Source organism: Palaemon carinicauda, chromosome 3, assembly GCF_036898095.1.
Source record: "Palaemon carinicauda isolate YSFRI2023 chromosome 3, ASM3689809v2, whole genome shotgun sequence".
In the NCBI taxonomy this organism is placed as follows: domain Eukaryota; kingdom Metazoa; phylum Arthropoda; class Malacostraca; order Decapoda; family Palaemonidae; genus Palaemon; species Palaemon carinicauda.
Window position 1 is genome coordinate 70,664,097 of NC_090727.1, and position 72,089 is coordinate 70,736,185.

At 40.2% G+C, this 72,089-nt stretch overlaps 1 long non-coding RNA gene across 1 annotated transcript; it reads right to left on the bottom strand.

Moving 5' to 3' along the window:
• Window positions 1-3,217: 3,217 nt before the first annotated feature.
• Window positions 3,218-48,677, bottom strand: LOC137638332 (uncharacterized). Its single transcript, XR_011044063.1, has 3 exons — window positions 48,563-48,677; window positions 8,389-8,589; window positions 3,218-3,642 (listed from the first exon to the last, which is right to left on the bottom strand). It is a non-coding gene; the product is annotated as an uncharacterized lncRNA (long non-coding RNA).
• Window positions 48,678-72,089: the final 23,412 nt, after the last annotated feature.

The following is a 72,089-nucleotide window of genomic DNA, read 5'->3' on the forward strand; positions in this document are numbered from 1 at the left end:
CTTTAAACTTGTCAGTTTTACCTTTTATGGGTTTTTTTTTCTTGACCACTTGGAAAAAAAGCACACTGCTGATAAATGTTGGATAACTAATGCTAAATGTAAAGTACACTTATATAAGGCTAGAAATACAAGGAATTACCGATAAATTGAAGACAACCTTTATATTAATCTTGCATTTTATAGTTTAAAATTTAAATGCCAAATTTAAATTGTTCTTGATTTGTTTCAAAATGCCTAGGTTACCTTTGAAGCCATATTTCACATGAGTACACACATGCCTCTGTCTACCTTTTGGAATTTAGCTTAATTTATAAAGCTTAGTGTGAGAGATTACTGGAAGGGTATTAGAGGGGTATTAAAGGGTGCTGGTTATTTCGTCTTAGGCTGCAGTTTAGCATTACATTTTCAATTATGTTTAGGTTTTTGATTAAAAGATTAAATATAAATGATATGAAATACTTTGTCTTCATTTTAATGAAAGCTGATTTTCTATTTTAATTTCCAAATCTTGTATAATTAACTCCAACTTCTAAATAATTTTTAGATAACTAGGCTCTACATTTTACTCCCAGAATTTTATACAAAATGTAATTTAATGAATTTTACTAGAAAGGAATGAATTAGTTTTAAATAAAATATTACATATTTCCTGTGTTTTGACTGCAATTTTCTTGGGTAATTAACAATATTAAATGAACTAACGTAACTTGTTAATGGAGATGCAGATGAGTAATAGCTGCTTTAATTCTTTAATCTGGTAAATGGATTCTTACATAGGTGTCAAAACACTTTTACACCTGACCTTAGACATTTAAATTGTTGCCACACAGCTTTCAAATTGCTGTTTTACAAACTCCCCATCTGTATCATAGCACACAACAATGACCAAAATATTTTCAAGCAAGTAGGAAGTTAATTACTGTGCTCATTTGGTAAGTGTTTTCACTCGCTCAGAGAAAAGTTGCCATTTGCTTACTCATGGGTTATGAAAATATTTTAGAAAATTTAAAAATCTTAGATAAATGAAAATTTCACTTCCAGAATTCCTTTTTATTTTAGAAGGCTAAAAATCTATGCAATGAAAATCTAAAATTGGTGGTGTAATGAAAGAATTTCTTTTGAAATTAGCTTTAAATTATTTGATAAAGTTTTATTTGACCATGTAGAGTATAATACTTACACAATGGTAGTGTATTCATTATGTCATAAGATGGACGAGGGCCAATAGCTGATGGGTGCTAAATAGCATCCCAGGCCCCTTTGATGTGGTTTAAAATTATAAACTCCTAACTTTAGATAATTTCTGTTGGCCAATACAAGCACTTTGCTTTTATGGTCTATTTTAGAAAAATATTGTAAAGCCCAATTTGAAAAACCTGGGGAAGGATAGTCGTAGTAGGAGGCAGCGGCCGGGTGTAGGACGGCACCTCGTTGTTCTTGGGGATATTGATGAGGGAGAGGTCTAAATATCTATGCCTTAGAAATGTTGCAAGAGGAACATTTCACGGAGCGACACAGGTCGTGCTCAGAAATAGATTTTTCCTTCGTCAAAATCCCTTTTTCTTAACTAATTAGAACAAATGCTCTTTCCGAGTAAATGGAAAGCTAATCTTAAATGTAAAGTACAGTTATATAAAGCTAGAAATAATGAGGAGTTACTGGTAATTTGAGGACCTACTTTAAAATAATGATGTCATTTTATGATGTTCAAAATTTAAATGCCAATTCTAAAATGTTACATTTGTTGCGAAATGGATAACGTTTTCTTTTAAGACATTTTTATAATATGAGCATAACAAATTTCTGTCTACCTTTTGGAAATTTAGCTTTATTTTGGTTAGGGTGCGATATTACTTCGAGGGGTATTATTTTTAAAAGGAAAATATACATGTATTGACTCAAGTTGTTGTATAGCATTACATTTATTTTCTTAATTCAGAATTTAAATATCAAGGCAAATTTGCCTTCATCTTACCGACCCGATTTTTTTTTTCTTAATTTCCGAATCTCGTAAATTTAACAACGCTTTCAAGTTAAACATGTAAACTAGGCTATCCACATTTCACTTAGTTTAGTACTAAAACCATTAATTAATTTGACTAAAAATGAACGAATTGGTTTTAATAACATATTGCAGCTTTTTAGTTTTTGGGCAATTAACTATCTCAAAACGTTAAGGATGCAGACGAGTAAATAGCTATACTATTTTTTTTTTTTTTATGAATTATTGAATGAGTTCTTGAATGTCTCCAAAGTCTCCAAACAATTTTACACCTGATCTTCAAATCTACTTATTTACTACAAAGCTCATGTATCCTGTTAATTTGGTCAGACCCTAGTTTTCACGTTGCACAGGATTTAGATAGAATGTCACAGGTTGTAATTCACCTTTTTATAAAATGAGAAAAAGAATATCACAGGTTGTGTAATTCACTTTTTTTATGAAATGAGAAAAATAAGGTGTTAGTGTTTGAGCATGAACATTTCTGGTGAATGTGCATTTTTTTTTTATTTCAGGTTACAATACTAGTCCAGGCCTTTCAAGCTACAGTACAAGTGGATAATAACCATGTTAAAGGAATCAAGAAAATTTGTAAACAGCTTGCAATGGGGTTCCACAATTACCTTGATGATGAAAACTTTGCAATGGAATATTTTCAACAGCAAAAGATATGGATGTGATGTAATTACCCGTGTTCATTTGGTAAGTGAATGCTGTTGTCACTCAGAGGCAAGTTGCTGATCACACTTGAATAATTATAAAATAGCTTAGTAATTAATTTTGTAAAAGCTTAGTAATTAATTTTGTAATGAATAACTAGAATTGGTGATGTAAAGAAAAAGATCCTATTGGAAACACCTTATTAATGCTAAATTCTTGTGCATAATTCTGTGGTAATCTAGGTCTGGTGGTGACATTTCCTTTCTCATGGTAGGTTTCTGCCAGAACATCCTGTTTCCTCTGTCATATGTCTCATTAATAATGAAAAACTTCATAGTTTCTCTTCCCAAAACACCTGGGCTTTTCCTTATTTTATTTCCTTATTTTATTCTTTTAAACATTGTCTCTAATTTTTAATGATGGTAGGTTCTGTCACCTTGATCCGTTTGGTGGAGGAGTTTTTCCTACAGTTTCAGCTCTCTTCATTAAATAGTGGTTTTCTTCTGTTTTTAATAGTCACCTTTTTCTTCTTGTGTTAGGATTTCCTCGTATAACCATCTTCCCTAGTTAATCCCATTAGAAACAGGCTCTTCTATCCGAGTTGTATTCTAGTGGACATGATCCATTACACTTTTCATCCTTAACCTCCAGAAGAACCTTCTTAAGTCAGATGAAGTGATCAGGTGCTAAGTTTCTTCTCATGGTAACCTGTCGCCGTGGAATTGCAATTCTCTCTTCTTTGGTGACTCTTCCCTTTTGTTATTATTTACAGGCGAATGAGCTTTTATTTGTTTGATGGTGGAGTTGCGTAGAAGACTTACTAGCCACTTCCTTCATTCTTTACCGCCTCTCTATCTAGTCAAAAGTACTGTTTAATACATTGTTTATTTCTTCATGTGTGTGGTTTCATCCAGCATTGTTGTATAAATTCTTCATGTGTGTGTTGTGATGATTGTTCAAGTTCCCTCATTACACATTTTCTGAAAAAATAAAGATACAAATTAGTGTTCCATTTTCTATAAAATAAACTAAGACTGGTAGTGTTATGTAAAATTTTACTGATTTAATAAAATAACCATTACTAATAGTTTATTTTCATTAATAATTACCTCGAATAAACTATGGTTCTCATAATATTTCTGATGACACTTGATAAATTTGTTCTATACAGGAAATTAATATATATTGCATTTATTGAACAAGTTACGAAACCAATATTATCCCAATGTTTAACTTCTACATTACTTTGTGACAAGATGACAAAAATATAAAAGTCAAATTAATTACAAATTTGCAGCAATAGCAGCACCCAGTAAATTCACTCTAATAAGAAAACCAAAACTTCTAAGCAAAACAGTGTTCTTTATTACTAAAACACACGTTTTATTGGTGCAGGTCAAGGAGGGAATCTTGTAACAAAATTGATAAGCTACCTCATGTAACCTAAAAAAATAAGATAAATCCTTTTTGGAGAAAGTGGAGGCTGGACAGCCTCCATGTGGTTTTGGATGAATAACCCTCTAAATCAGTTGTCTTCATATATTGTGATCTCTGGGGTCCCAGGATCCATGCTCCTAGGTAACCTCATCCACATCCGAACTGTCGATTCTTTCATCTTGAAATTCTCAAATAAATCAATAAGTGATTGAACCCTAATTTTCGGTGGAATAGCTTATTGTAACATGCTATTATCATCCAAAAACATAGAATCCTTTGAGCAGGAAGCAGTAAACAAAAATCTCGATATTGTTGACAAGGTTCAAAATTATCCAGTAATCCAGGTACAAAATAACTCCATTGCCCAGGAACCTCAGCCATATCAAAATGGTAGCCATCATTCTGGTGAACACTAGAAGGCCATCCTGAGATCAAAACGCAGACCCTTGAACTAATAAATCTTTGACCCGGTCATGAGCAGAGGAATATTAAATTAAGAGTTTAAGTTAATCAAAAATATCTAATCTCATATTATTCCCAGGACAGTTGAGGGAGATTAAATTCTAAACTTTGTAAGAACTTACATATACTGATCATAATAAAGAAATCTAGAGATCTAGAACTCGGCTAGACCTTTTGACACCTTTGGAACTGGGAGTAACCAGTTATAAAATCCTTGGGAGAGATCTAACTCATACTCTATCACTTTCTTTGCTGGGATTTTATAATCTTGAATTTCAAAAGATGAGCTTTGACCGGATTATCAAAATAACTCAGAAAAGGAGTGGTTCCTTTAACACAGTAGGATTGGAGGCAGAGGAATTTGATAGACCCTCTTACCACAATAGGTCACAGGGTTAGGATAAAAGTTCCCCAAACCTGATGTTAAGTGAGAAAACCTACCCACTACCGGGAACCTCATGGAAGGACCATTGTTTGGATTTTCCATAAGACTGATCCTATTGCCACATCAACTAGGCCCTTTGGAGCTTTCACTCTAACAAAGGCCTGTCCATTTCAAAAAGACTCCTTGGAGGCACAGAAACAGCAACTACTGCATAGCAGGGAGAACATTAAGGCCTTAACAAAATCAACACCAATAGCATCACTGCATTCTGGAGACCACCTAAGTTATTATCTCATTGTCAATCTATTACATATGGAATCCATTAAAGAAGTAAATTTCTACTCATCGGACACCCAGCCGACCATTGAGGAGCCTAGTTATTCCTCTATATTCTCCAAAATAAGTCACCAACACTGCAAAAGCCTCCAGAGACCCATCTGTAGTTGCTCTCTCAAAAGAGGTTAATCATCTAATGCAGAAACCTCCGGAGACCCATCGGAAGTTGCTCTCTCAAAAGAGGTTAATCATCTAATGCAAAAGCCTCCAAGAACCCATCTAAAGTTACCCTCTCAAAAGAGGTTAATCTAATGCAGAAGCCTCTAGAGACCCATCTAAGGTTGCTCTCTCAAAAGAGGTTGATCCTCTTATGCAAAAGCCTCCAGAGACCAATCTAAAGTTGCCCTCTTAAAAGAGGTTAATCATCTAATGCAAAAGCCTCCAGAGACCCATCAGAAGTTGCTCTCTCAAAAGAGGTTAATCATCTAATGCAAAAGCCTCCAGAGACCCATCTAAAGTTGCCCTCTCAAAAGAGGTTAATCATCTAATGCAGAAGCCTCCAGAGACCCATCGGAAGTTGCTCTCTCAAAAGAGGTTAATCGTCTAATGCAGAAGCCTCCAGAGACCCATCTAAAGTTGCTCTCTCAAAAGAGGTTAATCATCTAATGCAGAAGCCTCAAGAGACCCATCGGAAGTTGCTCTTTCAAAAGAGGTTAATCATCTAATGCAAAAGCCTCCAGAGACCCATATAAAGTTGCCCTTTCTAAAGAGGTTAATCATCTAATGCAGAAGCAACCCATCGGAAGTTGCTCTCTCAAAAGAGGTTAATCATCTAATGCAGAAGCCTCCAGAGACCCATCGGAAGTTGCTCTCTCAAAAGAGGTTAATCATCTAATGCAAAAGCCTCCAGAGACCCATTAGAAGTTGCCCTCTCAAAAGATGTTAATCATCTAATGCAGAAGCCTCCAGAGACCCATCGGAAGTTGCTCTCTCAAAAGAGGTTAATCATCTAATGCAAAAACCTCCAGAGTCCCATCGGAAGTTGCTCTCTCAAAAGAGGTTAATCATCTAATGAAAAAGCCTCCAGAGACCCATCTAAAGTATCTTAAGATCAGTAAAAATATTATCATGGATCTGTCATATATAAACTATGAAGAGAGACTTATGTTAGCCTGTTTACATTAAAAATTCGCTGCAAGTTTGAACTGCTGAAGTTCCACCGATTCAATTGCCTGATTAGGAATATCATTTCACAATCTGGCCACAGCTATAATAAATCCTGAATACTGTGTATTGAGCGTTATGATGGAGAGGGCAAGACTTAGAATAAATTGCATACCTAGTACATGTGCTACGTAAAAGATAGTACAGTCTGGAAATATCTATATGCAAAGGATGGTCAGAATATGAAAAATCTTGCGTAACATTCATAAAGAACTAACTGAATGAGTGTGCAGTGCCAAAGTTTAATATCCAGATCAGGAATAAGAAATGTAATAGACAAAAGTTTTTGTCCAACAAATTAAGATGAGAGTCAGCAGCTAAAGACTTGACAGGAGAACATTACTTGAAACAGGGTAGAATGAAAGAAAGAAAAAACTTTTCTTCAGAATGCATGACACTGATCACTGAAAATATTAAGAGACTTTTTTCAAAAAGCCCATGTTTAGTGCGATTGAACACTAAATGTGCTTCTCAAAGTAGATTTACTACCTAGAAATATTCTCCCTTTCTCTACGGCCAGAATATCAACATCTAAGGCACCGACTCATTGTGCATACAAGACACCTCACAAGTTACATTGCGTAAAAAAAGATACCTTGCAAGTTACACTGTGTATAAAAGACACCTCGCAAGTTCAGGCTCATTTTAAAAATTTACCTGCATAGCTGAAAGTTGTCTGTTATGACCATCGTAATGTACGGCGTCCCAGAAAGGAACCATAGCTCCAGTCCTTGCCAGTGTACCTACATCACAACAAAACCCTCAACCAGCATTCAAGCTTTTGTCGTAAAACGATGCACAATGCACCTTTTAGGGAAGGCAATGACTGTTAGTAGAATGGCATCCCTTCCTTTCACACTTGGTGGCAGCTCCGATGAAACACAGGAATGTCCTACAAAAGCCAACTTCTTCAGGGTTATGTTGATGTAACCAAGCCACTATTTCTCGAGGGAATAAGCACCAAACTGGAATGCTGTCTAATAGGAGGAAGAATGTAGAATGCACATACAACTGTCGCCCAGTTAAAGTTATTAGGAAATACTGTGGCTGCAAAACCTCTCCTCTTCCTTAATAGCCGTTGAAAACAAAGTGGGAGCTCAGCACAGTAGCCTGTTGAGTGAGCGATGTTTCATTGCCACCCGGCAGTAACTATCACTACCTCGTTAGAAAGCTTTAACAATTGTACCCAGTTTCACTGAAAACATACTCTTATTACACGATAATGGTTTGTATTCATGTAAGAATAAATGTAAACCATGAGCTTTTCTATGATGGGGAAAATTTCTCTTCATGTCAAAGTTATGTACGAGGGGACCAAATGTTCTTCATATGTGGTTTAAGTTAAACAGACTTGTGAATTAAATAAACAATAAAGCATCAGCTAATACTATACATTTATTAGGCTTTTACCCAAACTCTTGCTAAGCAGCATCAACTTTAAATAATTTACACAGACAAACTATTTCCCACCCCTACTTATCTTGTTATTAATCCATACCCTCATACAAATTCACTTCCTACAGTGACTCACTGTAACTAAAAACCCTAATTAATCACAATAACAACATTACTGTACTACTGTATGTACTTAAACACATAATCTTTGCTTCCATCATACTACATAATGTATTAAGCTAAAACACAATCATGCTGGTCACCAAGAAATTACCAAGAAAGTAGCTAATTTAGAAACGGAATATTTGTTAATAATTTCAGCAAATCATATAGCTTAACAAAAACCACAGGTTAAACAGAAATTAATAGCAAAAAGTACTGTAGCTCCAAATTCCCCATGAAATAGAAATATATTCCTCATTAATTTATTACTGTAAAGAAGCAAACAAAACAGGCAATTTTGAATAAACATCTTGATAAACATTAAGTATCAAATACATGCTTTTTGAAATATTTGTATAAAAAACCAACTTCAACAAACACCTACCATTACTAATCGCCATATTTACCCGCTCTCTCCTGAGAAAGGGAATGCGGTAGTGATTGTATAATTATCAAGAACATTGGTTATGTCTTTCCAAAAAGATTCAGGAAAAGCATTTCTTTATGAAGAGAAAAAGTATCTTGGGCAAGTTTACTTCAGTTCGATAAAGGTTATTCTTCAGTACCATATTCTTGAGAAAATAACCTGGAATGAAAAGAAATAATATACAGCTTATTTGTATAAAAGCATAGTACTATACTGTACAGTATGAATACAAATGTGCATCACACAAATTCCACGAATATTTAAAGAAGCCCTTTTTATTAAATAATGTAACAACTTTTTTAAACATGCTTTCCATTTTAAGGGGCTAATTATGGAACCAATCTTAGCCATTACCCTCTTGACAAAAATATTTGATATCCATAAAATTATCAAACACAGTATTAATGACTTTTTGTTAACTTGATAACTGTTCATTATTCTTTCTGGTGACTTATAAATATTCACGCGTGTAGCATCCAATAAGTAATACTCTATCAAACAAAATTGGGTCTTAACTCCTGAAACACTGCTTTTACTTATTTCACAACAACAAGGAACCCACCAGGACACTATAAAGAATAAATCTGACATAGCTTGTTGATGATAAACGAGCTGCAGAAACTACTGTGCATGACCTAATATATTCTTGTTTAAATCCTTAAAAAATAAAAAATAAAAATATTATGGGATACTTGTGAAGCTCTAGAACAAAATAAGCCTAGATTAACATGTTAACCACAGAAAAACTAAGACCCAATATCACTTAAAGGAAAAGATGTTTCTATTGTTGGACATCTAACATACAGTAATTTATCAAAGACTCTATTAGAAGATTACCATGGTCTACTTCTAGCACAGGATCCTACAGCCTCTGGAAACAATGGGGAAATGTATAGAGTCTAGTATGGCAATCATACTACAGTACTAGCACAGGATGGGTGGGAATGCGAGATGTAAATTAATTAAAGAAGAAGGAGGACAAGGAAACTGGGAATCTGGACCTCCCTACGATCATAAATGGTTAGCAGTTAGAACATTACAGTATCAATGTCATCATCATCAGCCATTACTAGTCCACTGCAGAACAAAGGCCTCAGACATGTCCTTCCACTTACATCTGTTTAAGGTCTTTCCGTGCCAGTCCACACCCGGTAACTTTCTTAGTTCGTCAATCCATCGTCTTCTCTCTCTTTCTCAGCTTCTTTTACAATCCCTAAATGTTTAAAGGCTACTCATGAATGGCAGAGGCAAGGGACAGTGAAATTGCCCAACCAAGCAGGAGAATGCCCTACAGACTGACCACATATACATATGATCAGTGCCCCAGCCCCCTCTCCACCCAAGCTAGGATCAAGGAGGGCCAGGTAATGGCTGCTGATGACTCAGCAGATAGACCTATAGGATCCACCAAATTCCCATACTTACCTCATAAGGATGGCGAGGTTGCAGCGACCAAAGAAACTAAAGAGTCTGAGCGGGACTCGAAGCCCAGTCTGGCATTCACCAGTCAAGGACGTTACCACATCGGCCACCATAACCCTAGGTACTCATTCTGTTATTCATACCCGTATATAGCAACAAGGGCTTCTATTACAATGAGTGCCCTTCTGGTGAAGAGAAAAGTCTTGGGACAAACTGTCAAATGAAAAATAGGCTCATTTGGAGCTCACTAGTATAATCACTAATAAATCTTAAAAAATTTGAAGTGTTCAATTATAAAAGTTTAAAAAATATACCCTCTCAAAAATTGTCTTCCTTATATTGTAAAATACTGTATGTAGACCAGCGGAGATCTCACAATTACTAAAGCTAACTGTTTTAGAATACATTTTGTCCAAGGAGAAATATCTTTAAAGCAGTCTATGGCAGTTTATCTAAAATCCCACCATAGAGAGAGAAATTATTCAAATCCATAAAATACCTTGAAATCTTACATGGTCTTTCACACCAAAGTCTGAATACAGCACAGAAAATTCTCCGAGAATATTCCCAATTTTAATAATGTTAGATGGACAGTCTTTGAAATATCATGAAAAAAGAGAGCACCAACAGCATTTCGTCAAGCAATTTAACACAGCAATTATTTGCTTCACTAAATGTATTGGCATGCTACTGTATTAAGCACACATTTGAGTATGAGTTGTTTTCAGATGTATTTAAATGGATTAACTGAATACATCTTAATAGTTTTTAAGTTTTATTCTATAAAACAACAGAGTTAAACATCTCCATCACTGGAGGAAGCTGTGTTGGTCCAGATGACCAATTCTGGTGAAGTTTAGATATGAACTGAATAAATTATCGATATCACAGATATCGTATGCTTGGTTTACTTTAGCCACATGACGAAATCGGAAGACACCTGCATCCGGTGACGTCACAAACTTTCACACGAGGAGACAATGTGTTGACGTTAAGAAAGAATGTCAATTTGCCGAGGTTTGCATAGGTTTGCATTATAGGTCCTGTTTACAATTTGAATGACTACAGCAAATCCCAGGGTTAGCTCTTCCAACCAACATGACATATTACGTCATTTGTTTTAAACATGTAATATTAACTATTCTAATCATTACATAAGCTCGGCCAGCTATCTCAATTTTTTTTTACAAAAATTTAACAACAAGCCGAAACATGGTTATTAGGTGTGACTGGACATACGTATTATTCTTTGTTTAACTTTAGCCATAATCAACTGAGGACAAATGTCCAAATAGGCACATTAAAAAATAATAACAATAATGCATACAAAAAAGATATTACCAAAGCAAAAAGAAAAATGCATGATAAAACCAAGATCATATATATGGTACATTGCTAGCAAATGATTACATGGTACCAAAAAACAAAATAAATTCTGACTTACATATGATTCGGTAACTTGATAAAGAATAATTGTTACCTTTGTCAGAAACAAGATACTCAATTTTTAGTGCACAAACACGAATTCCTGGTACGTACACGTACCACGGTTTCGTACATATATATATATATATATATATATATATATATATATATATATATATATATATATATATATATATATATATATATATATATATATATATATATATATATATATATATATATATATATATATATATATATATATATATATATATATATAGGGCTGATATATTTTATTAGATGCCCATAGATTCTGTTATATATTTTATTATTATTATTTTTTTTCTCTCTTTTCTTTTTTTAACATTCCGGCTTATATATTTTTATTAGATGCCGAGAGAAAAAATTATTTATATCCTTTTTTATTTTATTTATTTTTTAAATGTTGTTTTAAATGTATTTTTAACAATGCAAATGTAGAGAATTTCTTTAATTACATATTACTAGCGTACTAATCAGCTTTTCATACAAACATCTTCCCGACAAATTACTCCCTTAGCGAATGAGGTGGCCACTCAAACAGCTTTGAACTGGATTAAATAAGGGGTATTGTCGGGGCTATGCAACTCATTCCTTTTTAGCCGCTTGCTGTGCCGTAACCTACGCCAAACAAGGATGTTCACGGCGATAAATATCACCACCGTGAAACACAAACCAGCCAGTAGTATGGGGTGAAGAATTTCTTTATAAGTCGGTGACAGGTGGTCCTTTTCGGTAAGTTTCATCAACCACTTTGTCACATGTCCGTTGTATGGGAGAGGAAGTGCTGGCATTGTAGAGGTCCACGTGAAGTTCGCGAAGTAGGCTCATTCTCTGATGATTGTCCGTAGACCAGTCACCATGGAATTCGGGTAAGTCCCTACACAATCATCTGCTGCGACGAAGATGTGTGTAAAGGACGTGGATCCGTCAGGGCATGATACATTGAAGCCGTCCTTGTCGTATCGTATCCACGAGCCATTATTCAGTCTGCAATTGAATTCTTTATTGTCAAAGGGATAAAGCCTATCCAGACAATTTTCACTTGTATGGGAGAGAGCACCGTCTAGCACTATACCTAACTCGCATGAATCTATTAAGTTTTTACGGAATTCAAATGAGTCAGCTGTACATATTTTTCTATCCATTGCGTCTGAACAGTGAGTTAATTGATTTAAGTCTTTAATGACCGTATATGTTTCCTTGTCTGGGGAAATCAATACGTGTCCTGTCAAACTGGATATTACTGGATTTGAGTGATTCGTCATGAAAGTCGGAAATGGTGATATCCTGTAAGATTGCCAGGCATCAGAAGAATCAAAGGGAATTGTAATCCTAATCTTGTTATTATCTACGTTTACTGTAATTAGGCTGTAATAAAATTCTAACCTATGTTCGTCTAACAAAGGAACATAGCCTAGTTTATCCCTTCCGTTCTTTAGAACTAATTTTAAGTAACGTATGGGCAACAAATGGGGCGACAATACACCTTTAGTTGCTAACGTGATAGCTTCTACATAATTCTTGGATTTCTCAATGAAATATGCAATTCTGTTATGTATGTGATCTATCTTTGAATCATAATACGTTAATGTTGCCAACAAATCCTGTACTTCCATAATTTGAACGATATTATCTGAATGTTCATTTAACAAACCCATAATTTTATTGATTGAAGCTAACTGATCCCTTAGTTCTGACATAATCAATTCATCTTTATGAGTCAAGAACTCAATTTTCTTATTTTGATTACTAATTTTAAGACGATTGGAAATTCCTAAACCTAAACTTGCAACAGACCCAAAGATGCTTAATGCAGCATAAATGAACGGATTCCGTCTTTCTTTATGTTCGTGTCCTACAGTCCACATCAAAAGGTCATAAGCCAAAGATCCTGTCTCGCCAGTCTTATTTTTCAAGTCATCAGATAGCATCTCTGCAACTTTTAATGTTGATCCAAGCAAACTCTTAGTAGTCAAATGAAAATGTCTTCTATGCAACTCATCCAATGATGCAGAAAACCTTGAAATGGCGGTTCTTAAGCTAGTGACATCATTCTCTTGAAGAAAAATTGCTTGCATATTCACTTCTACCATTACGTTACTTGACGTAATAAAAATGTCTTCTTGTCTTTCAACTATATTGCCATATTTAAAACATACATTTTTAGTCTTAGAACTCATCCCATACGAGAAAAATGTCTGAGCGAACAATATCCCTCCCAACAACAAAAGATTCATCTTGGAAACCTGTAACGAGAAAAAACATATGTAATTACTCCTGTACTAAAAAGAAAACTTTTAATCACACAAAACAGAACAGAATTTTCCCTCACTTCTTTTCCTCTCTTTTCTTTTTAATTTCTTATGTGAGCCAATGGTACTATTCTCTCATCCGTGGGTTGGGCTACGTTTTGAATTCTAAACCTATTGGCCGTTAATGTTTCCAAAATGTTAAATGGGCCTTCAAACTTAGGTGTTAGTTTATAGTTGAGCCCTTTTCTGACATTGATTTGAATATAGATGTTATCACCCACGGTATATGTTTTAGTTGGTTTCGCTATTTTATCATGATTCCTTTTCATTATGATTTGTGATTCTTCTAAATTCTTTCGAAGAATATCATATTGACTTATACTTGCATTTATACACTCTTTTAAAGGATTTGATAGATTAGTTGTAGGCGTTAATACATGGAAAGGTGTTCTAACTGGGGTACCATACAATGCTTCATGCGGTGACATTTTAATTGATATATGATATGAATGATTCAGAGTACTCAGTGCCGCCGGTATTGCAATATGCCAGTTGGGGTCTGATCCCCATAGTGTTACCCTCAATATATTTAATATCTTCCTATTTGCTCTTTCCACTAGCCCATTCGACTCTGGGTGATATATCATGGTATTAATCTTCTTTATGTTGAGGAATTCACACAATGAGGTAAGAAAGTGATTATTAAATTCACCACCCGAGTCTGAGATTATCATGTGTGGAATTCCATGTTTACAAATGTAACACTCGTAAAACTTCCTAGCGCATTCAATCGCAGTTTTAGTTTTAAGCGCTATTAGTTCTGTATATCGAGTTAAAGCATCTATAATTACTAAAAGGTGCTTATTTCCTCTGTCTGACTCGTAAAATCCTGTTAACAAATCTAAATGTATTCTTTCAAAGGGTTGATTGGGCACAGGATAAGCTCCTAGGCTGACAGGTGTTTTCGTATGCCCTTTGTTTTCCTGACATGTGCGACAATTAGCTATGTGTCTTTTTATATCTGTAAGCATTGTATGCCAATAAAACAATGATTTGGCTTTCTGTGACATTAATGAGAACCCAGGGTGTCCATGTATGGATTTGAATGCAACCAATTCAGGACAGTGGAAAAAAGTGAGATTGGTACTACTACCTGGTCGTTAGTTACATGTGGTGTATCGCGGGTTTTCCTTGTCACAGTCCTACACAGAATATTATCTTTGATTATATAATTCTGCTGCTTATACTTTTTATATTCCTTTTCTTTATGATTGCCTTTCAAAGCATTTATAATTGTTTCTATTTTCTGATCTTTTCTTTGCTCAGTCTGTAACAATTCAGCACTCCAGCCTAAATCTTCTTGTTCAGATATTGTTTTTACAATAGGCATGGATGTTGATATATTTATTAATTCAGCTAAAGGCTCCGTACAAGATGACACGGGGTTGCGTGATAATGCATCCGCAATGATATTTGCTTTCCCAGGTAAATACCCGATTCTTGCGCCAAAATCTTGAATGATCAAATGCCACCGAGTTCGTTTAGGGCTGTGATTGAAGCCTTTAAAGAACTCTGTTAGTGGTTTATGGTCAGTAAGAACCTTAACGGGATAACAGTAAATTATGAACTTAAAATTCACTAGCGAATTAACAATAGCTAGTCCTTCCTTGTCTATTACTGCATACTTACTTTCGGAAGTTCTCAATTTTCGAGAATAGAAAGCTATCGGGAAAAACTGTTTATCATATTGCTGAAGCAATACCCCTCCTACTCCTAAGTCTGAGGCGTCTGTTGCAATGAAGAATTCCTTACCGAAGTCAGGAAATTTTAAGATAGGAGAACTACACAGTTCATCTTTCAAAGTATTAAACACCTGTTGATGTTGCTCAGACCATATGAAATCTACGCCCTTCTTCGTAAGATTGATTGATTGATTGAAAGTTTTCTTAAGATCAGTTAAAGGAGCGGCTATTATTGAATCGTTGCGTATAAAACGCCTGTAATATCCACTACAACCCAGAAATTGCTGTATTCCCTTGACATTAGTAGGTATGGGAAAATTACGTATAGCCGACACCTTATCATGGACTACTTTAAGACCTTGGCTTGACACCATGAAACCCAAATATATTAATTCTGTTTTGAAAAATTCACACTTACTAATCTTTACCCTTAAGTTATGTTGTCTTAATCTCTGTAGTACTAGTTCTAACTTACGTAGATGTTCTTCTAAGGTGTTGGAAAAGATTACAAGATCATCCATATAGGCATGCAATATATCCCCTAACAAGTCTCCAAACACTATGTTAATCATTCTTGTAAATGTTATAGGAGCACAATGTAAACCAAAAGGCAAACGCAAAAATTCATAATGTCCCCTGGCTGTGCTGAAGGCTGTGTATGGGATACTATCTTCTTCTAATGATATCTGGTGAAAGCCTTTAAGTAAGTCCAAACTGGTAAAATATTTATTCTGACCTAACAAAGACAAAATATTGTCAGTACATGGCACTGGGAATCGATCAGGGATCGTTTCCTCGTTTAGACGACGAAAGTCGACGCAGATACGCCATGTTCGATCTTTTTTCGGTACAACTATTAAAGGAAAATTATAAGGGCTATTTGATTTTCTAATGACTCCTTCCTCTAACATTTTACCTACTTCATCATTTATTTCATTCTGGAATTTCATAGGGAGTCTGTACGAGGGTACATATATAATTTTTTTTCTTGTCCTTTAACCTTATTTGATGCTCGATCACATCTGTTTTTCCTAAGGATCCATCCGTAGTGGAAAAGACATCTTGATATTTAGTTAAAAGTTCAAAAAATTTTCTGCTGAATTTCTTCGTCTTGAATGTCCTTACTGATTTTATTTTTAATAGATCGCAAAAGGGATTCATCCGCAACTGATTGAGAGTGATTGATTTCAGCAACGGTAAGAATACGATGTTTATAAACTTCTACATCCAAGATGTGTTGATTTTTGTGAATTACTAAAGTGTTATTTAAATGATTACAGACTTCGATATTACATTGCTGATGTGAACCTACTGTATAAATAGCTTGTGTGACAGACAATCCGTTAGTTTTCAAAGTATCGGAAAGGATTAATATTTCAGATCCCGGTAGTGTTTTCTTTATTTGCACTATTAAATTCGAAGGTATGTTTGGTTCGATAGATTGCGTGCAAGATGATATTACGGGTGAACGAGAATTCTGCTGGGTTGCGTATATTATTTCTTTATTAGTGAGACAAGTTATTGGTTCTTCAACGTACGTTACGGTTACATTTGTCGTCTCCTTTTTATCCAAAACTGACTTTAAGGTATTAGAAGACTTATAGAATTTCCCTTTGATATACACGCCGTGCTTGGCAGGAGCTAAGATAATGTTTTGATTTCCCATAGATGGGTATCCTATAATTACAGCTGGATACATATTAATGTTTTTTACAACAACAAATGTATCGGCAAACGTGCGATTACCGACTCTGAACTGAAAATGAGTTATGCCTATGATGTTTAATTCATTATTTCCTATACCTGAAAGTCTAATTCCTGATTTTTCAATCGGAAAGTTCGGAAACAACAAATGATGCGTCTTCAAATCCATAATATTACGTGGACTACCAGAGTCAAAAAATAACGTAAAGGATTTGTGTTCTAAATTTACAGCATATAAGGTTGGCCGTAACTCATTTTGGCTTATTATTGTATGAATTCGTTGCAAATCTACGGGAGCATGCACTGTGTTACTTAATTCGGCCATGTGTTTCATAGGAAAATCTATTGTCTCACAATTATCTGATATAACATTAAATTGATTATTCAATACTATTGATGTTGACATGAATGACCTTGACCCAACATCACTCTCTTCCCCTCTAGAGTTAACTATGTGGTATTTGCTTTGCTCTGCACATTCTGAAAATTAGACTGACTTTGCGAGGTCTGGTTTGACGGCCCAGGCTCAGCGATATTTGAAGAAGTGTTTGTTTGTTTCGGACTCTGAACTGCATTGACATTTTGTTGTTTCTTATTGTTAAAATGAGGATTTTTCTTTTTATTTCCATATGGAACTGACTGTGGAATTGACTGTGTATTTCTAGGATATTGTTGTGTCTTACGCGTGTAACATTGACTATAAGAATGTGATGCTGTGTTGTGAACTGAGCAAAATTTCGTTCTACGGTCTGCGCTTATGTGACCTTGACGTTTGCAGTTGTAACACGTCACTCCCGCTACTGGACTGTTAATTACGTTCACTGTTTGTGGTTTTGTCTCATTCTTAGTAAAAACTTGAGTTAACACGGGATCGAGATCTGGACACTTGGACATGTGTTTCTTTATCTGTTTATATACATCCAATTCCGTACTTGCAGGCATTAACTTCTTATCAAAGCACCGCACTAAAGCTTCAGGCAACATAAGTGTCATGCAAGTTAAATACATTAATCATAAAAAATCTTTCACGGAGATGTTATCGTTAGTAACCCAAGTGGAATTACCTAAAATGTCCTGATATTCGTTAAGCCTATCAGCTATGAGAGCTGCTCTCTCAATAACATTAAGCCGATTCATAGTGGCTTGATTAAGTGTATTTCGTAACGTTAACACTACATCCAAGGCTTCCTCACCCCCATAGATCGCGCGTAACCTAACTTTGAAATCATCCCAAGTAACTGCTTCTTGAAATGAAACACCTCTTAAATACGCACTCGCATCCCCCTTAGAAAAATCTATAAAACTTTTAGCTTCTTGTAATTGTACAAAAGGATCTACGATTTGTTTGGCATTTAAATGGGCATCAACGGATGAAATCCATGACTCCACATTTTGTGGCAAGAACCCGTTGACCCGACCTTGAAAAGGAAGGATTGCTGACCTGGCATTTACAAGCGTCACAATTGGAGGAGGATTAGCCTGGCCTACACCACTAGGTCCAGGGGTAGGGCTGACAGGAGGAGCCATGACTGCTGTATTTTTTTTTTCTATCCCTTTGACCCCTTTCAATTCTATCAAAATATCTATATGAGTACAGACGCCCACTGCGTAAACGCATATGTATAATCAAATTCCCCCAACACTGTTACTAATCCCAAAACATTTCCCCCTAGAGTTTCTGAAAGAAAAAGGAATTAGCACAAAGAAAGAGAAATTCTAAATGAGAATTCGGAGTTTCTTATAACAAAGTTCAGGAATTCACTCACCCCAGTAATAATTGACTAACAACTTGTGATAACTACACTTCACTGCCCAAACTGAAATGAATACAAAATATTTGTACTTAGCTTATATATGAAGTCGACACGTCCTCTCTCTCTCTCTCTCTCTTGATGTTTTGTTAGCGATGTTGTTGTTGAATGTAGTTCTTCCTGGATATGTCTTGCAATTGTTGAATGCCAGTCCTTGGGTTTCCTAGGGTGTTGATTGAAGATTCAGGTTGTATACTAACATATGTTGATGTTAGTTTTTCCGTTGGACTTAGTCAAAATTGTAGATTCTTGTAGATAATGTTGAGTTCTTGAAGATCTTTCTCAGGTTTTACAGCTTTTATTTTGAAGTCTTGAAGATATTTCTCTGGTTTTACAGCTATTATTTTGAAGTCTTGAAGATTTTTCTCTAATTCTTAGAGTTTAACCGCTGTCTTAGAGTTTAATCGCTGCCACCATTTATTGGCGTGCTACTGTATTAAGCACACATTTGAGTATGAGTTGTTTTCAGATGTATTTAAATGGATTAACTGAATACATCTTAATAGTTTTTAAGTTTTATTCTATAAAACAACAGAGTTAAACATCTCCATCACTGGAGGAAGCTGTGTTGGTCCAGATGACCAATTCTGGTGAAGTTTAGATATGAACTGAATAAATTATCGATATCACAGATATCGTATGCTTGGTTTACTTTAGCCACATGACGAAATCGGAAGACACCTGCATCCGGTGACGTCACAAACTTTCACATGAGGAGACAATGTGTTGACGTTAAGAAAGAATGTCAATTTGCCGAGGTTTGCATAGGTTTGCATTATACGTCCTGTTTACAATTTGAATGACTACAGCAAATCCCAGGGTCAGCTCTTCCAACCAACATGACATATTACGTCATTTGTTTTAAACATGTAATATTAACTATTCTAATCATTACATAAGCTCGGCCAGCTATCTCAATTTTTTTTTACAAAAATTTAACAACAAGCCGAAACATGGTTATTAGGTGTGACTGGACGTACGTATTATTCTTTGTTTAACTTTAGCCATAATCAACTGAGGACGAATGTCCAAATAGGCACATTAAAAAATAATAACAATAATGCATACAAAAAAGATATTACCAAAGCAAAAAGAAAAATGCGTGATAAAACCAAGATCATATATATGGTACATTGCTAGCAAATGATTACATGGTACCAAAAAACAAAATAAATTCTGACTTACATATGATTCGGTAACTTGATAAAGAATAATTGTTACAAGGAAACTGGGAATCTGGACCTCCCTACGATCATAAATGGTTAGCAGTCAGAACATTACAGTATCAATGTCATCATCATCAGCCATTACTAGTCCACTGCAGAACAAAGGCCTCAGACATGTCCTTCCACTTACATCTGTTTAAGGTCTTTCCGTGCCAGTCCACACCCGGTAACTTTCTTAGTTCGTCAATCCATCGTCTTCTCTCTCTTTCTCAGCTTCTTTTACAAACCCTAAATGTTTAAAGGCTACTCATGAATGGCAGAGGCAAGGGACAGTGAAATTGCCCAACCAAGCAGGAGAATGCCCTACAGACTGACCACATATACATATGATCAGTGCCTCAGCCCCCTCTCCACCCAAGCTAGGATCAAGGAGGGCCAGGTAATGGCTGCTGATGACTCAGCAGATAGACCTATAGGATCCACCAAATTCCCATACTTACCTCATAAGGATGGCGAGGTTGCAGCGACCAAAGAAACTAAAGAGTCTGAGCGGGACTCGAAGCCCAGTCTAGCATTCACCAGTCAAGGACGTTACCACATCGGCCACCATAACCCTAGGTACTCACTCTGTTATTCATACCCGTAGATAGCAACAAGGGCTTCTATTACAATGAGTGCCCTTCTGGTGAAGAGAAAAGTCTTGGGACAAACTGTCAAATGAAAAATTGGCTCATTTGGAGCTCACTAGTATAATCACTAATAAATCTTAAAAAATTTGAAGTGTTCAATTATAAAAGTTTAAAAAATATACCCTCTCAAAAATTGTCTTCCTTATATTGTAAAATACTGTATGTAGACCAGCGGAGATCTCACAATTACTAAAGCTAACTGTTTTAGAATACATTTTGTCCAAGGAGAAATATCTTTAAAGCAGTCTATGGCAGTTTATCTAAAATCCCACCATAGAGAGAGAAATTATTCAAATCCATAAAATACCTTGAAATCTTACATGGTCTTTCACACCAAAGTCTGAATACAGCACAGAAAATTCTCCGAGAATATTCCCAATTTTGATAATGTTAGATGGACAGTCTTTGAAATATCATGAAAAAAGAAGAGCACCAACAGCATTTCGTCAAGCAATTTTACACAGCATTTATTTGCTTCACTAAATGTACTGTACTATACTATAAATATAGTGTATTTCTGTACTAGATATAAACATAAATGAAATGTTCATAGAAGGTAAGATTTTGCTTGACCGAAGTGTACTTTCAAAGAACACAATCTTCAGTGTCAAAATGTATGCAAGTCTAGGCCTGAAAGCACAAGATGGCCCTCAATTACCAACAGCAGCAAACATGTTAAATAAAATGATTTACAATAGGCCTTCATGTATTTAACATGTACAAAAGAAACTGAATATATCAAGCAATTGTAAGTATTTGATTCATGAATTTTGGCTATTTAGCCCAGCGCTGGGCCTGTAGACCATTCAGCACTTTAGTGAAACTGAGAAAAACCCTGCAATTACACTACTATGTCAAATTTAGAAGGGTTGGGTAGCAAGATGGAAGAAAGTTAGAATGGATGTAAAACATAATGAATAAAAAAAGAGCAGCTAGGGGCTGAAAGAATGCTGCAAAGATGTTAAAAGCCTACAGTGAACTGTGAGGTTCAGGGAAGTGACAGTATGGTTTTAGTAACTACCATGGAGAGTGTCAAAGTAATTGTGGGCAACCTCCCATAGGTAGTAAGAGAAAGATGGTTTACCTGCAACAAATGCCATGTTCAAAACATGGGCAAAAAGGTCTCTTCCACAAGGCATTGTATCATTTCCAAGCGAGATAAATACAATAATTTTGTAGCCTCGTGATAGTAAAAAGGAGGAGTTTTGGATATCACTTCTTTCTGTTTTTCGGTGCTAACTAAAAGATGTTGACACTTGGGAATAAGAGTCCTGTTCAGAGATCACTATCTCGATAGTTATCTAAAAAGTCCAGAGGAAGGAGGTAGAAAACTCTTGTACCTCAAGATAGGAACAGCAATAGCATATTAATTTTTCAACAAAAACTCAGGTTTGAAAGAAAACATGTGTACCCCATCTTTAAGAATGCAATACTTGATATAAGAAACGATACAGATCATAGCCTACTTTTCCTGAAAGCCTTGGTTAGATAGTAAGGTTTGCGGGTGAGTTCTTTCCAAAATAACAAATTTGGAAATAATTTGTATTTTTCCTAACACACAAACCTTGAGCTATTTATAGGGTATTACTTTCGGCAATGCTGAGAACCAGCCAAGACAATTTTAGTGAGGGATAATTATCCCATCCGCTAGTTAGTGGGAGGGGGAGGGGGTTGGGGTAGACTAGCTACCCCGCTCACTCACACCTGTCGGTTGAGTAACCACTTCTACTTTCTGGCAGGACTTCTAGGGGGACAGGGTGGCGGGCCAATTTGTATAAATAGCTCCGGGTTTGTATGTTAGGAAAAATACAAATTTTTTCCAAATTTGTTATTTGTTCCGACACAGATACAAACCTTCGCTATTTATAGGGTGACTTACTCTTAGGAGGGAGGAAGTTCTACCAACTGGCCTTAGTCATGACCCGTGGTTCCTTCTAATTGGTTTTGATCTAATTAGAAGGAACCCTACCCTCACTAAAATCAAAGTAGTTACAAGGTAACTCACTGATAGCGGCCTGCAGGAGCTTGTGTCAGAAAGACTCGAGGCTTGTCTTCACGTAGGAACTCGAGGATTCTAAGACATATCCAATACCCTCCCTCAAGAGGTATTGGTGACAAAGTATTCATTCATACCCAGGATGCACTGGGGAAATGATTCTTACCTGCAGAGGGGTGAGGTTAGCTATGCTTCGGTCTTGCGGAGCTATTTCCCCAGGGGGGGAGAAGGAGAAAGAAAGAAGTGAGCCAGACATTCTTTTCATTCACCCTAGACTAACCCGGGTAATCTCAGACCTCAACCCTCAGCTACTTGTCCATCAAGGAGCCTGAGGCATTAGATCACTTGTTGTGCGGCCACCACAGGACCAATGGAGAAGGTTTCCATGCTCCTCTGGGTTACGTCTTTCAGGTAGTGGGCTGTGACACTTCCACACGCTCGCTTGCAATATCTGTGCCACAGAAAAATTCTTCTTGAATGCCAGAGACATTGCAATGCCTCTGACGTCATGAGCTCTTGGTCAGTTGGACAGAGGAGGATCTGGATATAGAGCGTATTCAATTACTTTCCTTATCCAGGAGGAAATAGAATTCCTCGTGACCCTCCTCTTGACTGTCCCCGTGCTGACAAAAAGTGCTAGTACACGGGGGCGAGCTTTTGCTGTTCTTTTTAAGTAACACCTCAAACTCCTTACTCTACATAGTAACAGCTGGTCTGGATCTTCGGTTACAGAACGAAGACACACTATCCGAAATGGGCCGAACCTGGAGTCCAGCACACCCGCATTTTGAGTCTTAGCTACAAACTCAAGGAAGTAGTTGAGGATTACTTCCCCCAATCTCCTAGAATGGGAGACATCAGCAGATAGACCATGAAGTTTGCCGACTCTCTTGGCCGAGGCCAGAGCAAGCAGGAACATCGTCTTCCACGTGAGGTGGCGATATGAGGCCTGGCGTAGTGGTTCATAGGGGAAGCCCTTCAGAGACCTGAGGACCTGAACCACGTTCCAAGGGGGAGGTCTTAGCTCTGCCTGGAGACAAGTAAGCTCGTAACTGCGTATGAGCAAAAGAAAGTTCCAACAAGAAGGAAATATAGACTCATTTCAGTCTAAAGGCGAGACTCAAGGCTGAGTGGTAGCCTTTCATTGCCGAGACCGAGACAAGCATTTCTTCCCGAAAGTATACAAGAAACTCCACTATAGTTGGAACAGAGGCATCAAGGGGAGAGATTGCCCCTTCCACGACACCAAACACAGAAAACTGACCACTCCGCCTGGTAGACTGCCTCTGTGGATCTCCTGAGGTGTCCAGCCATTCTTTTCACAACCGGTTGCAAAAAGCCTCTCTGTGTGAGGAGGTGCTGGATAGTCTCCAGGCGTGAAGTCGAAGCGAGGCTACGGCTCTGTGGAAGATGTTGGCATGTGGTTGTTTGAGGAGGTCGTGCTGTGGAGGAAGCTCCCTTGGGATGTCCGTGAGGAGATGCAGAAGGTCCGGGAACCATTCTGCGTGATGCCATACCGGAGCTATGAGGATCATTTGCAAGTTGTTGCTTGCTCGTACCTGGTTGAGGACTTTTCTCACGAGACAGAACGGGGGAAACGCATAAGCGTCCAGGTTTATCCACCATTGTTGAAAAGCATCTTGCCAAAGAGTTTGGGAATCTGGGACTGGGGACCAGTACAACGAGAGCCTGAAATTCAGGGCTGTTGCGAACAGTTCCACAGTCGGGGAACACAACAAAGGGAGGACTTTGTTGGCTATCAGAGGATTCAAAGACCACTCAGTGCCAACTATCTGAGTCGCTCTGCTCAGCTTGTCTGCTAGCACATTCTGCTTGCCCATCTGAGTATCTTTACTGCAAGATGGTACAGCTGCTACGAAAAGGTACCGCCCTGTTTGCTTAGATAAGCTACTAACGTGGTGTTGTCGCTCATCAGCACCACAGAGTGCCCCGCCAGGACCTAGTGGAACTCTTGGAGAGCCAGAAAGGCTGCCCTCATCTCTAAGAGATTTATGTGCTGGTACCTTTTTGATTCGGACCATTGGCCGGAGATGTAATGGTGCAGCACATGAGCCCCTCACCCTTCTTTGGATGCATCCGAAAAAAGCATCAATTCCAGGGGAGAGATGAGAAGATCGACCACTTTGCAGAGGTTCGGCACCGCCAGCCACCACCTAAGGTCCGACTGTTCCTCTAGCCCTATGCGGACTAGGTGATCCTGGGAATCGGAGTGTTGGTTCTACTTGGATTTTAGTCGCCACTGGAGGGATCTCACCCTGAGGCAACTGTTGGGGACCAGTCTGGTCAGGGAAGAGAGGTGACCGAGAAGGCGCAGCCAAAACTGCGCCGGGAGCTCTTCCCGACTGAGGAAGACCTGTGCTATCTCCCTTAGTCTCTGAATCCTTTCGTTTGATGGAAACGCTTTGTGCCTTAGGGTGTCTATCGCATGCCTAGGTATACCAGTTCTTGAGAAGGGATCTGGAAGTAGTGCACATGAAGTCCTGTGGTCTTATCGCTTGTCTGACTGTGTTGGCCATCTTCATCCGGAAAGGTGTCTGTTCGACAAACCTGTTCAGGGCCGAGAGGTCGATGATTGGTCTCCAGCCTCCAGACGCCTTTTTCACAATAAAGAGTCGACTGTAGAAGCCTGGGGACCCGTCGAGGACCGCCCGGGGACCCGTCGAGGACCTCCTGGAGAGCGTCCTTCTCCAACATGGACTGGACTTCTGCCGTGAGGGCAAACTCCTGAGCGGATCCCTTCGCACAGGAGTTCAATGGAATCGGCACTCGAGTCAGTGGAGGGAGAAAGGGCGTGAATGGAATACGATACCCTGAACGAATCACCTCGACCGTCCAGGGTTCGGCCCCGTGGTGAAGCCACCTCTGCCAGTGGTTTTGCAGCCATTCCCCACAGGTTGGCAAATGGGAGGATTGCCTGTCTTACTGGGACCGGCCTCGGCCAGATCCCTTTTTACCCTTTCTCCACGAAAGAACTTTTTGCTGTGAAAGGCCTGCTTTGCATCCTTTTCACCCTGCTGTTTTGGGTCTACCCCATTTTGGCTGCGGGTTTTGCTGTGCTTTCCGTTGTGGCTGAGAGGGGTAAGGTCTAGCTGTTAAGACCTTTTGAATGAGGAAGTCCTGACTGGACTTCCTCCACCTCTCTGACACCCGCTCGACATCCTCGGGATGGAACAAAGAATTGCCCTCGAAAGGAGCATTTCTCAGACTCGCTATTTCGGCCTGAGGGAGATGTCTATAGAGCTTGCCTATGACGGTATCTCTCCTCTTCAGGATAGTGTTGGCCCAAAGGTTCACTACCTGATGGGAGAGGAACTCGATGGCCCGAGTGCCAGACAATAGAAAAGTCTCCAAAGACTTCCTGGAGGACTCCCGAGACAGGGCTTTAGACTGCATCAGTTGTCCTAAGGATTCTAACCAGAAATCCAGCCACGAAGTAGCCTGCATAGCGTACTTCGCCACCTTTTCCTGGTTTAGGATTTCAGAGGCCGAAAAGGAGACTGGAAGTCCCATAAGTTTCTCGAAGGAGGTGGCCTTCGAGAGTGCCTCTATAGAGTTGTCGAGAGGCAGTGTTGGAAGAGATTCCCCAAGGATCTCTTAGTACCTCCTCTGAAACACATACAGAGAAGGTAGGTGCTTGGAGGAAGAGTTGGAGCGGAGAGAAGAGGTGGAACCAGTTGCCTGGGACTATGCCTTCTGTTTGGCACTCTTCAACACCTTTGATCAGGGCAAAGCTGCACTGGTCCTATGAGGTTTCTGGGTGCCATAGAACTGGTCAAGGACCATTTCTTTTCCATCTGGAGGGGCTGCCTATGGATCTGGAAGTTCATTGATGGAACGGATGCAGGCTAGGACCTGCCAGAAGGCGTGTTCCGACTCCTTCCTCTCATCCTCTGTAAGCTTAGGACTAGCGGCTGCTGGCAGAGCGTCATCCTCGAGATCGCTCTGCCCTTCCACGTCTAAGCTCTCATCCATAGGAGCCCGGCGTGGGTTGAAGTCGTCAACTGAATAGACTGGGGATAGGGAGACTACTGGGGAGGTGTTTGCTTCCGGCTGCCTGGGAGGCAGTGAGGAAGGAAGCCTGGCCGAGGATTTGGGGATGGTGAACAAATCCTTCAGTTCCCTCCTACAAGGCTGGAAGTCCTCTGTCCCCAAGGGCCTAGAGGACTCTGTCGGCTTACGGGTGAAATGTAAGTCCAATGCTGTACGGGATGAATCCCGTCCGGTCGCAGGTCGTGCCTCCTTAGACACTATCTTGACCGGTAAAGAACGGAAGGAGTCTCTATAGTAAGTAACCCTATCCTCCTTGGGGGGGGGAGGAGGCAAAGGACGAATCCTTTTGCTTTCCCCATTTGGTCTGGCCTGTGGCGTCTTGAACTGCAGGGGGCTACCCTGAGGTTCATGCCTAATCTCCTCCAGAGGTCTTTTGTGAGGGGATGATCGACTCCCCTTGCCTGAAGGACCCACCTGTGAGGGAACTTCCGACCTCCTACTAGGATCGGAGGGAGGAGAGGACCCTGGGAAAAGAGGCGGCGACAAGGGAATCATAGGTGTATCACCTAAGGACTGGGAGCGGGGAACAACTCCCTTCATGGCTTGGTGCATTACACTGAATAAGGTGCTAAGCCACGGTGGGTAACGGGCTCCTGAGGAACTAGGGGGAAGGTCCTTAGAAAAGGACTGCTCCCCGGGTTTAGGTACCTGGGCAGGTTTCCTAACCCTCTTGTCTGATGGAGGCTTCCCTACAGGCAAGATAGGCACAGGCCTACCCTTAGGGATAGGGTCTGGGCTCGGTCGCCGTTGTCTCTGTTGAAGCCTAAGGGGCTCGAGAGACTGATTGTGAGCGCCAAGATGGTTGTGCGCTCTTGCGCCGAACTGTTGGTAGGCAGAAGGGAGCTCGTGCATGCCTTTCCTGATTGCGCGCACCTTTTTCACACTCCTCGAGCGCATGAGGTTGTTCGCGCACCTGGCGCGCACAAGGTTGATCGCGTGCATAGCGCGCAGTGTGGTGTTCACACGCAATAAGTTGTTCGCGCGCATGGCGCGCAACAGGATGTTCGCGCACATGGCGAGCAACAGGATGTTCGTAAATATGGCACGCCATGATCGCCATTTTGTTTGCGTGCGCCAATTTGGTTGTGCGTGCCAACTTGGTCGTGCGAGCGAGAGTTCTCATGTTGTTGAGAGAACTCACTGCTATGCTCACCCGAAGGTTCACGATAACTTTTGTTGTGTAAGCGCGAACGATCAACACAACGAGAGTTTAAAAACTCTGTCATAAAAAGAATGACTCTGGTCACGAGAACCCGAAAGTTCAGCGTGAACTGTGTTGCGCGAACCCGAAGGATCAGCGCAAAGAGAAACCGGAGTTTCTCTGTCACGATACACCGAAGTGTTAGCGTGACTAGAGTTACGAGAGCCCAAGGGTTTAGCGTAACTCAGGTTACGAGACCCCAAAGGGTCAGCATTACGAGGAATAGAGGTTCCTCTGTCACAAGATCCCGAATGATCAATGTGACTGACAGTATGAGAACCCGGAGGTTCAACGTTACCGTCGTTACGACAGCCCGAGGGTTCAGCGTAAGAGAAACCCAAAGATTTCAAGTCGCGAGAGCCGGAAGGTTCAGCACAACGGAGACCCGAAGGACTCCTGCTGTCATGAGAACCCGCAGGATCAACATGACGAGAGCCCGAAGGCTCACGATCACGCCAGCCCAAAGGGTGATCCTCACGAGACCCCGAAGGGTCAACGTGAGGAGAACCAGCAGGTTCAAAAAGACGTCTCCTCACAGCCCGAGGAGGAGAACGCTCGGTGTGGAGAGGGGTTACCCACCCCTCAACTCTACGAACCTCCGGAGAGGATCGTACAACAGACTCCGCCCGAGGGGGAGACTGATTGAGGTCAACAGATAAATCCTCTGCAGGGGAGGAAAGTTCGCCCAAAGGAGAACTACGCTTATAACAAGGTTCTCTTTCCGCCCCTGGAGGAGAACCTAAAGCATAAGAAGATTGCCGATGCACAGAGGCAACCTTCTCTCGCGAACGAGAGATATGTTCCCCCGAAGGGAAAGCTCGCCTTGGAGAGAGCCCCGCCACCGCCCCTGTTGGGTTAGCTAACTCCTCGGCGTTCCTTGGGGGAAGAGAAGGAGCCGACTCACTAGGGGAGCCGCCATCCTCATCTATCCCACAGGGTTGACCTGAAGTCACAAGACCTGCGCTACTGCTCGACCGTACCCCGGACGGGCCTGGTCGAGGATTAGCTTCGGGCAGAGATTTGGGCGCAGAGGAAGCAGAAGCCCACAATTTCTTCGATTTCGAGGAAGACCCCAAAAGCGAAGATTCGCATTTACACTACTTCTTCTTACGCGCAAACCTCTCCCACTGGGAGGCAGGCCACTCTCTACACTCGGAACAGGTGTTGTCCTGCGAACAGAGTTCCCTGGCAAGCCGGGCATAAAGGGCGTGGGTCTGTCTCCACGGACGACATGAAGGTGCCGCAGCAGTGGCGTTCAATCCCTGAACATGTCCGCATAGCGAGACAATAACCATACATGCAGCGACACACACAAAAGAAAAAGAAAAAGTAATAAAGTCAAGGCAGTTTGTTTAACGGGAGAGAGAAATGGCACGTCTACACTCTACCGAGCCAAAAGTAAAAGTTGTTACTCAACCGACAGGTGTGAATGAGTGGAGTAGCAACTCTACTCCAAACCCCTCCCGCTAACTAGCGGATGGGGTAATTATCCCTCACTAAAAATGTCCTGGCTGGTTTTCAACGTTGCCGAAAGTAATACCCTATAAGTAGCGAAGGTTTGTATCTGTGTCGGAACAAACTTCATTTAAGTGATCAAAGGGTGCAGTAAGACTGGAGGATAAGGTGAACCATACTCTAGAAACCTGACCACTGAGTGGGTATGACTTCACTGAGAAAGAGATCAAGGCCCTTCCACTGGAACACATGGATCAGGAGAGCAGATCACCCTTCACTAAAGACAACAAAGAGCTTTTCTTGATAGGAGCTTACATAAGGAAGTCATTTAGAAGGTAAGACTTCCATTGAGGATGATAGATCCATGCCCTTTCACTGGAGCATCTGGATCAGAGCAGAACAATCACTTCCCTTCAGAGGTGATGAAGAGATATCTTAATAAGAGCTTATGTCTGGAGAAAGCCTACACAAGAAAGTCTCAAACTAACCCTAAAAAGTTCAGCCAAAAGCACCCTCCCATAAAAGCTAGCACAGAAGACTGCTCGCTCGCTCGCTCTAATACTCTACACGTCTACAGTGTCTAACTTTCCTCAATATCACAAGACCAATCTTGTGAGACAAGACCCTCTCTCGCTGGAAATGCTGTAAAGCATATAAATATTCAAAGAAAGACTTCAAGGACCAGTGATTCTGATTTCTGTATATGAGCAATATAGCCTAGTGCTGTGACTTGAAGGGCGGCCACTTAGCATCCAAGTGCAACAGGGAGAAAACCCACCACTAGTAACTTTATGCCAAAGTTAGAAGAGGTTGGCCAGCAAGATGGAAGAAAGGGAGAAGCAAGGGAGGTAAAATTGAAAGAATGCTGCAAGAACCATTAGGGAATAATCATAGTGCACTGTGTGAGGGGCATTGATGGTACTGGAGCCTTACCAAGGACTGGTGAAACCTCAGCAGGTTAGGGTGATGAGGAAAACTAGGCAGGCTAGGGGGATTTACTCTGTAAGACTAGTACTGTACAGCCAGGAGGTCTAGAAAAATCTTTTACCTATGGACAATGAGAAGACCCCAGAACCGAACCACCTTACATAATAGTGTTGAGTACCCTGCTGATTGATTTATTAATCAGGGAGAAGGGGAAGACAAAGATGGCAATATTGTCACAGGGAGCTTCTTATTGTACTGGATGGCATACAGGTTCTTCAATAGCTTTCTCATTATGAAAGAATGAAGGGACCCCTTAATATCTATGATCAGCCTCTTGAAACTTGAATCTGGTCTACCACAGCATTTAGCTTGCTGCTTGAAAAATCATGGTTTTCTTACCAAGGCAAATAAGCTCCATGCTTCTCTAGACTGTGGGCATCTGACCCTTCAGAGATTGACAAGATCAACCAGTTATCAAGACAACAATAAAGACATATCCCATGTCACTTACCATAAGCCACAAGCAGAATATACACTTATGGTAATTTTCAAAGCTATTGACAGTGTGAAGCACAGAACTTTGAACTGGCAAACAGCTCCTATGCAGATGAATCAAGGTAATGTTTACTCATATGAATGGGTATCTGGAAAACCTCATCCTCCTAGTCTAACAAAACCCTGAAATTACGTAGTGTAGAAACTCGACAATAACCAAGTTTTCATCTGCTGATTGATTTATTAATCAGGGAGAAGGGGAAGACAAAGATGGCAATATTGTCACAGGGAGCTTCTTATTGTACTGGATGGCATACAGGTTCTTCAATAGCTTCCTCATTATGAAAGAATGAAGGGACCCCTTAATATCTATGATCAGCCTCTTGAAACTTGAATCTGGTCTACCACAGCATTTAGCTTGCTGCTTGAAAAATCATGGTTTTCTTACCAAGGCAAATAAGCTCCATGCTTCTCTAGACTGTGGGCATCTGACCCTTCAGATATTGACAAGATCAACCAGTTATCAAGACAACAATAAAGACATATCCCATGTCACTTACCATAAGCCACAAGCAGAATATACACTTATGGTAATTTTCAAAGCTATTGACAGTGTGAAGCACAGAACTTTAAACTGGCAAACAGCTCCTATGCAAATGAATCAAGGTAATGTTTACTCATATAAATGGGTATCTGGAAAACCTCATCCTCCTAGTCTAACAAAACCCTGAAATTACGTAGGGTAGAAACTCGACAATAACCAAGTTTTCATCGTGAAGATAGTAATGAAAACTTAATCGAGGGGAGTAGTTGCTATCTGTTTTCCAGTTACCAGATGCCTCCACTAAGAAGAAAACTGTTAAAGCCTTGCAGCTAGTCTTTAATGACTTAAAAGCTCATATTTCTCCAGCATGGCTCTTCCAGTGGCAGGGCTATAGATATATTACTGAAAAGAATTCTGGAAGCAGATTATATCTAGACGTATATTAAATTCATTGCTGGACAGGTAATACTGTATATACATAAGTCCATCCATGAACCAGTAACACAAACCACCGAGGCAGGCCAAAGAATGATTCTTTGCGTGTGGAACTGATAGGCGATGTTGGTCAACATTCGCAATGGAGACCTCCTCCTCCTTATGGCCAAGATTCCTTATGGCCAAGATTCCTTAAAAACAACGAAAACGTTGGTATTTCTTTGTTTACGATTGATAAAACTGGTATAAGGTCCAACTCTTCACTCCTAGGAAGCGGATTCGCTTATGCGAAGTTTCGGCCAACCCGAAATTTAAGAAGGAACTGGCTGGAGAGAAGGAAGAGTAAACTAGTTATGCCTGGTTACGAGAAGGTTGGAGGGAATGCAAGACCTGACTTCCCGTAAGGATTATAACTATCGAAACTAATGATCTATTAGAACGAAGCTCTAATTGTATGATGGTACTTATTCCTTGTTGGTAGAAAATACTGCTTGCCCACATGCACTTGCGCAAGCGTACTTCTTTGCCTCCAGGTAAGTGTTTGAAAACATGCATGAGCCTGCTTGTGAGAATAATGTATATGCGATGAATCACAACATTATTGCTCAAAAAGAATGGTTGTTGACTACCTGTAGCCTTGTCAACATGTTCATGAGTGTGTGTATATCCAGCTAGTGCAGTGATCAAACTGACATCGGTATTAAACGTTTGCCCTTAAGTGAATACTTGCTTGCTATCATTCATGAACGTTAGCAGAGGTCGACGCTATTTCTTTGGGAATAGAGGCTGGCGAAAATTAAACTTACAAGGGTATGTTTCACACGCCCGTTGTAAGAGCTCCAAAGAGCTCTCCATTCCGTAGGGAACACAAGCCTGAGAAAGTAACACTGAAGCATTTCACTAAACTCTGCATCTAACAAGATTTGTGGTGCCTTGGTGGCACAATGATGGCATGCAGCACCCACAAGCGGTTGGTAAGCATCATAAATTGAGCCAATAACCCCTGAGGGATTCCTCTAATGAGACTCCTCATACAATTCTAGGTTTCTACCTCCCTGGCAGTGTCTGAATTTTGTCTAAAGAATAATTTTATGAGAATTTAAATTCATGAGCAGTGAGGATATACCCCAATATTTGTGGTAACCTTTGTTCTTATTTACCAGGCCAAAAAATGTACATTACTAAAAAAAGGAAAAAAGAAAATGTAAATTATAAAGATCCCTTCATAACTAAAAAAAAAAGTTTGAAGACCTAACACAAAAGGTAAATTATGAAAATCCCTTCACAACCAACCAAAAATACAGAGAACTAACACACAATCCCAGCAAAACATACTTTATTTCAAGGAAGAAAACCCTCCCTAACAGAGTCAAAATGTTGTGAAACAATAGAGTCCTTTCAATGACGTCACTGGGAATCGCCAGCGGCCATGCTGGAGGACATGCAAAGCGAAAACATGGCAGCTGCTACAGCGAATATGGACAATGAGAGCGACTTTGTCAAACAATGGTCGGGTGATGATAAGCGTTTTTACAAGCAGAAACTCGATCTAATTGATGACCTAGATCCATACCAGATGCAGAATTCATTCAGTCAAAATATTGAGGGTTTTCCCAGTATTTCATACATTGATATGGTGAACTACTTTGTACTGTCGGCCAACTCAGAACATGAGTGGGCATACATTTCTATTGAATAATCTGCTTCCAGAATTCGTTGTTTTTCCCTTTAATGCTTTTAAGTCCAAAATTAGGTAAACACTGGGCCAATGAAGAGAGTGTTTATAATTATAAAGCTAATATTGATCATTTAGCCTAACCTTGTGTATTATAATTTTTGACTGTCAAAATGTATGTAAAAGTTTTGCATTATAATGTCAAATCTTTATCAGCTCATGCCTAACCATTGTGTTTGTTTGGTTACGAATGCTATAATTTCTTATATTCATATAAACATATGATGGACAAACTCTATTGTAATGCTCTTGGATGATCTTTTTGCCTCCTTGCAATTAAATGCGTAAGTTTAATTATTTTTCAATGTTTCATAAATAAGCTGAAGACCCCTTCGGGTTAAACCAGCTTTCAGATATTATTATTATTTATAATCAATGTTTATTCATCACATAGGCAAATTAAAATAAATATAAATATACACTTGATTATATATAGGCATGACCACCTTGACGAAATAGAGACTTAGGTAAGTAGCCTTTGTTAATATAGCCAATATGGGCGCTTTTAATTTTTGTTTTGAAAATCTGAGATGCCCCTTTGATGTTTAAAAATTGAGATGTCCCCTCCCCCACACACATTACACACTGAACTGACGATGATACTTGTGAAGTCACCTATGCGATCGGATATAGCATGTTTACACAGGAATAATGATACTTTTAGGGCCTAGCCGAGACTGACCTGATATGAAATGATCAGAACAAATACGTGCGTAGGGTAGTGAGGATTCACGTAGATCAGCCCGTGATATTCTGGTCAACCACAGGTCACGTCTGCGCTTGGCTAATACCTCGGTATCTTTGTCCTGATTCTGAATAACTGCTGGTATGCGGTAGAAACTCTTGTCATCTCTTCGTCCTCAATTCCCACAGCCAGCAATAGCACAAAAATAACAAATTCGAAGATAATTTGTATTTTTCCTAACCATACAAACCTTAGCTATTTACAGTGGGTTTACCTTTTAGCGCAGCTGAAATGGCGAGCCATTAGAATTTAACGAGGGTGTATTACCCCCGCGCTAGTTAGAGGGGGGTAGGGGAGTGGTAGCTAGCTACCCCTCCCCCCCCCACACACAGATGAATGCTCACTTTCACTTAGAGGTAGGACTTGTCTAGGGGGATAGGGCTGGCGGGCAAATATGTGTAAATAGCTAAGGTTTGTATGGTTAGGAAAAATACAAATTATCTTCAAATTTGTCATTTTTCCGTAACCGAAATACAAACCACGCTATTTACATTGAGTGACTTACCCATTAGGTAGGGTGGAAAGTCCCCAGCCATACTGGCTTTGGCTTTACCCGGGGACTCAGAATCCGAGTGAGTCGCACTCGAGAAAAGGAGTCCCTGCACCTCACAAGTTCCTTGCTCCGCAAGGAACCGTGTGGCCTACATAAGCTTGTGTGTGAAGGAAGAAGTGTGACCCGTCCTAGGCAGTTGACCTGGAGTTCCAGAAGGAACTCTGGGTTAGGACGTTCCCAATACCACCTCGTCAGGGTATGGGGGACGCGACAGTATTGACTCAATACTCGGAACACAAGGAAGCATGGTTTACCTGCAGAGGTTCGAGGTCAGCTATGCAGAGACCAGGATGCTGCTTCCCCGTAGAGGGGATGATGAAGAAAGAAATAAGGGCCCGACATACTTCTTTCGTTCATGCAGACTAAAACCTGATAACAATGCCCTCAAACTTCTGCTACCTGTCCACAAAGGAGCCTGAGGTTAGACCAGCTGTTGTGTAGCCACCACAGAGCAATAGAAAACGTATCGAGACTCCTGTGGGTCACGCCCTGCAGGAAGCGGGCTGCGAAGGTCATTAGACTCTTCCAGACTCCAACTTGTAGCACCTGCGTCACAGAGTAGTATTACTCGAAGGCGAGGGACATTGCGATGTATCCAACATTGTGCTGTAGGGCGACGTGACGGGGGAGGGTCTGGAGACAGGTCAAGATGAATGTCCTTGAGTCCGGGCTGAAGAGGTATACTGGTGACTCTCCCCCGTGTCCTCCTTGTGCTCCCAAATCGGCTGCAACTGAGGAGAAACTGCAGCTGTTCTCAAAGCTAAACACTCGATTCCTTTACTGGCAAGAAAGAGAAGGTCTTGGGACATCAAATACATAATGGAGACTCGAAATCTTGAAGGAATTGGACCGAAGGGCCGGGACCCCCAGATTCTGACTCTAGCCAACAACTCAGGAGTGAACTTGAATGTTGCCTTCCCTTCTTCCTTAGAAAGGGCGGAGTCGTACGAGACCAAGAAGATTGCTTACACACTGGGCGTGGCCAGAGTGAGCAGGAGACACAAGGCGGAATACAATCCGAGGACTGTCGTAAAGGGTCTTGAGAAGATCTCTTAAAGGACTAAAAGTCCGAGCCATGCTCCAAGTTGGAGGTCTTCCTCTGACTAGGGCAGGGACGATCGTAGCTTTGCATGAGCGAGGAAAGATCCAGCGGGCAGGAAAAAGTTATTCCTTTAAGCCTGAAGGTCAGGGAAAGGCTGAGCGACAGGCTTCATTGCCGAGAGCGGAAACGAGTTTCCTCCCGTCGAAAGGCAATAAGACCGTTATTGCTGGAGAAGAGGCCTCAAGGGAAGAGGTATATCTCCCACGGCACCAACCACCGAAGACTCTTCACTTTGCCTGGAAGACCCTTGCGGATGACTATCGCAGGTGACGCGACTCTAGCGGGTTGTCTTTTCTTGAGGAGGAGGCGTAGTGTCTCCAGACATGAAGCCGAAGCAACGCCCCGGTACGGGAGAGATGTCGCAGTGTGGTTGTTTGAGTAGTCTGCGCCGTGGGAGAAGCTCTCCCGGGAGTTCCGTCAGGGGAAGCAGAGGGTCCAGAAACCATTCTGCGCATAGTGTCAGTGGAGCTCTCCCATTGAAAGGTTAAAAGATAACCTGGTCTTGTTGAGACCCATTGTCCACAGACAAAAAGGAGGAAGACACAGGTGTCGAAGTTGTCCCACTATCACCGGAATGCATCTTGCCAGAGTCTCGGGGTCTGAGACTGGGGGGAAGAACAACGGAAGCTTGAGGTTCCAAGCTGTCGCGATCAGGTCCCCCAGACCAGGACTTGCTGGTTACTCAAGGTCAAAGACCCCCAGGTACACTCTCTCTACGAGCCTCTGCTGGATAGTCGGAGAGAACATTCCTCTTCCTGGAATGAGAGAGCCGATGGTGGTATTGAGAGAATCTCAATCATCCCGGTATCTCTACTGCGAGATGTGAAGGTGTGAAAATGCGTCCCCTGCTGGTTAGAACATGCCAGAATCATGAAGTCGACGCGCACGGGGCGACTCGGCAGGAGCTGTAGGATCTCTAGAGGGGCCAGACTGCGGCTACTAAGCCTGCCTGAATGATGGAGAGGTATCTTTCAGGTCTTGACCATAGGCCTGGACCGGAACATAGGGGCCAGGAAGTCCGGTTAAACGTTGCCTGAAACCACCGGAACTTGGACCGCCCCATATGGAACTTATCCTTAGGCAACCGTTCGGACTATAGACGGGTCAATGAGGAAAGGAGAACTAAGAAACGTTCCAACGTAGGGCTGAAAGCTCTGCTTGACTGAGAACAGGTACTGCGACTCTCCTCAGTCTTGCAACAGTCAACTGAAAGGAAGGCTCGGAGGATGTGGCAACAGAATTTGGCGTCCCCAGGTGGTCACCCATCCAAGTACCGACCAGAACCAACCTTGCTTAACCTCGCTGGACGGACCAGAAGCGGGGTTTCAACGTGGTAAGGCCGTTGACTAAATATCATGGCCAGATACTCCAGATGTTGAGGCAGAAGAAGAGAAGGCTCCAAGCAAAATACCATGAACCCACACTCAATGTAAGCATCCGGAAGCTTGTCCCGGCGCTGAAGAAGGTCGAACCCGAGCCTACCGGAGTTGACCAGCCCTCCAAATAGCAGAGGAGGCGGAAGCCTGCACCTGAGCGGCCATGAGGAAAGCAGGGAGAGTTCTCTGGGGGAAAAAAACCTGCTATGCCACGGCGGGATAGCCACACTGCATCATAAGCAGGAATACTTGCAGTCTAGGCTGGATTCGACGAGCTCCCTGGAAGATGGATGGAACGGAAACTGAAAGTACCCGTCCTTCCGATCCTGGGTTTAAGGAGTCTTGTCGCCTCGTTACCAGTCTGATCAATTCTGCTGTTCTACGCTGGCCGAAGTTTGTTCGACAAACTTGATCAGGGCTGAGATGTCGACTACGGAACTCCCCTCTCAGATCCTTCTTTACAAGAAAGGATCGACTGAAGAGGCCGAGGGTGAAGCCGTCGATGATCCTATGGAGGACCTTCGCCTAAGGTATGGATCATTCTGCCCAACCGGGCAACTCTTGCCGACGCTATGGCGTAGAGGTTCAGAGACACTGAATTCGCTGACAGAGACGGCTGGCGCGATATCCTTGGCTGATCACAGAGATTGTGCGGGAATGGGCATCGGGAAGCTGTCATCCGGATGAGTAACCTTAAGCATCCTCCCAGCGAGAACCCTACAATCCTAGAGTTCGTGAAGTCTGCCGCTCCTTTTAGGACTATGCCCCATCCGGGGGAGCCTCCCGTGCCATCTGTTCCTGACAGGAGGAAACTGCAATTGGACACCTTGTCCCAGTTGTCGTAGCCGATAACTTAGGCCAACGTGGTTGAAAGAAAAGGGCGCTGGAGCCCTGCAGAGTCTGGAAGAAAGCGCCTTGGAGGAGTGAAAACGGAAGTCGATTTCTTCCGCACAGCCACTGTCTAAGTCTCTGTCCTTGGGCACAAACAAACTCTTCTCCAGGATGGAAGGGTGTCTGAGGTCGTCGACCTCCACAGATGGGACACCCGAAGGAAGCCCTCAGTCAGCGCGTCCAGATGGTACAACATCGAGCTTGTCCGCAAGTTAGATACTTAACGACGAAAGGCCAAGGTGCCTGAGCCCGAGAGGAGGAAAGTACCCATGATCTTCCTGTAGTTTCCTTGAACCAAACCTCGGGCCGTAACCGAGGAGGGAAAGGACCTGGTAAGCCCCCAGAGGAAGGGGTAAGCAGTCACCACTTGGCCGATGGAGAAATCTCAAACGGAAAGCCCCCGCCAAAAATCCTTCCAGGGAATGACGGGGAAAGGCTAACCCAGGTTCTGGAAAGAGGAGTGTTGCTCAGACCTCCCTGAAGTTCCTTTCTATTCTTGGAAGTGCCATGCTCTGCGTTTACGGGGTGAGGCCGTGTTCTGGAAATATGCTCCAGAAGAACTCGCCAGGCTGGCCATGCTGCGAAAACCCCATTGGGAATCGTGGTCGCAATCGCCCTGGAGCTCGTGCGATGGCAATTCAAAGATTTGCGCGTGGGCGAACGTGGAAGCGTCATGCGCGGTCACGCAGGAACGCAAACGAAGGTGAGCGAAGGAGCGCAGAAGGAGGGCAAGCGTGGTAGGAAGGGCGAGAGCTGGTGGTCGGCGAGCGATAACCCATAGACGAGCAATGGATACTGAAATAATTAAGCCGACGTTCGTGCGAAGAAACACCGCCGGTTCGCGCGACGGAACACCGCCGGTTCGCGCGACGGAACACCGCCGGTCCGCGCGACGGAACACCGCCGGTCCGCGCGACGGAACACCGCCGGTCCGCGCGACGGAACACCGCCGGTCCGCGCGACGGAACACCGCCGGTCCGCGCGACGGAACACCGCCGGTCCGCGCGACGGAACACCGCCGGTCCGCGCGACGGAACACCGCCGGTCCGCGCGACGGAACACCGCCGGTCCGCGCGACGGAACACCGCCGGTCCGCGCGACGGAACACCGCCGGTCCGCGCGACGGAACACCGCCGGTCCGCGCGACGGAACACCGCCAGTCCGCGCGACGGAACACCGCCGGTCCGCGCGACGGAACACCGTCCGTCCGAGCGATGGAATACCGTTGATTCGCGCGCGGGCGAACATTGGAGAGCATGTGCGCGGACGCGCATGAGTGTAGACGTGCAGGCACATGGACGTGTGGGCGCGCAGGCGAATGATCGCGCGGGCGGGCAGGCGAATGATCGCGCGGGGCGCGCAGGCGAATGATCGCCCGGACGCGCAGGAGAGAGGTCGCGCGGGCGCGTAGGCGAACAGTCGCGCGGGGCGCGCAGGCGAACGGTCGCGCGCGCAAGTGTTAGAGCGATGGCGAGGAAACGCGCTGCTGCGTGGGCGAGGAAGACCGCTGCCGATATGGATCAACAGGCGATCGGTGGTGAGCTGGTGAGCGCTAACGCGCAGGTTGGCGAAGGCGCGTTATGGCATGTCGACGCATTGGCGAGCGATGGCGAGCGATGGCGAGCAGCATGCGCAGGTGAGCGATCGCGCGATGGCGAGCAGCATGCGCAGGTGGGCGATCGCGCGATGGCGAGCAGCATGCGCAGGTGGGCGATCGCGCGATGGCGAGCAGCATGCGCAGGTGGGCGATGGCGAGCAGCATGCGCAGGTGGGCGATGGCGAGCAGCATGCGCAGGTGGGCGATCGCGCGATGGCGAGCAGCATGCGCAGGTGGGCGATCGCGCGATGGCGAGCAGCATGCGCAGGTGGGCGATCGCGCGATGGCGAGCAGCATGCGCAGGTGGGCGATGGCGAGCAGCATCCGCAGGTGGGCGATCGCACGATGGCGAGCAGCATCCGCAGGAGGGCGATCGCGCAATGGCGAGCAGCATGCGCAGGTGGGCGATGGCGAGCAGCATGCGCAGGTGGGCGATGGCGAGCAGCATGCGCAGGTGGGCGATGGCGAGCAGCATGCGCAGGTGAGCGATGGCGAGCAGAAGCGCAGGTGGGCGATGGCGAGCAGCATGCGCAGGTGGGCGATCGCGCGATGGCGAGCAGCATGCGCAGGTGGGCGATGGCGAGCTAGTAGCTGGCGAACCATGTTCCTTCAGAAGCGTTGGAGAACGTTGGCGCGCCGGCTGTAACACACGCGGGCGATCCGAAGATCGCCGAGAGACAGGTGATCGCTGACGTGTAGAACGCTGTTGAATAGGCGATACTAAAATCGCCTGTGCGCGCTGGCGAGCAGGTGAACGCTGGCGAGCAGGTGATCGCTGGCGAGCTGATGATCGCTGACGAGCAGAAGGCAACGCGTGGAAGCCTGCGCATAGAAGAAGAGTCCTTGACCCAGACCTGAACCGAAGTTCTAGATCGTGAGGGCGAACGTGGGCGCACAGGGCGCGTAACAGTAACCAACAGGAACAGCTGACAAACAGGAGAGCGCTGGCGAAAGGAGAGCGCTAGCGATCAGGAAGCGCTGATGAGCAGGAGCGCCCCTGTGCGCTAACACTGAGCAGGAGCAGGAGAGAACATAGTAGAATGGCGCGCAGGGGAACCATGACACGCAAGGGAAGAACCCCCGTGGGAGGCAACCCCTTGCCCCGAAGGGAACGTTGTCCATCGGGAGACAGATGTCCATCGGAAGACCGTTGCCTGTCCGCCTGGAGACTGATGTCCGTTGGAAGACCGTTGTCTGTCGGGAAGACCGTTGCCCGTCGGAAGACGAGATCAGACTGCTGTCCATCTGCACCAAGGCGGAAGATCAAGAAGAAGGAGTTGTAGGCTGCAAACGGAGATTCAAAAAGGCTCCTCTTAGCACCCTTATAAGGAGATGAGAGGCCCTTACGACGAGGCGAACGGTGGGCCTTACGGCGAAGGAGGCCAACAGCAACAGCAGCAGAAGAATACTCCGAAGAGGAGTCTCTATGAGTGTACTCTCTCGCGAACAAAAGAGAAACACTTCGTAGAAGAGACTGGTCAGCCAGTGACCTAAAAGGAGCAATCCTCCGAAGAGGGGCTCCTGCAGTTGCCCAGCCCCTTGAGCGAAACTGCAGGTGTGACTGCTCAGCACCAAGAGCATAGTCGCACGAAAAAAAGGCAAGAGAAAAACCCCCCAAAAGGGGAAAAACTCAAGCCTGGACAGGAAAAACTTCCCTCGGAAGGAAAGTTACCCGCCCAAGGAAGCAAGCCTCCTGAGAGTTCTAAAATGAACTGGAGAGCTGTCCGTCGTCACGGGAGTACTTCCAGTAGAAGGAGACATGCCCCTGACGAAAATCCAAGGGGGGAGGCAGCAACAGCCGAATCCCCAGGCCTCAACAAGACAGCTCACACCGTTGCCATATTAGAGAAAAGAACTAGATCGTTAACTGTAAAAAAAAAAAAAAAATCATTAGTACACATTCATTCCCCTGGGAAGGCTTCGAAGAGGAATCCCGAGGGAAAGGAAACAAGAATTACACAACAGGCACGTGTCCTCACAACCACTTACACTCACGGAAGGAGAGCTGTAACCAAAACAGAATTATAACAATTATAATTATGAAACTATGTAATTATGTAATTTAAAAATTAATGAACAGTAAAGAAAGAACGAAATCCTCGAAAGGAATCGTTCTACAAGCTGAAAAATTAACAACTACAATTAGATTCATAAACTGATCGAGACAAACGTACGGCGTAGCAACCCCCCCACACGGAAAGGAAGCTACAAGGGCGAAGTAACACGTAGTAAAAGGGTGAACGACCTCGAGAGAGAGAGAGAGAAAGACCGAAGTTAAACTCGTTCGCCACCCATAAAATTACGCTGTGGTGGCCTAACTGCTGAGGACTCCACGTAGATATTGCACACTACACACACAACTCTGAAAAGGAAACTTACTGATTTCTATACTCAAATAAATATACAAACATGAAAACATGTTTATATATATATTGAGTGAAAGAAAAGTGAGCGATTAAGTAAAGACAAAACAAACAATGGCTGTCAAGAGAGGACCATGACAGAGACGTCTGTCACAGTCCGAGCCAAAAGTGAAAGTGAGCATTCATTTGTGTGTGAGGGGGGGGGGGGATAGCTAGCTACCACTCCCCTACCCCCCGCTAACTAGCGCGGGGGTAATACACCCTCGTTAAATTCTAATGGCTCGCCATTTCAGCTGCGCTAAAAGGTAAACCCAATGTAAATAGCGTGGTTTGTATTTCGGTTACGGAACAAACTGGGCATTGTGTGAATGTGAATGTGATGAAATGGCTAATTATTCAATAGTTTAACCATAGCTAATCACTGAACACGTTTTTGTTTGCCCTCCAAGATGGCGGACCGGAAGTTTGATGACGTGTATTTAAAGGACTCTATAGTGTACCCGTAGACGTGTTTTTTTTAGGTGGCCCTTGGTACCTATGCTTAAGACCAAACCACTACTTATTGCCTTGGTTCTGAAGTTTAAAGAATGCACCAAACAACTCTCCTATAGAATTACCCACTACCTTAAAGGCACTTTTACTCCAAAGTGGCCCATAGCATGCGTCATACCACACTTTGGTGTGAAAATGACCTAAAAAAAAAAAAGTGGTAAATTTACAGTTTCATTCATTATTGGGAAACTGGAATAAAAATATATTTGTTGCATCAGAAATAGTGTAGTTCCAACGAATTTAACGTTTATTTTGACCGCAAACGATCCGATTTAGAGATTTACTATGTAATTGGAGTTAAAACAACAAGTTGTTCTAGAATGCAGAAAGACCCTACTTCATCCTAACAATTATGGGGGACACCAGGTGGGAACCGGGGTTTTGGGTGGGGGGGAGGCGTCAAATGATATTTGCAATAAATGAATACTTGTCCTTCCACCAATCCTCCCCCTATACCCCTACCTAGCCCTGCAGGGGGGGGGGGGGCTCCCCCCCTGCGACCCCCCCCCCCCCAAAGGCCACAGTGATTTTCAGGGCACTACTGAACCTAATAAACCCACCTAACCTAGCCTAGGGGGCCTGTACCCCTACCTAGGGGCCCTGTACGCCTACCTAGGCCTACCGGGGGGGCCTCTGCCCCCCTGCGACCCCCCCTTAAGGCCACAGTGAGTTTCGGGACACTACCAAACTTGATACAATCACCTAACCTAGGGCCCTGTACCCCTACCTAAGCCTAGCCCCTGCTACCCCCCCCCCCCCCCTCCTTACAGCCACTACCTAACACATCCATCAAACCAAATCCAAAGTGATGGTACTGCTGTATACATCGTTATACTATCACCATTATAATATACTCTATAAATTAATGAAGCTTACCTTAAACTGTTGGTTCATAAAGATGTGCTGGTGCTTTGAGGAAAACGTGGAGCCGTTGCGAAGGTTCATTGACATGCAGGACAATTTTTATTTTGTAAAATTAAATTGTGTCTCTGGCACAAATCCACTAGTTTTTCCATATTCATTGTAAGTTAGGAAACAGTCAGGACAAGAAGATGGAATTTCAACTTCTTGTGCAATATGAGATGATGTGCTTGCTATGGCCTTCATGTCTAAGAACGAAATGAAATGTCTGGGTAAGATAATGTATTGTCGCGCTGTTGTATTGTCGCGCTGTGATTGGCCAAACATGTGCGACGTCATAGTGGACAGGTGCTGTGATTGGCCAAACGTGTAACACTTCATAGTGGACTAGTTTGTCTGCGGATTATAGTGGTTACAGGGCTCATTTAAGTAAATACAAGACACAGTCAACAATAACAACAGACTTAGAAAGAATCTGGGAGGAAGACATGAGTAGCGTGAGTTTGATCGTCGATATATAAAGAACTAGGCATTTGCGACATATGATATTTTACAGAAATAATACAAAAGACTTGCTTTACTCGGGAAATATATTATTATAATAGATTTCCCATAATGGATGGAACTGTAATAATACCAAAACCATTTAGAAGGCCTAAAAATATTGTCCGACTGGTAGGAGCTACAGATATCATTTGGCAGTTAAACCAAGATTCGGGTTAAAGGTTTCACTATAGCCAAAAAAAGTTTGCAATGAAATACAGTATAATTTAACTATTGGAAAATGTGGTTTGAGACTTGAGACAAAATAGGCTATACAGTGGTCCCTCGGTTATCGCGGTTAATGGGGACCGAGACCACCCGCGAAAACTGAAAATCCGCGAAGTAGCGGCGCCTCTTCAAAAATGCTTAAAAAAACGTATATATACCCCCCCTGTATACAGTACACCATATAGAATACGGGTAGAGAGAGAGAGAGAGAGAGTGAAATTCATGTTATAACAAAAAAAAAAACTGTAAAATATGTTGTCTGTTTACAATAACAATTGAGGGTCTAGAACACTGTTCTACCGAACAATTTACTTGCGAACAACCAATTATCGTTATCAGCTTTCAAAAACTAGCTAACATAATTAGTCCGTCGTTTTGCGCAACAAATTAACATTTATAATTTCTATTTCTGGGGGTTTAAGATTACAGTTAATACATAAATAAAATTGTACCATACCATATAGAAAATGGGTGGAGAGAGAGAGAGAGAGAGAGAGAGATTCATGTTAAACAATCAAACAATAAAACATTTAACTTACCTCTTACAATAAGTTCTTCTAAGCGTAGTTGATGAAAAGACCTGTGCAGTACGATGAGGTGATAATGATGAATGACTGCACAGGGGCATGAAGAGCTTTACTGCTCCTCGGATGACGCCGCAGACGATGCAGGAGAAGCTGCAGGAGGCGGCGTAGTGGCTGCAGGAGGTGTCGTAATGGATGCAGGAGGAGGCGTAGTGGCTATAGGAGGTGGCGTAGTGGTTATAGGAGGTGGTGTAAGGGATGCAGGAGGCGGTGTAGCGGCTGCAGGAGGATCTTCTTCTGGTTTTTTGCGCGTAAGAAACATCGTTATTGGGAGTTGTGAACGTTGTTTTTTTTTGTCGACGAAGATGCGCCTATACACAGCCATGACGTCATCAATACGATTGCTGAATTCGACGGCTCTTACCATGTTGTCATCCATTTCTTTGGCCCTTTTTTGGAGGTCTTTGGCAACATTGAAGAGGTCCTGTAAATTATGCAATGTAATGCCACCTTCTTCAGCTTCGTCACCTTCGTCACTAGCAGACTCGTCTTCCTCCTCACTCGCTGATTTGGTCATTTCCTGTAGGTCCTCCTCTGTCAGTGGGTTTGAGTGGCAGTCGATGAGATTGTTAATTTCATCAGCCGTCATATCCGAGAAGCCTTCAGTCTGCACCAACCGAGCCAGCCTGACAGCCTTATCAACGGCAGAGTGATGGATTTCGTTAGGCGTGAAACCCTCATAGTCATGAGTGATTTTGTTTGGCCACAATTTCTTCCAGCTGGAGATGAGTGTCTGTTCTTTCATGTCCTTTAGGGCATTCTGAATATTAGCCAGACACGTAGCTATGTTGTAGTCCTTCCAATAAGCTTTGATGCTGAAGGTCTCGTCGGTCTCTTCAATGGAGGAGATGAGACCCTCCATTGTTGACTTAGTGTAGAGGGCTTTGAAGGCCCTAATAACCCCCTGATCCATGGGCTGTATAAGGGAAGTGGTGTTGGGGGGAAGGAACTCCACCTGTACCCCTTCATAATGCAAATTAGTTGCATGACCTCCTGCACAGTCCATGAAGAGAACCACTTTAAAGGGCAGGCCCTTTTCAGCCAGGCAAAGCTTTACCTGTGGTATGAAAGAGTTAAGGAACCAATCAAGTGTGAGGGCCTTGGTGATCCATGCCTTTTTATTGGCCATCCAGTACACTGGCAGTAAGGCTTTGTTCTTGTTTTTCAATGCTCGAGGATTCTGTGACTTGTAGATAAGGCCGGGCTTCAGCATGAATCCTGCAGCATTGCCACACATGAGCAGAGTCACTCGATCCTTGTGAGCTTTGAAACCTGTCTTTTTAAGTTCGTCCTTGAAAAGAAATGTTCGGGACGGCATCCTCTTCCAGAAGAGGCCTGTTTCATCCATATTAAAGACTTGCTCCGGGACATAGCCATTTTCTTCTATTATTTCCGGAAACACATCCTCAACATAATGCCTCGCTGCTGCTTCGTCTGCAGAGGCTGCCTCTCCATACAACGACACACTCTGAAGTCCGAATCGCCTCTTAAACTTATCAAACCAGCCCTTGCTGGCAACGAAAGTCGTACGTGGTCGTCGTGGGATAGTCTGGCTTGAGGTACCAGGCAGAGGATCATCTTCGTCGCCGTCGTTTTCTTCCTCATCTTGAACGTTGTCGTCGTCACCACCCTCAGGCACCATAGCATCAAACAAAGTTTTAGCCTTACTTCGGATCATGTTTGTATCCAGGGTGATTTTCTTCTCCCTACAATCATGGATCCAAATAGCCAGTGCATTTTCCATTCGCACCATGGTCTTATTCTGGGTGTTTACAACCCTTTTGGCATCTTTCGTGAAAGATATTGCAGCAGTTTTGCGGATGTTCTTCTCTTCCTTCTTTATGTACCGTACCGTGGATTCATTAAGGCCATATTGTCGGGCTACGCTTGCGTAGCTATTTCCCGCTTTCAACTTGTCCAATAAACTCACTTTTTCGTTAATTGTTAACATCTTTCGCTTTTTCTTCGGTTCACTAGATGCACCAAGGGATAAAGAGCGTTTGGGAGGCATCACGAAGGGCTTCACAAAACTTTTACACTTAAAAAATCACCGCGAGACAAAGACTAACTAACCGCGATCTATGGCGAGAAGCGTATACGAGAAAAGCGTGGAGAGATGGGCATCGGGAGAAGCTTGGGCTAGTGAATGGGCCAATGGGGAGTCGAGTTCTCAGCGAGTGCTGGCCAATCAGCTTGCGTTTATGCCCGTGATGCTTAGCGTATACAGACGTGCATTTCTTTTAGTTTTAAAATTTTGTAAAATGATGCAATTACTAATTCTAATTGAATATTTTGTTTTCAAAATTTGTAAAATAATGTAATTTCTAATTTTAATTTAATATTTTTCATTATTATTAATTTTTTAATATTTTTTGATATTTTTAATTTTTTAATATTTTTTAGCCCCGCGAAGCTCTGAACCCGCAAAAGTTGAACCGCGAACTAGCGAGGGACCACTGTATCATTGTAATTAGCACCGTAAGGCATTTTTACGGTTTAATGGATTCCAAGGAATTGGTTGGTTTTCAAAAATGATGTGGCCCCTTATATTAAGCTTGGGAAGGTTAGGCTGAATCTGTATATAATTATGTACTTTTTAGAAGGTTAATTTGTGCTAGGCAGGGCACGGCACCATATAGGTCAAGTTACATTAAGGATGAAGTCAGAGTATAATGGTTAGGTTAGGCTAAGATGCATTTCAGTGTTGCACTGACTTTCAACCTTTGCCTAGGTAAGGTTAGGTTATGATGCATTCTTGTATCACCATAGTTTTTGCATACTCCCACCAAAATATTTCCCAGTTTCACACTTGGTTACACACAATTAGGCGAAGCTTTAGTAAGTTAATGGTAGAGCAAGGTTAAGGCTATGGTAGTTTAAGGAAAGAAGTTATAACAAAAGTTTCTTTAACAAGTATTATAAAATCTTGCTAATAAAAATACAAAGTGACAAATTTATAAATAGGAAACCCTCACAACAAAATTTATGGTGTGGTTCCTTTTTATCACTTGGTTCATTTGCTTAAAGGAAAAAATAAATCTTGCTTAGTGATCCCGAAAAAATCCCGTTGCCCATAACTGTTATAGGTGAGGTTAGGGTATTCCAAAATGAGTGTTACCCAACAATGATGGTCAAAATTATAAACCACTATGTAAAGCAGTTGTAATAAATACACAATCACTATTTAAGAATATAAATTAATGTTTATATCATTACCCAAGCGTAATCTTCACCAAATATGAACCTACACACAATGGCCTTACACTTATACCTCAAAGGCATAGTCCGTCTTCAAAGGCATACTTCATCTTCTGGTCTAGCATAAAATCATTTAAAATTTGGCTTTATCCCCAAGGCTAGCATAAAGTAGCCTATCCTCAAGGGTTGCATAAAGTAGGCTATCCTCGAGGCTAGCATAAAGTAGCCTTTCATCAAGATAAGCAAAAATAGCACCCAGTATACAAGCTGTTTCATGGGCTTGGCTACTAGAACATGTAGCCTACACAAGGTTCCATTAACCCTTACCTACTAGAACATGTACAACACCTTATTTCTTACACTCAACTCATATGCAATACTCCTTTTATATCAAATAAAGCAGCCTAAACAATGAACCATAACTTACCAAGTATTAAATCACAGAAATTTGTTCAAAATAACACAAAATAGATTCCCAAATACACAATAAGACTTTCTTCCGCCATGAGCATGGTCGATCAAACAATAATCATGAATATGGATGACAAGTTGAATGTACAACTTGAAAAATGAGCAGTGTTGCCAGATGGGTTAGTCTAAAAATCCTCAAAACGCATAATAAAAAAATCCCCCAAATAACCCAAAAATCCCCATTTCTACAAATATATTAATTACGCGTTATAATTCATGCATATGTAATTAAACTAATTGCAACAATATAGAAGTTTAATCACCTTTGACTTTTCTCCATAGATATTTGTACAGAATATTCACATAGACATCCAAAATCCCCAAATCTAGGGATAAATCCCCGTATCTGGCAACACTGCAAGAGAGAAGTGACAAAATTCAAGACAATGTCAATAGTAGAATTCAAGACAATGTCAATAGTAGTTCAAATAGACATAGTTTTTAGTGCTGAAAGTGACACTATTAAATAACATAAATGTAAGCAACAATGTAATTTACGAGGAGTCTCACCGAAGGTAATTTCTATGTCCAAATAAGTAACCATTAGAAAAAAATAAAAATGAAAGATTACATCAAACTCCCTTTTGATTGTTTTATTTGATTCTTGAAAAATTTCACGATAAAAAAACTTAATCTACGTAAGGATAATAAAACAAAATTACAATTTCATAACGTTAATGGCATCCTAAGATTACACCATCAGACTTGAATCCAGAGCTAGAATAAACAATCATCGAAGAATAGAGTAGGTACTCTAACAAACACAAGTGTACGTGACCCGTCAAAAAAGACATCTAATTACTTAGGTAGATATGCAAACAGATTCGACCCTTCCCACCCCTTCCTCCTTCCCTAACTATAACACGGCAGTTGTGGTTTCCAAGTGTGCCTCTCGGGGTAACCCTCTCACCAGGGTAAGAATACTCCCTCTTCCCCAAGGGTATGACTATTTCCTCTTCCCCTTACTCGAGGGACGGGGAGAAACCGAGTAGTCATGTGTCTGGCAATGCCGCTCACCGTGACCGGAATATATATATATATATATATATATATATATATATATATATATATATATATATATATATATATATATATATATATATATATATATATATATTCTACGCCTATTGACGCAAAGGGCCTCTGTTAGATTTTACCAGTAGTCTCTATCCTGAGCATTCAAATCAATACTTCTCCATTCATCATCTACTTCACGCTTCATAGTCCTCAGCCATGTAGGTCTGGATCTTCCAACTCTTCTAGTGCCTTGTGGAGCCCAGTTGAAAGTTCGTATGATTCAGATAGGTAACAGACTTTAGCAATTATAGCAATCACTAAATGCATTAAATTAAACAAGATCAAGGAGAAGGAAAAACTTAAGCGTAACTTGAGTTAGGAAGAATGGTTACAGTAGATGGGGGAGACTCGTGACCAAGGCAGGCCATGTGTCTATAGGACTGGCAGAGGCGCTACATGCATATCATGGTCTTCCACTGTCTTGGGGTAGAGTTCTCTTGTTTGAGGGTACACTCAGGAATACTAGTCTTATTTATCTTCCTTTTGCAGTTGAAGTTTTTATAGTTTATATGTGAAGTATCTAATTTAATGTTGTTACTGTTCTTGAAATATTTTATTTTGATAGTTTATTCTTCTCTTGTAGTTTATTTCCTTATTTCCTTTCCTCACTAGTCTATTTCTCCCTGTTGGAGCCTTTGGGCTTATAGCATCTTGCTTTCCCAACTAGGGTTATAGCTTAGATTGTAATAATAATAATAATAATAATAATAATAATAATAATAATAATAATAATAATAATAATAATAATAATAATAATAATAATAATAAGTAATGGAAGGAAAATGGTTAGTAAATACTATAAAACAAACCAATGAATAAAGGAAGGGAAATTTTGACCTAATAGAATTTGAGATAATCTGTGAATAATGGAAGTAATAATGTAAAGGAAGAAAATATAACGAAGATTAATTAATAAAACAATATGTGAAAGAATAACTAATCTAAGATATTATGGAATAAGGGGGAAGACGATTAAAGAATAGGATTAAGAAGACCATGAATATTTGAAAATTAAAAATACGGAACTAATTATTCTAATAAATTAAAATACATTTCAATGTAATTCTCTGACTCTATTACCAAATCTTTTCAGCTTCATTTGATTATTGTCATTACTATTATTACTCAGGCATGCTGTTTTATCTTATTTCTCTTCCGCTTGTTTTTATAGTTTATATATGATAGATCTAATTTAATGATATTACTGTTCTTAAAATACTTTATTTTGATTGTGTATTACTTCTTTTGTAGTTTGTTTATTTCCTGGTTTCCCTTCCTCACTGGTCTATTTTTCCCTGTTAGAGCCTTTGGGCTTATAGCATCTTGCTTTTCCAAGTAGGGCTATAGCTTAGCTTGTAATAATAATAATAATAATAATAATAATAATAATAATAATAATAATAATAATAATAATAATTCTTACCATTATAAAAATTATGAACTTCCATGGAGTTAACGTGAGGAATATATTAATAATTAAATTAAAAAAAAAAAAAGTATAATAAGGATCAAGAGAAAAAAAAAAGCCAGAAGAGACAATAAAGACATTGGTACTCTATGTGGTACAGTACCCATAAGGATTTTGAATTATTCATACTTACTTTTTACCTCCGCCAACGAAGTTGGAAGGAGGTTATGTTTTACCCCTTGGTTTTTTGTGTGTGTGTGTTTGTGAACCGCTTCCTGACCCCAATTTTAATCGTAGAGTAATGAAACTTGCAGGGATTAACTGATATGTTAAAAGCTGGGAATGATTAAATTTTGGAAGGTCAAAGTCAAATGTCAAGATCTCAGTCAAGCAAAATGTCCAATTCACATAATCATCCATAAGTTTGGACATCGTTGTCACAGAGACTTCAAACTTGGTTCATATTTAAATGTATGAAAATCCACGCCAAATAATGCATGTTAAGATCAAAGGTCATGGTCAAGGTCTCTCAAAAGGTCGAGAAATAAGCTGCTGCGGCGGAGGTCTGTGCTCTACTGAGTACCCCGCTAGTTTTAAATCAATTCATTATTTTAAATGTTTGATTAGTATGTAGCTATGAGTAAATGTTTTTGATTTTATATTTAACTTTAACAAATTCAAATATTCATTACGTCACTATGTAACTTCACCGATCATGATGCCTGGCCGATAGAGAAACCACAAATGTTAAGTAAAAACTTCAAATGTGATAGAAAACGCCAAGAGGAAGAGCGTGTCACGACAAGCGATGAAAATCTTTTGATAAATTCTGGAAATTGCCGATTCAGCGAGATCATCAGATTATCTTAAAAAACTGGGGGGAGATGGTTCTCAAGCGATGAGAACAAGGACCTCGGTGGAGACGGAGTTTCTCTGATCTCCCGATGAAATCAGACAGTTGTGCAGAACGAATTCATCAAAAAAAAAAAAAAAAAAAAAAAAAAAAAATCCAGATCTGTGAATTCATTCATAAAAAGAAATACATTTCAAGATCTAGCAATTCATTCATAAAAACTCACGCATTTGGGTACGAGTGTCTCAGAGAGGATGCATTTAAATTTTTTTTTTCACAATCTTTAAAAGCTGACAAAGAAACTCTGTCTACTACAGTGCTAAAGTGCTTGCCTAGCATTCGCATGGCAGCAGATCGATCCCAGCCAGAGACCGTGACTTTAAGCTGTTTACTGGGGAGCAGATGGATTTATAAATATTTTTTTTCCACAACATTTAAACCCTATATTGAAACTCTGGCTAGTACAGTGGTAACATGCTTGCCTCGCATTCGCATGGCAGCAGATCGATCCCAGCCCAGGATCGTGAGTTTAAGCTGTTTACTGGGGAGGCCACTACTGTGGTTAGACACCCCAGGGGGGTTGGGCTTGTCCGACTGACGTTCTGGTGAGTAACTATTCTGATGAAAATGGAACTGAAACCAGACACCTTTAACTTTTAGATGAAAGTTAGCAGCCCTAAAAACAACATAATAGTAAACTTATCATCCGATGTTGTCAAAAAATTAGAATTTCTCGATGTGGGCGGGAACTCTCGGAGAGTGAAAGAAGAAAGAAAAGGAAAAATTTTGGGTAAAAAGCTTTCGAAGACAGTAATCAAAACTTCGTCAAAGTTAAGGAAAAAATAAATGGATTATTTGACATAGTGGGTTATGAAAAAATCAAAATATGACATAAAGATTAGACTGAAGTTATTAATGTATTAATCCAGAAAATCAAATAATTCTAAAAGCTAAAGAATAAGTGAATAAGATATTATTTCCCATCTAAATCCTGAACAGAATTCTTTTTCTGTATGAGGCTTGAATATTATTATAACGAAATGGCACATGCACAATTAACTAAACAGCAAATACTGCGCATAAAAATGAAATAAAAAATAACATGAACATTAGTTCTACGAAATAGTTACTGTCTCTAGAAAAATAATTACAGAAATAATGGTTAAACTGGGAAATAAATTGCAAACAAATAGATATACACAGATTATATATATATATATATATATATATATAAATATATATATATATATATATATATGTGTGCATATATATATACATATGCATATATATATATATATATATATAAATATATATATATATATATATATATATAAATATATATATATATATGTGTGTGTGTGTGTGTGTGTGTGTATGTGTGTGTGTGTATGTGTATGTATAAAATAGCTGCATAAGCACCAATGACAGTTTCTTCTTTTTAATTGTTCTTATCAAATTAAAACATTGTAGCTGCTCTATCCTTCTTATTTGCAACATGACACCGTATTTGCGTGAATCATGTCTTCAATAAATATCATCATTATGAAAATTATTAAAATTACTATTACTAAAATTATCACCGTATTAAAATTATAATTTTCATTAAAATTTATCTGGACCATACCCCACCTTTACCTTTACTCTAGATCTATTTTGCACAGGTAAAGTTGTGTTCCAGTCTCCTTTTTAACATCACTATTTCGGCCATAAGTGAAAGAGTTGGAAAGTGTTAACAAGAGGGGGAAGGCTCACTTAAATGCGGTCAAGAGTAAAGTTATGAAATTAAATGAATGAGAGGGACTTTGATAATGGATGTTAATGTGAATGGGGAGAGAATGGAAGTGGTAGATTCATGGAGGTACGTTGGGTTCCATATGGGTAGTGCCATAGCTTCTGTACCATGGTCTTCACTGTCTTGGGTTAGAGTTCTCTTGTTCGGGGGTACACTCGGGCACGCTGTTCTATCTTATTTCTTTTTCTCTTGCATTTTAAAGTTTTTATAGTCTATATATGAAAGATTTATTTTAATGTCGTTACTGTTCTTGAAATATTTCATTTTAATTATTCATTCGTCTCTTGCAGCTTATTTATTTCCTGCTTTCCTTTCCTCACTGGGCTACTTTTCCTGTTGGAGCCCTTTGGATTATATCACCTTGGTTTTAAAACTAGTGTTGTAGCTTAGTAAACAATAGTAATAGTAGTAGTAGTAGTAGTAGTAGTAGTAGTAGTAGTTGTAGTAGTAGTAGTAGTAGTAGATCAGGGCTATTCTGAATCTCAGTTACAGGATCATGACCCCTCAGATACCAGAGAAAGTGCCTCCTAAGATAGACCTTTAACTGAGTAGTAGTAGTAGTAGTAGTAGTAGTAGTAGTAGTAGTAGTAGTAGTAGTAATAATAATGATAATAATAATATTATAAGGAATTATGTGATGAGAAAAGAAATGAGTCAGAAAAGGTGGAGGCATAGAAAGGGTAGCATGATGTGTAGAAGAGCTTTAGAGGATAATTGGAATATCTATAGAAACTAAGATGGGAATGTATGAACAGATGGGTTCGCTAGATGGTAAGCAGGGGTAGTGGGAATGTCGTTAATTCATTCACGCACGTCAGTAATTATATGACGAGGCATTTGTTGAGCCAAATTTTCTTTAGGAAAGTGAAGCGTAGATGCTTAATGCATATCGAAGTAAAAATCTTTAAGCTCTAGATATAAGTATGAGTGAAAATCTTATCGTAGGTGAAATAAATAGTATGTTGGGGTATAAAGCTCAAAATTGAGGACAATAGCTTGATGAACAAGAATGTATCGGAACAGTTAGTTAGGAGAATGATCCATATCAACTGCTGGATAGGTTTAAAAGTTTAAAGGCCACTCATGAATGGCAGAGGGAAGAGGCAATGTCAATGTCCCCTCAAGCAGGACAATACCTTAGAAACTGATCATATATAAATATGATCAGCATCCAAGCCCCTCTCTCCATTCAAACTGGGTTCAGTGAGGGCCAGGCATTGGCTGCTGATCACTCAGCAGATAAACCTATAGTCTCTCCCAAACCCCCATCCTTGGCTCACAAGGATGGTGAGGTTGCAGCGACCAAGCAAACGAGTTTGAGCGGGACTCGAACCCAATCTGGCAATCACCAGGCAAGGACGTATTGTAAGGTATTGTAAGGGAGAAGAAATATTGCATAAGAGACAAGCTAGAGTACGTGTGTATAGTGGGAGATGTCTCGAATCTTTGCTTTGGAAGAATATGAAAGCAGAGGCGGGGGGGGGGGAGGGTTTATCAATGACTCATGAAGTAAATCATGAATGTGATAGCCGTCACTTTATTTATGTTATTCGGAGTAATTCCCTGAAATAAGAAATGGTTTAGGACTGTAAACACTCACAATCACAAAATTTTGTATATATATATATATATATATATATAAATTTATATACATATATATATATATATATATATACATACATACATATATATATATATATATATATATATGTTTGTATATGTACGGTATATATATATATATATATATATACATAAATCCACTATACATGCAAATGATGAAAAAAATCTGCATCATCATTCTCACAAATATGAAATATGAAATATGATAATATTCCTGATGATTCAAGTTCCTGAACGAAAGGAATATGTTCATATAAGCTGGGAAAATAAAAACTAGTATATTTTGGTAAAGCAATAACCATTAGCCAACATTATTTCATTAATAAAAAAAGTTCCCACAAAAGAGGTCTGTCGGGAGAAAATAAAACTTGGTGATATTTACCCATCAGAATCTCCGATGCTTAAAATCATTTAATGTTCATGATGAAAACGAGAAAATGTGAAGAGCCAGCCCAGATTAATTTACACTGATCATTATCGCTGAAGTTGACGTGAAAAGAGGGAGAAAATATTTCTCTCCAAGTTCTCATGAACAAAATAATAAGTCATTGGCCCTTGCAATCCAAAACAGCTCTGCTTCATTATGAAAATGGAATGCATAATTCACAACAGATGGTTTACAACACATGTTTGCATTTGGTTGAAAGCTGGAGGAAAGTACTGAAATTTCATTACATTCAAAATAATTAGGCAGTGTGTGAGAGAGAGAGAGAGAGAGAGAGAGAGAGAGAGAGAGAGAGAGAGTTACAAGGATTTTGGATGTCTCAAAGACTTTTTAGTCCATCCGCGGAGACTCCATTTGATCTTTAGTAGAGCGATTTAGTTTGAGTATTTGAAGAGTTCTTATGATCTTGTCTGACTTATTCTTGAACAGAGAGAGAGAGAGAGAGAGAGAGAGAGAGAGAGAGAGAGAGAGTTTGTATTCAGAAGTGGAGTAGCCAAGTCATCAGCAAATAAAATTTTTCCCTTTTAAAGTTGAACCTTACCACGTTTACTCATCATATCCATTACTCGAGGCTCCTCGGCTGTTTTTTTTTCTCTAGAAAGGAATAGTAAGAAAGAGTTGAAAATTAAACTCATACACACAGTATATATATATATATATATATATATATATTTTCTTAGGATCTTTTTCTGTTTGGCCCCGAAAGGACTAGCGCATAGTAGCATACTCTGTATTTACATCTTCATACACAACCTTAATTCATTGTTATTTTTAATGTCCAATTAGGATAATTAATAAATATCAAAGTATAGCATTACTAGAACGTCAGCCGGGAAAGCCGAATCCCCTACTGTTGTGCCCAACCACATCAGTGGCCTCCTCAGTAAACAACTGGGATCGATCTGCTGCAATACGAATGCTAGGCGAACACGTTACCATTGTATTATAATACAGGAGCTAGTACAGTGTACAAGCCATTTCACCAAGAATACCGATAATGAAGAATAAAATAAAATATTTCTTCTATACTAAATACCAAATACTTATACACAAAAACATAAACATGGGCTGGGATCGATCTGCTGCAATGCGAATGCTAGGCGAACACTTTACCACTATACTAGACAGGAGCTAGTACAGTGCAATAGCCATTCCACCAAGAATACTCACAATGGAAATGAAATAAAATATTTTTTCTATACTAAATACAAAATACTTACGTGCACAAAAACACAAACATATCACTACACACGAGGGGAGGGGGGGGGGGAGAATTAAAATGAATAATTGAAATGATTATGACAAAGCTTAATCACCTCTTTGACAATTAAACAACCTGGGAGAGCTGCGTTATTGCTCTAATGTCTCGTCACCCAAGAAGAGAAAAAGCCATTCAGCATTATTAATGGAAATGGAGTACAGACCATTTAGCTGGTGATATTCAAAAGGTAATTCACAATGAAATAAATTCATCTCGTGTATTATTTCTCCATGGTGATGAATTCATATTGCAGCTAATTTCGTCTAGTAAACAGATGAAACTAGAGGGGTATTCAGTAGAGCGCAGACCTCCGTCGTGGCAGCTTATTGCTCGACCTTGACCTCGACCGTATTATGTATGAATTGGCTTGGATTTTCAAACACTCAAATATGAACCAAGTTTGAAGTATCTGTGATAACGATGTCCAAACTTATGGCTGATTACGTTTTAGCGCACTTGAAATTTCCACTACAACACTGAAGAATTCTTGAATATTCAAACAGAATATCACTATCACTTCTATATTAGTTACATCCCCATTTTTCTTAAAAAGCAAAATGCTAGAAACCCAAGGGTTCCAAAACGGTTACGTAAATTATCATAGCAATAGCAATGGTCAAAAATAATTTTTTATCACGTCTTACTGCGAACGAACTCAAGCAGTTAAAAAAGTTAACATAAACAAAAACAAAAAAGGATAACCCGGTAGCGGTGACCTGTTGGTAACGTCCTTGCCTAGTAATCGCCAGATTGGGGTTCGAGTCCCCCTCAAACTCGTTTGTTAATTTGGTCCCTGCAACCTCACCATCTTTGTGAGCTAAGGATGGGGGGTTTGGGGGAGCCTGTAGGTCTATGTGCCGAGTCGTCAGCAGCCATTGCCTGGCCCTGCTTGGTCCTATCTTGGGTGGAGAGGGACCTTGGGCGCTGATCATATGTATACATGGTCAGTCTTTAGGGTAATGTTCTGCTTGCTAGGGCAATGTCAGTGTCCCCTGCCTCTGCGATTTATGAGCGGCCTTTAAACTAACATCCAGGGTTTCCCAGTGAATATTAAAATTCGTGGAAAACTTGATTATCACAAGGGAAAGCAATTATTATTATTATTATTAGCTAAGCTACAACCCTCGTTGGAAAAGCAGGATGCTATAAGCACATCCATGTGCTCCAACAGGGAAAAATAGCCCATTGGGGAAAGGAAATAAGGAAATAGATATATTACAAGAGAAGAAATGAATAACTGAAACAAAATATTCTGAACATGGCAACAACATTAAAAGAGATCTTGCATATATTACCTATAAGACATGAAATTTCCCCGATTCAACTACATGGTTAGGAAGATCATTCCTCAACTTGTTCACAGCTGAAATAAAACTTGTAGAATATTGTGTAGTATTGAGCCTCATGATGGAGAAGGCCTGACTATTAGAATTAACTGCATGCCTAGTATTAAGAAAAAAGTTAATGAATACATTACATGAAAACATATATGAGGAAACGGAATCCACTGAATTTATTTGTTTACTCAATTTATTTTATTTATTTATTTATTTTTTTTTTTTTTTACAGGATAACAAGCAAGTAATGACGTTAATTCCTGATAATATAGGTGGTCGAAGTATGCAAAGACTATACTGTGTACTTTCATGAATGTGATAACTTACGTCATTACGAGCGATTTTTATGAGGCTTGGGAACTTAACACAATATGGTTCATTTCAACTTGCTGCCATTAGGCACGCAACCAAAAAAAAAGGTAAAATAAAAATTACCTTAGGTCTCTCTCTCTCTCTCTCTCTCTCTCTCTCTCTCTCTCTCTACCTCGAAGAGGTTATCCCTCTAAACTTAAATCATAACTCTAATTTGGACTGTTTGTCTTCATCATATTCCTCAGTTTTGGAAAATTACTATGTTCGGAGATAGAATTTGAGCCCTCTGGATTAAGAGGGTCTCTTAGGGAAACAAATAGAAAGGTCAGTGTGGCGGAAATTGACGAATCTCTCTCTCTCTCTCTCTCTCTCTCTCTCTCTCTCTCTCTCTCTAAAATAAGAATTATTTTCTCCTTTTCTCTTTTATGTATCATTTCAATTTGAAAGTTGAGAAAAAAAACATATGGTAAATACAATAAACATGTGTTTATTCTTGTGCGTTCATTGCTGTAGTTGGTACAGCCTACAATCTTGTATTACCAGTTACAACTGAATAATAATATATAAGGAAGGCGTTTTAAGTGGAGGAAAAGGAAAATGTCCCTATATACAACATTCAAGAAAGAAATCCACGTAGTTGAATTTGAGTTCTATGAACGGACAGAAAAAAAAAAAGCATTCACAAAAATGAGGTTCAACTATCCTATGATAGCTTAAGACTAAATGGCAGTAAATTTCTATGAATAGTATAATTATGTATATATAAAAAATATATTAAAAATGTCACTACTATGAATATAAAAGAATATTAGTATGTCATTCAAGATTGAACTCTGGATATCCTAATTTTGGAGAACCCAGAGTTTCAACTGGGATAATGGCCACAATTTTAGAACTTACGCGCGCCAATTACTGATGAGTGGGTTCAGGATCATCTTTCAACAGATCAGTATTACGAACGCTTGGTTAATAAGCCTTGTAACTTGTTTCCTTTAAAAATAACCTTGCAGTGAAAGACGACACGTGTATGCGATTTTGAGAGAGCGAGTGCTTGGTGTATGCGGTTTTTGACAGAGTTTGTGCTTGGTGTATGCGGTTTTTGACAGAGAGTGTGCTTGGTATATGCGATTTTTGACTTAGCACGTGGTTCGTGTATGCGATTTTCGACAGAGCGTGTGCTTAGTGTAAGCGATTTTTGACAGAGCACGAGCTTAGCGTATGCAATTTTTGACAGAGCACGTGCATGGAGTATGCGATTTTTGACGGACCACGTGGTTCGTGTAGACAATTTTTGATGGAGCACTTGCATGGTGCATGCAATTTTTGATAGAACACGTGCTTGGTGAATGCGATTTTTGACAGCATATGCATGCGATTTTTAACAAACCAAGTGCTTGGTGTATGCGGTTTTTGACATAGTACGTGCTTGGTGTATGCAATTTTTGACGGAGCACGTGCTTGGTGTATGCAATTTTTGACAGAACACATGCATGGTGTATGCGGTTTTTGACAGAGCACGTGCTTCGTGTATGCAATTTCTGACAGAGCACATGCATGAGATTTTTTTTACAGAGCACGTGCTTTGTGTATGCGAGTTTTTGACAGAACATGTGCTTGGTGTATGCAATTTTTGACAGAACATGTGCATGGTGTATGCGGTTTTTGACAGAGCATGTGCTTGGTGTATGTGATTTTTCACAGAGCACGTGCTTGGTGTATGCGATTTTTTGACAGAACATGTGCTTGGTGTATGCAATTTTGACAGAACATGTGCATGGTGTATGCGATTTTTGACAGAGCACGTGCTTGGTATATGCAATTTTTGACAGAGCACGTGCTTGGTGTATGCAATTTTTGACAGAGCACGTGCTTGGTGTATGCAATTTTTGACAGAGCACGTGCTTGGTGTATGCAATTTTTGACAGAACATGTGCATGATGTATGCGGTTTCTGACAGAACATGTGCATGGTGTATGCGGTTTTTGACAGAACATGTGCATGGTGTATGCGATTTTTGACAGAGCACGTGCTTGGTGTATGCAATTTTTGACAAAGCACGTGCTTGGTGTATGCAATTTTTTGACAGAACATGTGCTTGGTGTATGCAATTTTTGACAGAACATGTGCATGATGTATGCGGTTTTTGACAGGGTATGTGCTTGGTGTATGTGATTTTTCACAGAGCACGTGCTTGGTTTATGCAATTTTTGACAGAGCACGTGCTTGGTGTATGCAATTTTTGACAGAGCACGTGCTTGGTGTATGCGATTTTTTGACAGAACATGTGCTTGGTGCATGCAATTTTTGACAGAACATATGCATGGTGTGTAGGTGATTTTTCACAGAGGACGTGCTTGGTGTATGAGATTTTTGACAGAGCACGTGTTTGGTGTATGAAATTTTGACAGAGCACGTGCTTGGTGTATGTAATTTTTGACAGAATACGTGCATGGAGTAAGAGATTTTTGACAGAGCACGTGCTTGGTGTATGCGATTTTTGACAGAGCGCGTGCTTGGTGTATGCGTTTTTTGACAGAACATGTGCATGGAGTATGCGATTTTTAACAGAGCACGTGCTTGGTGTATGCGATTTTTGACACAGTGCGCGCTTGGTGTATACGATTTTTTACAGAGCTTGTTCTTGGTGTATGCGATTTTTGACAGAATACGTGCTTATTGTATGTGGTTTTTGACAAAGCACTTGCTTTGTGTATACAATTTTTGACAGACCACGTGGTCCGTGTAGGCAATTTTTGACAGACCACGTGGTCCGTGTATGCAATTTTAGACGTAGCACTTGCATGGTGTATGCGGTTTTTGACAGAACACGTGTTTGGTGTATGCGATTTTTGACAGCACGTGCATGCAATTTTTAACAAAGCACGTGCTTGGTTTATGCGGTTTATGACATAGTACGTGCTTGTTGTATGCAATTTTTGACAGAGCACGTGATTGGTGTATGCGGTTTTTGACAGAACATGTGCTTGGTGTATGCAATTTTTGACAGAACATGTGCATGATGTATGCGGTTTTTATCAGAATATGTGCTTGGTGTATGTGATTTTTCACAGAGCACGGGCTTTGTGTATGAGATTTTTGACAGACCACGTGCTTCGTGCATGCGAGTTTTGACAGAGCGCGTGCTTGGTGAATGCGATTTTTGACAGAGCGCGTGCTTGGTGTATACGATTTATGACAGAGCGCGTGCTTAGCGTATGCAATTCTTGCATGCTTGGTGTATACAATTTTTGACAGAGCTCATGCTTGGTATATGTGATTTTTGACAGAGCGCGTGCTTAGTGTATGTGGTTTTTGACAGAGCATATGCTTTGTGTATGTGATTTTTGACAGACCACGTGGTTCGTGTAGGCAATTTTTGACAGAGCACTTGCATGGTGTATGCAATTTTTGACAGAACACGTGTTTGGTGTATGCAATTTTTGACAGCAGGTGCATGCAATTTTTAACAAAGTACGTGCTTGGTGTAAGCTGTTTTTGACAGAGCATGTGCTTGGTGTATGCAATTTTTGACAGAGCACGTGCTTGGTGTATGCAATTTTTGACAGAGCACGTGCTTGGTGTATGCGATTTTTGACTGAACACGTGCTTGGTGTATGTGATATTTGACAGCAGGTGCATGCAATTTTTAACAAAGCACATGCTTGGTGTATGCGTTTTTTTACATAGCACGTGCTTGGTGTATGCGATTTTTGACGGAGCAAGGGCTATGTGTATGCGATTTTTGACAGAACATATGTATGGTGTATGCACATTTTAACAGAGCACGTGCTTCGTGCATGCACATTTTGACAGAGCACGTGCTTCGTATAGGCTATTTTTGACAGAGCACTTGCATAAGATTTTTTTTACAGAGCACGTGCTTGATGTATGCGATTTTTGACAGAACATGTGCTTGGTGTATGTGATTTTTGACAGAGCACGTGCTTGGTGTATGTGATTTTTGACAGAGCACGTGCTTGGTGCCTGCGATTTTTGACAGAGCACGTGCTTGGTGTATACAATTTTTGACAGAACACGTGCATGGTGTATGCGGTTTTTGACAGCACATGCTTGGTGTATGCAATTTTTGACAGAGCACATACTTCGTGTAGGCGATTTTTGACGGAACACATGCTTCATGTATGCTATTTTTGACAGAGCATGTGCATGATATTTTATAAAAAGCACGATCTTGGTGTATGCAATTTTTGACAGAGCATGAGCTTGGTGTATGTGATTTTTGACAGAGCACGTGCTTGGTGTATGCAATTTTTGGAGGAGCACATGCTTGGTGTATGCAATTTTGACGGAGCACGTGCTTGGTATATGCAATTTTTGACAGAACACGTGCATGAGATTTTTTTACAGAGCACGTGCTCGGTGTATGTGATTTTTGACAGAGCACGTGCTTGGTGCATGCGATTTTTGACAGAGGACGTGCTTGGTGTATACATTTTTTGACAGAACATGTGCATGGTGTATGCGGTTTTTGACAGCACATGCTTGGTGTATGCAATTTTTGACAGAGCACATGCTTCGTGTAGGCGATTTTTGACGGAACACATGCTTCATGTATGCCATTTTTGACAGAGCATGTGCATGATATTTTTTACAAAGCACGTTCTTGGTGTATGTAATTTTGACAGAGAATGAGCTTGGTGTATGTGATTTTTGACGGAGCACGTGCTTGGTGTATGCAATTTTTGACAGAGCATGAGCTTGGTGTATGTGATTTTTGACGGAGCACGTGCTTGGTGTATGCAATTCTTGACGGAGCACATGCTTGGTGTATGCGATTTTTGACGGAGCACATGCTTGGTGTATGCAATTTTTGACGGAGCACGTGCTTGGTGTATGCGATTTTTGACAGAACACGTGCATGGTGTATGCGGTTTTTGACAGAGCACGTGCTTCGTGTATGCAATTTTTGACAGAGCACGTGCTTGGTGTATGCAATTTTTGACAGAGCACGTGCTTGGTGTATGCAATTTTTGACAGAGCACGTGCTTGGTGTATGCGATTTTTGACTGAACACGTGCTTGGTGTATGCGATTTTTGACAGAGCAAAGGCTTGGTGTATGCGATTTTTGACAGAACATGTGTATGGTGTATGCACATTTTGACAGAGCACGTGCTTCGTGTAGGCGATTTTTGACAGAGCACGTGCATAAGATTTTTTTTACAGAGCACGTGCTTGATGTATGCGATTTTTGACAGAACATGTGCTTGGTGTATGTGATTTTTGACAGAGCACGTGCTTGGTGTATGTGATTTTTGACAGAGCACGTGCTTGGTGCATGCGATTTTTGACAGAGCACGTGCTTGGTGTATACAATTTTTGACAGAACACGTGCATGGTGTATGCAGTTTTTGATAGCACATGCTTGGTGTATGCAATTTTTGACAGAGCACATGCTTCGTGTGGGCGATTTTTGACGGAACACATGCTTCATGTATGCTATTTTTGACAGAGCATGTGCATGATATTTTTTACAAAGCACGTTCTTGGTGTATGCAATTCTTGACGGAGCACATGCTTGGTGTATGCAATTTTTGACGGAGCACATGCTTGGTATATGCAATTTTTGACAGAGCAAGTGCATGAGATTTTTTACAGAGAACGTGCTTGGTGTATGCAATTTTTGACGGAGCTCATGCTTGGTGTATGCAATTTTTGACGGAGCACATGCTTGGTGTATGCAATTTTTGACGGAGCACATGCTTGGTGTATGCAATTTTTGACGGAGCACATGCTTGGTGTATGCGATTTTTGACAGAGCAAGAGCTTGGTGTATGCGATTTTTGATGGAGCACGTGCTTGGTGTATGCAATTTTTGACGGAGACATGCTTGGTGTATGCAATTCTTGACGGAGCACATGCTTGGTGTATGCAATTCTTGACGGAGCACATGCTTGGTGTATGCGATTTTTGATGGAGCACATGCATGAGATTTTTCACAGAGAACGTGCATGGTGTATGCAATTTTTGACAGCACGTGCCGTCTATTTGATGTAAAAAAAATAAAAATAAAACTAACGACACAAATTTCTTAAATAATATATATATATATATATATATATATATATACTATGTGGTACCAAGTTAACGTGGTAAAAGAGTTTATGCATCTCCATGACCAGCAGTGCTGTACTAGTCAGGGCCACCCATACTAGGTTGGTTTGTTGTGATCGATCAAAGTAAAATATCACACCATATCCGCAGTGGCAAATGTTGTGATGAAAAGTGGCCGAACTCTTGACATGATTAAGAACACGTCTGAGGCCTTTGTCCTGCAATAGACTAGAAACGGCTGTATTGTTATTGGGTGTATATATATATATATATATATATATATTTATATATATATATATATATATATATATATATAATTTCTATGGTTCTACAGTCATAGAAATTTAACTCGACGTCAATTTTCTTTCCCCTTTAAGCAAAGGATTCAAGTAGTTATATTGAACTGGCGTTCATCTCTACATTTTTCCTTTTGCTGCTACAACTGACTTGCTTAGAACAAATGCAGTTTACCATAAATACGGATTTGCCGGCCGCCTATCTGTTGAGGGTCTAGTAAAATGAAGAGTATATATATATATATATATATATATATTAATATATATAAATATATATATATATATATATATATAATGGCTGAGAAAAAAATTAATTTTCTAAATGGCCTCAAACATAAACATTTGTTAACTAACTATTAACCACACCTGAGGTGCTCCGCTCCCATAAACACATAGGCTATATTACCCTCACTTAAAAAACATAATCATATGTATGTTTATATTATGAGGATATAAATTACTAGCTATAAAAGACATTAATACTACTTATGTAAGTATAAAAACATCAATGTGTTTGTATCCTTCCTTCCGGCTATATAGATATTCTATATTATTTTATAGTTCGACCGCCATTTTGTCACCAAAGAAGGCGCGTATATGCAGTATTAGTATTTTGGCTGAAGTGGAAAATGAGTTTTTGTTGACTTGTATAACCATTGAGGGATATCATTTATTTATTTATTTTTTCGACACATTTCATTTCATGACCTCAGTGAACTCGAGTTTTTTTCAAAAGTAAAACGAAATTTGAGATTAAGCAAAATAATGGCTTGGTCACCTAGTGGCTTTCATGATATGTGCTTGCGTATGTGTGAGTGTATGTATGTATATATATATATATATATATATACACAAATATACACACACACACACAAAACACACACACACATATATATATATATATATATATATGTGTGTGTTTATACATGTACACATTTATATATACACATACATACACACACGCGCATATATATATATATATATATATAATATAGTAAAATATGATATATCATATTCAAGAACCACATGAAATTTGTTTTCGTTTAAAGGTATGAAAGTTCCTAACAGTTTTTGTCAGAAAAAAAAAATCCAGCATTAGTCATTTTTTTCGCCAGCAAATATATCCAAATAAGTTGTAATGGACGAGAAAACCGACAAAATCATATCACCCTCATTAATATGTGGAGTACTCGAGTTGGTTCACCTTTAACCTTTGAGGAGTGTTTGACAGCACTGAAGAAACAGCTAATATTGGAGAATAGAAGTTCTTCTATTACCTTCCATAATTAACGAATACCATTAGTGAAAGTATTTTTATTTATCACCGAATATGCTTAGCATTAGAATCTTACGAAGTCTCGTGGTAAATTAATTAAATAGACGCAAAGTCCCGTTGGCTAAAATTAAGACCAGGTCATTTCAACACAATCTTGCTTGTATCGAAACTTACGTCTCTCACCCTATGAGAAAAGAATACTTTAAACAGTATTGAACAACCAACAATTAATGGTCTGGAAAGCTATTATCTAAAAAAAACTATAGGGTACTCATTAGAGTGCAGACCTCCGCCGAGGCAGCTTATTTCTCAACCTCTGCACAGCCACGTTAATTTCTTTATACCAGACTATTTACTACAATTCTTATCACGTTTATTATAAGAAGTAATGTGAGAGAGAGTAAGGTAATGATGGAGATGGTTTGGGCATGCTCTTCGCACTCTCCAAGAGAAATTAGTTCACCAAACTTTCAACAGGGCTCCACAAGGCAGCAGAAGAGTTGGAAGACCCAGGCTTACATGACTGAGGACTATGAAGTGTGAAGTAGGAGATAATGAGTGGAGAAGTATTGATTTAAAAGCTCAAGACAGCCGAGACCCTTTGCGTCAATGGGCGTAGGAGGAGATGATGAAGGATGGTGAAAGGAAACTAGGAATAAAGAGCAATGAATGTGGAAGAATGGTTTTAGAATAGGAGTGGTTAATTCTCCTATGCGCTTGGTAACAATTGAAAGTGCTATTGGAGTAGCTGAAACACTGAATAAGTGAAGCAAGAAAGACAGGAGGAAGTGTCCACAAGATAGAGAAAAGACTTGAAATGTTTGTAGGAAAAAAACAAGGAGGGACTTTTTTAATGAATTGTTAACATTCCTTAAAGGAAGTGAAGTATGAATGTTGAATTTGTTTGAAAGGAAAATGATTGAAGCTCTTGAGATGTACTGTTTGTTTAATAAGTATGGTGTAAAAAGAATAGACAGGGTAGGATATGTAAAGATACGAAGAGTATACTAAATTAGTTCCAAAAGGAGGACGTATTTGTCTGCTTAGATGTAGTGATAATTTTTAGATGTGCCGAAAGGTAGGAGGATAGGAAAGCTCAGAAAGATTGGATAGGAGGCCTGCAACAAAAATTTAAAGAAAAACTAGTCTTGATGCCAATGAAACGTCAGAGTGCGTGCTAGATAGGGTTAGATGGCGCAGTGAATGTATGGTCACTGGAGGGTTCCTACGTGTGGCTGATGAGGTTTTGTGTTCGCGTATGTAGAAACAAGGCTTATATATATATATATATATATATATATATAAATATATATATATATATATATATATATATTGACGTCCTTCAACTATGTCTCACTTTTTATTGTACCCTGAAGAAGTGTATTAAAATGCACGAAAGCGCTTGGTACTAAAGCTTTTTATTATTTCCTACTGGCTTTTGCGTATACCAAGTCACGTGATCCTTGTGGCAGTAAAGCAATATATATATATATATATATATATACACATTCTACTTATCTTAAGCCCAACTTCCTGTGCTGTTTCTTGCATTCTGGTAAGCAAGCATTGCAAATCCTATGGTGTTCTGCTAATATGGACAGCGTCATTAGCATACTCTAGGTCAGCTAACTTCATATATATATATATATATATATACTGTATATGTATATATATATATATATATATATATACATATATATATATACACATTCTACTTATCTTAAGCCCAACTTCCTGTGCTGTTTCTTGCATTCTGGTAAGCAAGCATTGCAAATCCTATGGTGTTCTGCTAATATGGACAGCGTCATTAGCATACTCTAGGTCAGCTAACTTCATATATATATATATATATATATACTGTATATGTATATATATATATATATATATATATATATATTGGAGAATTGCCCAAAAAAATACAACTATAACCAAATCAATTATGTTCTGTGAAGACTGCTCAAATAATCCCTTTTAAATCATTGTAATTCCCAGATGAGCCTTGTAATTAACGAAATTCTCTCTCTCTCTCTCTCTCTCTCTCTCTCTCTCTCTCTCTCCTCTCTCTCAAATAACGTTGTTGATGTTACAGTCCTTAATTATGTGTTCCAAATCATTAAACATGATGATAGAGTTGTTAATGGCGAGCTATTATCTTCACAATCCCCAGTTATTTACTTCACCAAATAGGTTTTATGTTAATGAAAATCTAATTGCCAATTAAAACCGCATTCCAGGATAACAAGCAAAAAAAAAATATGCGACAAGCATTATTATTATTATTATTATTATTATTATTATTATTATTATTATTATTATTATTATTATTATTATTATTATTATTATTATTATTATTATTATTATCATTATTATTATTAATATTATCTAAGCATCTCTAGTTGGAAAAGAATGATGCTATAAACCCAAGGGCTCCAAAAGGGAAAAAATAGCTCAGTGAGGAAAGGAAATAAGGAAGTAAATAATCGATATGAGAAATAATGAAAAATTAGAATAAAATATTTTAGAAACAGTAACAACATCAAAAGAGATATTTCATATACAAACAATAAAAGAAGACTTATGTCAGCCTGTTCAAGGTAAAAACTTTTACAACATGTTCGAACTTTTGAAGTATGTAATTCTTTTTTCCAATTGATCTCAAAGATGAATGTTAATATCGTAAAATAAAAATATATCTACTTAACAAGGTAGCCTGAGCGGGGGTGTCTATTTTGAATATTTTAAGAGAATCGAGTAAAGAAAATGACAGCTTCTTAAATTTACTAAGTCACGTTCTACGCTTCTCGCAGTATTCTGTCATCATGGATTGAAAACCTTTCGTTCCAGCATTTTTTAGGAATCCCTATTCTCCTATCTTTACACATTTTTGGCTTCTGTAACTTTTTCTAATCGTGCTCCCTCTCCCATACTCTCTACATAACCGAACCACTAGGCCCAGCATTTGATACTATTGAATATATTTGTCTGTGTGTGCGTACGTGTGCTGTGTGCGTACGTGTGTGTGTGCGTGTGAGCGCACGTGTATGTGCGTGTGAGCGCACGTGTATGTACAGTGTGTGTGTGTGTGTGCGTGCGAGCGCGCGTGCATGTGCTGTGTGCGTATGTGGCTGAGTAAATTATATATGCGTTTATTGCACTTGTGTGTAGAGAGAGAGAGAGAGAGAGAGAGAGAGAGAGAGAGAGAGAGAGAAAGAGAGAGAGAGAGAGAATATATATCCTCCGAGCTGACTCGAGAGACAGAGGAAACTTAAAGTCAATCACATTGTAAAGTTTCGGGGGGTCTCAAGTGGCCCGGACTTCCTCCCGAGTTCCTTGGCATTGGCCCGAAAGCAAAAGTTGAGGACTCGTCTAATCATTTCATAAAGCCAAGGAGGAAGGACTGAAATTGAGATAGCAGTAGGTAAGAGAAGTTGGGAGAGTGGTTAAAGGGTTGGTCGCCTGATTGCGCCCTCTCCAATTCCTTCTATCAATGGCATACTCCACCAAATCTCTACTCTCCATGTGATACTTCATCTTATTTCACCATCCAATTATCTCTCTCTCTCTCTCTCTCTCTCTCTCTCTCTCTCTCCTCTTCCTTCTTCTTCTTCTTCTTCTTCTACCAAAGGCATCATTTTCCACCAAACCCCTTTTTTCAATATCATCCTTCATCTTATCTCTCTCTCTCTCTCTCTCTCTCTCTCTCTCTCTCTCCTCTTCCTTCTTCTTTCCCACTGCTATCCCTACATTATAGGGTCGGTTGCCCGATGCGCCCTCTCCAACGCCTTCTACCAAAGCCATCCTCTCCCAACAAACCTCTTCTCTCCATATCATCCTTCATCTTATCTCGCCATTTAATTTTGTGCCTCTCTCTCGATCTTTCCCCCATAACAGGTTCCTCCCAAGCCCTCCTCACTCCCTCCCCACTATTCATCCTTACCACATGGCCACATCATCTTAGTCGCGACAATCTTATCACCTCTGTAATCCTCACTAGGATGATGGTTTGAAATTAATCATCTTTCCAAAGTGAAGAGTGATATCATTCCTTTATTCCTCTACAAAGAAACATATTGCAATTGAAATTGTAGCAGTCTGGACACTTACTGATCTTATCTAATGGATATTAAATTATGTACACTGCAAAAACCGTAATTTTGATAGGAAATCTTCCGTAAAAATATACTGCTCTCAACCGCATTTCGGTAAAATACAGGCGACCTTAATTTTACCTTACTTTGTTATTATTTTTTACTTGTTGATTACCATAATATCACTCTTTGACGTCAATATAACTGTTTTCAAAACGGTAAAGATTCTGGAATAAATGTTTCAAGACTTTTGCCGTTTTTTTAATGCAAATTTTAAACAGCGTAGTTTATTCGTCTACAGAGCAATTAACTACAAGCGAAAGATTCAGACCATAATGAATTATATACGTAAATCAGTCAACGAAAATTAATCTATTCTCCACAACAATGCATAACGAAAAACTAAAATTCCTCATGAAATTATAATTCATAAAACCAGCTACAAAATTGGAAAGACATTACTAATAACGAAGAAGAACAAATTGTTTAATTTTCCTTTGTTTATTTTTTTAATTCATGAAATAACATATTCATATCAAAAGCTGCCTGCAATGTTTATAAAAATATTAAACTGGGAAAACTCATATGAAATGTTTATTGTTTCGAAAGCCATTGGCAGTAATAACGTTAAATTGGATTCAAATATACTTAATCAATTAACAAACTTTGGAAAAAATGGTTAGCAAATAAACGTTGCTACAAGTTGCATCATTAATAACTTGTCTGCATACGCTTGCGCATGTATATATACATAATCTTTCACTCTCTTCTCTCTCATATATACATACGCACAATATATATATATATATATATATATATATATTTATATATATATATATATATATATATATATCACCCACGAATGGCATTTAATACCGAATTCTATCTTGGGAATATACATCCACTTGGAATTCATTTTATGGTAACAGCTTCTGGCCGGGTGGAGATTCGAACCCCCACCTGTTCGGCTGGAAACCATGCCCGCAGCGACCATACCGACTGAGCTATCTCTTGATAGCTCAGTCGGTATGGTCGCTGCGGGCATGGTTTCCAGCCGAACAGGTGGGGGTTCGAATCTCCACCCGGCCAGAAGCTGTTACCATAAAATGAATTCCAAGTGGATGTATATTCCCAAGATAGAATTCGGTATTAAATGCCATTCGTGGGTGATATTTACATTGATTGAAATCACGTGTGCTTGTGATATATATATATATATATATATATGTATATATATATATATATATATATATGAGAGAGAAAAGCGAAGCATAGCATGATCGTTATGTAGAATTATATTGCATACTTAGACATATAAGTCCTCCTCGTAAAAATTCAAAATGAATATTCAAGTCGTTTTCGTAAAGCATCAAAATGAAAATTTAAGTCCTCGTAAAAAATCAAAATGAAAATTTAAGTCCTTCCCCTAAAAAATCAAAATGAAATTTTAAGTCCTCGTAAAAAATGAAAATGAAAATTTAAGTTCTCGTTAAAAAATAAAAATGCAAATTTGAGTCCTCGTAAAAAATCAAAATTAAAATTCAAGTCTTCTCATAAAAAAAATCAAAATGCAAATTTGAGTTCTCGTAAAAACATTAAAATGAAAATTTATGTCGTTCTCGTAAAAAATCAAAATAAAAATCTA